This window comes from Molossus molossus, unplaced genomic scaffold, assembly GCF_014108415.1.
Source record: "Molossus molossus isolate mMolMol1 unplaced genomic scaffold, mMolMol1.p scaffold_m16_p_2, whole genome shotgun sequence".
NCBI lineage: Eukaryota > Metazoa > Chordata > Mammalia > Chiroptera > Molossidae > Molossus > Molossus molossus.
Window position 1 is genome coordinate 34,180,044 of NW_023425355.1, and position 72,089 is coordinate 34,252,132.

Genomic DNA, 72,089 nt, shown 5'->3' on the forward strand with positions numbered 1-72,089 from the left:
TTTTTAATAGTTTTTTCTTTTTGTTTTTCTGATTGGTTGATTTTTTCTACCCTGTCTTCTAATTCACTGATCCGGTCCTCAGCTTCCTCTACTCTGGTTTTTAAACCTTCCAATGTGTTTTTCATTTCTGATATGTCATTTTTTATTTCTTCTTGATGGTTTTTAATTTTCAATTGGCTTATTTTCAGTGTCTCTATGTCCTTACTCATGCTGTTCAGCTTCCTCAAGATCATGGCTCTGAATTCTAGCTCTGTTAACATGCCTAATTGCTCCACATTGATCTTATCTTCGGTGGAGGTCTCTTGCTCTTTCATTTGGCTTCTGTTTCTGTGTTTCACCATTTTGGCTATCACTGTGGGGTTTGGAGCCTGTCAAGTTTTCCCTTGGGTGTTGGTGTTCTGCTGTTTGTGGCTCCCTCTCCTATGTTTAGATGAGCGAGGGAGGACCCACGTTAAACACCACTGTCAAGTCTTACTTTCCTGGTTAATGTTGCCAGCCTAGGAAAGGTACTGTTATCCTCTAGCTTTTTGCCTGGAGGCTAGCAGTCGAGGTTACTTGATGAGTTTTGGGTTGTCAGTGATTGAAAAACTCACTCAGGTGCTCAGCACAAGGGGATTTCATGAGGATGGGGCAGATGCTGGTTGTTAATGAGCCTCAATTAGCACTTCAATGGCCCACAGGCTGGGGTTGGATCTCTGAGGGAGGGGCTGCTGCCTCTCCTCAGAGCCCTGGGAAGGAGCAATACAGCCACCATCCTGCGTGGCTGCCACTCAGCAAAAGCTCTGAGCGCCCCCCAAATCCCGAGTGTCCCGATACAGTTCCCGTCCAGTCTGCCCTCCCTCTGCCAGAGCCCAAGGTGAGTGGCTGTGGCTTTTTTTTTTTTTTTATCCTCACCCGAGGATATTTTTCCATTTTTTGTACAGATAGAGTGGGAGGGAGAGAGAGGAAGGGAGAGAGAGAGAGAAGCATTGACGTGAAGGGACACATCGAGTGGCTGCCACCCACACAACCAACCAGGGCCAGGGACAAACTGCAACTGAAGTACGTGCCCTTAGCGGGACCCAAACCCGGGTCTCTCCGGACCGCAGACCGACGCTCTAGCCGCTGAGCCAAACTGGCCAGGGCGGCTGTGGCTTTTTTAGGCTCTTTCCCGGCTCTGCGCTGTGGAGCCCCTTGGGAGTGTAACCCGAGGGCACTGCTCACTGCTAAGGCCGCTGCCGAGTTGCTGACCCTGGGCTCCCAACCCCCATCTCGCGCCTTCGCAATCCTACCGGGATGGAGTCAGTGTCCCTCGTTATATGGTCCTCACAAGCTGCTTTTCTGTTGCTTTTTTCCATCAATTTTTCTGTGTTATAGTTGTAATTCCAGTTTGGTTCTGGGATATGGTCTGTGTAGCTTCCGTTCACTCTGCCACCATTTTTTTCTCCCCGGAATATTCTTAATATATGGTGGTTCTCTTATATTGGGTGCATATATGTGTACCAGGGTTATATCTTCCCATTGGATAGATCCTTTCAATATTATGTAGTGGCCTTCTTTGTCTCTAGTATGGCCTTCATTTTGAAATCTACTTTATCAGATATGAGTATTGCTACCCCAGCTTTTTTTTGCTTTTCATTTCCTTGAAGGATTTTTTTCCATCCCTTGTCTTTCAACTTATGTGTGTTTTTTGTTGTGAGGTGGGTCTCTTGTAAAGAACATATAGATGAGTCATGCTGTCTTATCTAGTCAGCTACTCTGTGTTATTTTATTGGAGCTTTCAAACCATTCACATTTGAGGTGATAATTGATATGTACTTATTTGTTGCCATTTTTGTTCAGTGTGGTTTTGTTTTTCTTCCTATTTCTTCTACAAATTTCAGCAGTTCTTTTAGCATATCTTGCAGTGCTGGTGTAGTGTTGATACATTCCCATAGCCTTTTTTTTTTTTTTTTTTTTTTTTTTTTTTTGTCTGGGAAGCTCTTTATTTGATCTTTTATTTTGAATGCTAGCCTTGCTGGGTAGAGTAGTCTTGGATGCAGATCTTTGTTTTTCATGACCTTGATTACCTCATGCCATTTTCCTCTGGCCTGTAGTGTTTCTATTGAGAAGTCAGCTGAGATCCTTATTGGGGTTCTTTTGTACGTAACCTGTTGCTTATCTCTTGCTGCTTTTAGGATTCTCTCTTTGTCTTTAATTTTTGGCATTTTAAGTACTATGTGTCTTGGCGTGGTCCTATTTGGGTTTTTGTTACTTGGGTCTCTCTGTGCTTCTTGAACTTAAATTCCTTCTTCTTTCATCAAGTTAGGAACATTTTCTTTCACTATTTCTTCAAATATATTGTCTAACCTTCACTCATTTTCTTCTTGGGGACTCCTATGATGCAAATTTATTTCATTTCCAGTTGTCCCACAGTTCTCTTAAGCTTTCTTTCTGTTTTTAAATTGTTTTTTTCTTTTGGTTTTCTGATTGGTTGATTTTTTTTCCCTGTCTTCTAATTCACTGATCCGTTCTTCAGCTCTTTCTACTCTGATGTTTAGTCCTTCCAATGTGTTCTTTATTTCTGCTATGTCATTCTTCATTTGTTTTTGGTGGTTTTAATTTCTAATTGGTTGATTATCAATGTTTTTATGTCTTTACTCATTGTGTTGATGTCCTTACACATGCTGTTGATCATCCTCAAGATCATGGTTCTGAATTCTAGCTCTATTAACTTGCTTAACTGCATTTTATTTATTTCATCTTCGGTAGAGGTCTCTTGTTCTTTCATTTGAGATTGTTTTCTTTGTTTCACCATTTGGACTATCTCAGTAGGTTTTGGAAATTGACAAATTTTTTGTGTGGGTGTTGGGGTTTTGCTGTTTGTGGCTCCCTGTACTGGGTTTGGATGAACAAGGGAGGACCCACATTAAACACCTCTGTCAAATCTTACTTTTTTATGTAGACTTGCAAGCTGAGGAACTTTTCATGTATCGTCTAGATTTTTGCCTGAAGGCTATTATTGGAGGTTACTTAAATAGCCTTGGTTTCTCAGCTGAATGAAGAGCTCCCTCAGGTTTTCAGAATAAGGTGATGTCCAGATGGTTGGTCAGATGCTGGTTGTTAATGAGCCTCAATTTGCATTTCCATGGCTCACTTGGTGGAGTTGACTCTCTGAGGGAGGGGTCTCCATCTCTTCCCAGAGCTCTGGGAAGGAGTAAGATGACCACAGTCCTGTATTGCCTCAACTCAGCAAAAGTTCTGAGTGCCCTCCAAATCCCGAGTGCACCCACACAGTTCCAGTCCAGTCCGCCCTCCCTCTGCCAGAGCCCAAGTGGAGTGGCTGTGGCTGTTTTAGCGTCTGTCCTGGCTCTGTGCTGTGGAGTGGGCTTGGTAGTTTACCCCTGAGAACACTGATCACAGCTAAGACAGCTACTGTCAGTGGGCTCCCAGGCCCCTCTCATGCCTCCACAATCCTACAAGAATTGAGTCAGTGTTTCTGGTTATTTGGTCCCCACAAGCTGCTTTTCTGTTAATTTTTGTCTTTATTTTAGTTGTAATTCCAGTTTTGTCCTTGCCGATTGTCTGTGTAGCTTCCATTCACTCCACCATCATTTTTGAATTCTTTTCTCTTAATATCAGATGGTTAAGCTCAGCCATTCTGCTGCTCAGGTTGCCACTGTTCCTTCTTCCCACTGCATAGCACTCCACTGGGGAAGTATTCCATGGATGACTCTTCCACACTGCAGTCCCTGGGTATCAAGCTCTGTGAGCCAGCCTAGAGCTGCTCTGATAACTCTGCCATGTGTTCCTGCTGCCCAGTGGAGCTGCTGTGCAGGCCTTGCACAGTCCAAAGGCACGGGTATCATGGGAGTGCCTAGAGGCGGTGATGGTTGCATAGTCCTCTGGCCTGGATGAGGGAGAGGTGGGGTGCAGTACAACTGCCTAGATGAGGAGGCAACAACTGCAGTGGAAACAGTGGCGGCAGCAGCTCTGGGTCCTGCGGGAACCTATGTGTATTTTTTAAAAATAATTTTTAGTAGTTTTTGGGCACAGAATTCTATATACAGGCTGGGACAAAAGTAGGTTTACAGTTGTTCATATGGAATATTAAACAATAATTAATAAATAATACAGTAATAAATGGTTTCACATACTCTCAACTGTAAACCTACTTTTGTCCCAAGCTTCATATCAATTCAAGACTTTTTAAAAATTGTGTACAAATATACATTCTTGTTAATTTTTGGTCTGCTTTCTCTATCAACATGGAGAGGTGTATTAAAATTTACCACTGATGATAGATTTATTGGTATCTCCTTTTTTTTTTTTTTTTAAATGAATTTTTATTTATTTTTTTGTTACAGATATTTTACCTTTTACCCCATTGGCACCCCCCACCCCCCCCTCCACCCTGTCCCCGGCTTAGTTGTCCATGTCCATTGGTCATGCATACATGCATATAAGTTCTGTGGTTTATCTCTTCCCACCCCCCACCCCCCATCCCCTCTTCTGAGGGAAGTCAGTCTGTGCCCTACTTCCATGTGTCTGGGTCTACTGTATTCCTCAGACTGTTATGTTCATTATATTCCGTATATAAGTGAGATCATGTGGTATTTGTCTTTTTCTGCTTGGCTTCTTTCACTTAGGATAATACTTTCCAGGTCCCTCCATGTCATCTCAAAGGATAAGAGATCTTTCTTTCTTACCGCTGCATAGTACTCCATTGTGTATATGTACCACAGCTTTTTGATCCATTCGTCTACTGGTGGACACTTGGGCTGTTTCCAGATCTTAGCTATTGTAAATAGTGCTGCTATGAACATGGGGGTACATATATTCTTCCTGATTGGTGTTTCAGGCTTCTTAGGGTATATTCCCAGCAGTGGGATCACTGGGTCAAATGGCAGTTCAATTTTTAATTTTTTGAGGTAGCACCATATTGTTTTCCATAGCGGCTGCACCAGTCTGCATTCCCACCAGCAGTGTATTAGAGTCCCCTTTTCTCCACACCCTCGCCAACACTTGTTTGATGATTTGTTGATGGCGGCCATTCTGACAGGTGTGAGGTGATACCTCATTGTTGTTTTAATTTGCATCTCTCTGATGATTAGTGATGTTGAGCATTTCTTCATATGTCTCTTGGCCATTTTTATGTCCTGTTTGGAGAGGTGTCTATTCAGCTCCTCTGCCCATTTTTTAATTGGGTTCTTTGTCTTCCTTTTGTGGAGTTGTATGAGCACTCTATATATATTGGAAATTAACCCCTTATCTGATACATCATTGGCAATGATGTTCTCCCATACAGTGGGCTGTCTTTCCATTTTGATGATTGTTTCTTTTGCTGTGCAGAAGCTTTTGAGTTTGATGTAGTCCCATGTGTTCATTTTCTCCTTTATTTCTGTTGCCTTAGGTGATGTATCAGTGAAAATTCTGCTCCGTATGATGTCCGAAATTTTGTTGCCTACATTTTCTTCTAGAATTTTTATGGATTCACGGGTCACATTTAAGTCTTTTATCCATTTCGAGTTTATTTTTGTGTATGTTGTAAGTTGATGGTCTAGTTTCATTTTTTTGCATGTAGCTGTCCAATTTTCCCAACACCATTTATTAAAGAGGTTTTCTTTACTCCACTGTATGCTCTTGCCACCTTTGTCAAATATTAATTGAGCGTATTGCCTTGGGTCTATTTCTGAGTTTTCAGTTCTGTTCCACTGGTCTATATGCCTGTTCTCGTGCCAGTACCAGGCTGTTTTGGTTACAGTCGCTTTTTAGTATAACCTGATATCTGGTATTGTGATCCCACCTACTTTGTTCTTCTTTTTCAAGATTGCTGTGGCTATTCGGGGTCTTTTTTGGTTCCATATGAACTTTTGAAGTATTTGTTCTAGTTCTATAAAATATGTCGTTGGTATTTTGATGGGGATTGCATTGAATCTATAGATTGCTTTGGGTAGTATGGACATTTTAATGATGTTAATTCTCCCAATCCATGAACAGGGTATGTGCTTCCACTTTTTTATATCTTCCTCTATTTCTTTTTTCAATGACCTGTAGTTTTCTGCAAATAGGTCCTTTACTTCCTTGGTTAAGTTTATTCCTAGGTATCGTAATTTTTTTGGCGTGATGGTAAATGGGATTGTTTTTTCAGTTTCTCTTTCTGAGAGTTCATCATTGATGTACAAGAATGCCGTCGATTTCTTGACGTTAATTTTGTATCCTGCTACTTTGCCAAATGCATTTATTAAGTCTAGTAGATTTTTGATGGAGTCTTTAGGGTTTTCTATGTACAATATCATGTCATCTGCAAATAATGACAGTTTCACTTCCTCCTTTCCAATTTGGATCCCTTTTATTTTTTCTTCATGTCTGATTGCTGTGGCTAAGACTTCCAGTACAATGTTGAATAAGAGTGGCGAAAGTGGACATCCCTGTCTTGTTCCTGTTCTTAATGGAAATGTTTTTAGTTTCTGTCCATTGAGTATGATGTTGGCTGTAGGTCTTTCATATATGGCCTTTATTATGTTGAGATATGATCCCTCTATTCCTACATTGCTGAGCGTTTTTATCAGAAATGGATGCTGGATTTTGTCGAATGCTTTTTCGGCATCTATTGATATGATCATGTGGTTTTTATTCTTCATTTTGTTTATGTGGTGTATCACGTTTATTGATTTGCGAATATTGTACCAGCCTTGCATCCCTGGAATGAATCCCACTTGGTCATGGTGAATAATTTTTTTGATGTATTTCTGGATCCGATTTGCTAATATTTTGTTCAGGATTTTGGCATCTATGTTCATCAGGGATATTGGCCTGTAGGTTTCTTTCCTTGTAGTGTCTTTTTCTGGTTTTGGAATTAGAATTATGCTGGCTTCATAAAACGAGTTTGGAAGTCTTCCTTCTTCTTGAATTTTTTGAAATAGTTTGAGGAGAATGGGTATTAGTTCTTTTTTGAATGTTCGATAAAACTCCCCTGTGAAACCATCTGGGCCTGGGCTTTTGTTTGCTGGGAGAGTCTTGATTACCTCTTCAATTTCCTTAGTTGTTATTGGTCTGTTCAAGTTTTCTATCTCTTCCGGGAATAGTTTTGGGAGACTGTGTGTTTCTAGAAATTTGTCCATTTCGCTTAGATTGTCGAATTTGTTGCCATATAGTTGTTCGTAGTAATTGTTAATGATCTTTTGTATTTCCGTGGTGTTGGTTGTTACTTCTCCTCTTTCATTTCTGATTTTGTGTATTTGGGTTCTCTCTCTTTGTTTCTTGGTGAGTCTAGCTAAGGGTCCATCAATCTTGTTTATCTTTTCGAAAAACCAGCTCTTTGTTTCATTGATCCTTTGAATTGATTTTTTGGTCTCTATGTCATTTATTTCTGCTCTGATCTTTACTATTTCCTTCCTTCTACTTGCTCTGGGGTTTTCTTTTTGTTTGCTTTCCAATTCTTTAAGTTGTGAGGTTAGACAGTCAATTAGAAATTTTTCTTGTTTTTTGAGGTAGGCCTGTAGTGCTATGAACTTCCCTCTCAGAACTGCTTTCGCTGCATCCCATAGATTTTGTGTTGTTGTGTGTTCATTTTCATTGGTTTCCAGGAAGTTTTTAATTTCTTCCTTGATCTCCTCGATGACCCATTCATTGTTTAACAACATGCTCTTTAGCCTCAATGTGTTGAAATGTCTTTGCATGTTCTTGTTGCAATTGATTTCTAGTTTCATGCCATTGTGATCTGAGAAGATGCTTGATATGATTTCAATCTTCTTGAACTTGTAGAGATTTAGTTTGTGTCCTATCATGTGGTCTATCTTTGAGAATGTCCCATGTGCACTTGAGAAGAATGTGTATTCTGTAGTTTTGGGGTGTAATTCTCTGTAGATATCTATTAAATCCATTTGGTCTAGTGCTTCATTTAGAGTCTCTGTTTCCTTGCTAATTTTTTGCCTAGAGGATCTATCCAGTGCTGTCAACGGGGTGTTGAAGTCCCCTGCTATGATTGTATTGTTGTCGTTTTCTCCTTGGAAGTCCTCCAGAAGATTTTTAATATATTTTGGTGCTCCTATATTGGGTGCATATATGTTTATCAAGGTTATATCTTCCTGTTGGATAGATCCTGTCAATATTATGTAGTGGCTTTCTTTGTCTCTAGTTATGGTCTTCATTTTGAAATCTATTTTATCAGATATGAGAATTGCTACCCCAGCTTTTTTTTGCTTTCCATTTGCTTGGAAAAATTTTTTCCATCCCTTCACTTTCAACCTATGTGAGTCTTTTGTTGAGAGGTGAGTCTCTTGTAAACAACATATAGACGAGTCATGCTTTCTTATCCAATCAGCTACTCTGTGTCTCTTTATGGGAGCATTCAATCCATTTACGTTTAAGGTGATTATTGATATGTACTTATTTATTGCCATTTTTGTTTAGTGTGGTTCTATTTTTCTTCCCATTTCTACTGCTAATTACAGCAGTCCTTTTAACATTTCTTGCAGTGCTGGTTTGGTGCTAATGTATTCCCTTAGTCTTTTTTTTTTGTCTGGGAAGCTCTTTATTTGATCTTCTATTTTGAATGATAGCCTTGCTGGGTAGAGTAGTCTTGGATTCAGATTCTTGTTTTTCATGACTTTGATTACTTCATGCCATTCTCTTCTGGCCTGTAGTGTTTCTTGTGAGAAGTCAGCTGAGAGCCTTATGGGGTTCCCTTTGTAGGTAACCTGTTGCTTATCTCTTGCTGCTTTTAGGACTCTCTCTTTGTCTTTAATTTGTGGCATTTTAATTACTATGTGTCTTGGTGTGGGCCTGTTTGGGTTCTTCTTACTTGGGACTCTCTGTGCTTCCTGAACTTGAATGCCTTCTTCCTTCACCATATTAGGGAAGTTTTCTCTCACTATTGTTTTGAATATATTCTCTATCCCTTGCTGATTTTCTTCTTCTTCGGGGACTCCTATGATGCAAATATTATTATGTTTCCAGTTGTCCCTTTGTTCTCTTAAGCTGTCTTCCTCTTTTTTAATAGTTTTTTCCTTTTGTTTTTCTGATTGGTTGATTTTTTCTACCTTGTCTTCTAATTCACTGATCTGGTCCTCAGCTTCCCCTACTCTGCTTTTTAAACCTTCCAATGTGTTTTTCATTTCTGATATGTCATTTTTTATCTCTTCTTGTTGGTTTTTAATTTCCAATTGGCTTATTGTCAGTGTCTCTATGTCCTTACTCATGCTGTTCAGCTTCCTCAAGATCATGGCTCTGAATTCTAGCTCTGTTAACATGCCTAATTGCTCCACATTGATCTCATCTTCAGTGGAGGTGTCTTGCTCTTTCATTTGGCTTCTGTTTCTGTGTTTCACCATTTTGGCTATCACTGTGGGCTTTGGAGCCTGTCATGCTTTCCCTGTGGGTGTTCTGCTGTTTGTGGCTCCCTCTCCTGTGTTTAGATGAGCGAGGGAGGACCCACGTTGAACACCACTGTTAAGTCTTACTTTCCTGGTTAAAGTTGCCAGCCCAGGAAACGTACTGTTATCCTCTAGCTTTTTGCCTGGAGGCTAGCAGTCTAGGTTACTTGATGAGTTTTGGGTTGTCAGTTGATTGAAAAACTCCCTCTGGTGCTCAGCCAAGGGGCTTTCAGGAGGGTGGGGCAGATGCTGGTTGTTAGTGAGCCTCAATTAGCACTTCAATGGCCCACAGGGTGGGTTTGGATCTCCGAGGGAGGGGCTGCTGCCTCTCCTCAGAGCCCTGGGAAGGAGCAATGTGGCCACCGTCCTGAATGGCTGCACTCAGCCAAAGCTCTGAGCGCCCTCCAAACCCCGAGTGTCCCGACACAGTTCCAGACCAGTCCGCCCTCCCTCAGCCGGAGCCCAAGGTGAGTGGCTGTGGCTGTTTCAGCCTCTGTCCCAGCTGCACTGTGGAGCCGCCTGGGAGTGTGACCCAAGGGCGCCGCTCCCAGCTAAGGCCGCTGCCGAGCTGCGGACCGTGGGCTCCCAGCCCCGTCTCGCGCCTTCGCAAGCCTACCGGGATTGAGTTGGTGTCCCTGGTTGTATGGTCCTCGCAAGCTGCTTTTCTGTTGTTTTTTCCTGTCGATATGTCTGTGTTATAGTTGTAATTCCAGTTTGGTTCTGGGAGACGGTCTATGTAGCTCCGTTCACTCCGCCGCCATTTTTCGGTTCTGGTATCTCCTTTTAAATCTCTCAATTTTTGCTTTATATAATTTGATTCACTATATTTAGGTACAGACAGATTTAGAATTGCTATATCATTCTGGTGGATTATTTCTTTTATCAGTGTGCTGTGACACAATTTATCCCTAAAATATTTGTTGTTTTAAGTATCATTGGCTTAATATTGACATAGTTACATCAACTTCGGCTAGTATTTGCCTACCATATATTTTTTCATCACTTCCCATGCCCTTAAGTTTTAGGTATGACTTTTATAAACAGACATTAGCTAAATTTTGGGTTTTTAAATATACCCAAGATTCTGTCTTTAAACTAACAAATTTTAGTCCAGTCACATTGACTGTGATTGATGATATATTAGGATTTATTTATATCTTTTTATCATGGAATTTTTCTCTTATTCTGCTTTTTCCTACGCTTTTTCCCCTCTTGCCTATTTGTTGTTTAGTCAATTTCTAAATTTTTTTTTCTACCAGTTTGGAAGTCATACATTATGTTTTCTTTTTTTTTTAAATTTAAAGTTTTTTATTATTTCTTTTCATTTTTTATTATTTAATTATTCCCTTTAAACAATTCAAGAATGTGGAAAGTTTTAACCAAACCATGCCTCTCCAACTTTGTTTTCATATCCTTAAATCATTCCTCATGCTTATTATTGTTTTTTTCTTACAACCAATGCTTATTTACATCTACCCACATATTTACTAACATCTTTGCTCTCCATTCTTTTTTCCATATGAGTGTTTCCTTGTTGAAGTATGTCCTTTAGTATTTCTTTCAGCAAGGGTTTGTGACTTCTTCATTCTTTCAGTACATTTCTGGAAATGTCTATATCACCCTCATTCTGTGTGTGTGTGTGTGTGTGTGTGTGTGTGTGTGTGTTAATCAGCCAAGGGTATGAGGATGACAGGACACTGCATAAAATATGAAATGCTTCACAAATTTGCATATCATCCTTGCTCAGGGTCATGCTAATCTTTTTTTGTATCATTCCAATTTTAGTATATGTGCTGCCAAAGCAAGCATTTATTACCTTCACTCTTGAATGATAATTTAGCTAAATTCAGAAAAACAGATTGACAAATATTTTCCCTCAGACATTTGATAATATCATTTACCTGTTTTCTGGCCTATGTTTTTGTAATATTTTAAAGTATGTTTTTATTGAAATTTTAGAGAGAAAAGAAGGGAGAGAGAGATAGAAACATCAATCTAAAAGAAATACATTGATTGGCTGCCTCCTGCATGCCTCCTACTAGGGATCAAGTCCACAACCTGGGCATGTGCCCTGACCAGGAATCAAACTGGGACCTCTGAGTCCATGGGAGGATGCTCAATCCACTGAGCTACACTAGCCAGGCAACAAACCAAATTCTTAAACTATGTGCCATAGTCAATGACACAGTCATAAATAAAATTGTAAAGTACTCAACTTTGGTTACTCTCCCCTTGTTTCCTTTACCCAGTGTCCTTGGTCTACATGGGAGCAGGTTCTGTGAACTCCCCTCTGTTCTGTTCTTCCTGGATGTGATATCCAGGTCTCCAGCATTAACTTAAAAGTCTGCTATCTCATTATTATTTATTCAAAGGTAATCTGTCTTTTCTCTCTGGTACTTTTAAAGATTTTTCTCTTTGTTTTTGGTGTTCTGCTGTTTGATTAATAGGTTTGGATATAGATTTAATTTTATTTTACTTGGCACTTGTGCTTTTTATTTTTATTTATTTATTTATTTTTATTTATTTTTGTTACAGATGTTTCTCCTTCCCTCCCCCAATGATCCCCCTCCCCCACACTCCCTGCCCTGTCCCCACCTTTGTTGTCCATGTCCACTGTTCTTATATACATGCATATAAGTTCTGTGGTTTATCTCTCCCCCACCAACCCCTCTTCTGGGGATTGTCAGTATGTACCCCACTTCCACATCTCGGGGACTATCCCATTCCTCAGACTGTTATGTTCATTATATTCCACAAATAAGTGAGATCATATGATAATTGTCTTTCTCTGTTTGGCTTGTTATGTTTAGGATACTACTTTCCAGGTCCCTTCATGTCTTCTCAAAGGATAAGAGATCTTTCCTTCTTACAGCTGCATAGTACTCCATTGTGTATATGTACCAACACTTTTTTATCCATTCGTCTACTGATGGATACTTAGGCTGTTTCCAGATCTTAGCTATTGTGAATAGTGCTGCTACAAACATGGGGGTACATATATTCTTTCTGATTGGTGTTTCAGGCTTCTTAGGGTATATTCCTAGAAGTGGGATCACTGGGTCAAATGGGAGTTCAATTTTTAATTTTTTGAGGTAACACCACATAGTTTTCCATAGTGGCTGCACCAGTCTGCATTTCCACCAGCAGTGTACTAGAGTCCCCTTTACTCCACACCCTCGTCAGCACTTGTTGTTTGATGACTTGTTGATGGCGGCCATTCTGACAGGTGTGAGGTGATACCTCATTGTTGTTTTAATTTGCATCTCTCTGATGATTAGTGATGTTGAGCATTTCTTCATATGTTTCTTAGCCATTTGTATGTCCTGTTTGGAGAGGTGTCTATTTAGTTCCTCTGCCCATTTTTTAATTGGATTCTTTGTCTTCTTTTTGTGGAGTTGTATGAGCACTTTATATATATTGGAAATTAACCCCTTAACTGATATATCATTGAAAATTATGCTCTAGCATACAATGGGTAGCCTTTCCATTTTGATGATTGTATCTTTCGCTGTGCAGAAGCTTTTGAGTTAGATGTAGTCCCATGTGTTCATTTTCTGCTTTGTTTCTGTTGCCTTAGGGGAGGTATCAGTGAAAATTCTGCTGCATATGATGTCTGAAATTTTGTTGCCTACAGTTTCTTCTAGGATTTTTATGGATTCATGAGTCACATTTAAGTCTTTTATCCATTTTGAGTTTATTCTTGTGTAGGGTGTAAGTTGATGGTCTGGTTTCATTTTTTTGCATGTAGCAGTCCAATTTTCCCTGCACTACTTATTAAAGAGGCTGTCGTTACTCCATTGTATGCTCTTTCCACCAATATGCTCAATATTAATTGAGCATATTGCCTTGGGTCCATTTTTGGGTTCTCTGTTTTATTCCACTGGTCTATGTGTCTGTTCTTGTGCCAGTACCAGGCTGTTTTGATTACAGTGGCTTTGTAGTATAACCTGAAATCTGGTAATGTTGTCCCTCCAACTTTGTTCTTTTTTTTCAAGATTGCTGTGGTTATTGAAGGTCTTTTTTGGTTCAATATGAACTTTTGAAGTATTTGTTCTAGTTCTGTGAAGTATGTCATTGGTATTTTGATGGAAATGGCATTGAATCTATAGATTGCTTTGGGTAGTATGGACATTTTAATGTTAATTCTTCCAATCCATGAACAGTGTAGGTGCTTCCACGTTTTTATATCTTCCTCTATTTCTTTTTTCAATGACTTGTTGTTTTCTGTGAATAGTTCCTTTGTTTCTTTGGTTAAATTTTATTTCTAGGTATCTTAATTTTTTTTTGCGGCAATGGTAAATTGGATTGTTTTCTTAGTTTCTCTTTCTGTGAGTTCATCATTGGTGTATAGGGATGCTGTTGATTTTTTGACGTTAATTTTGTATCCTGCTTCATTGCCAAATTAATTTATTAAGTCTAGCAAACTTTTGATGGAGTCTTTGGGGGTCTTCTACGTATAGTATCTTGTCATCTGCGAATAATGACAGTTTCACTTCCTCTTTTTCAATTTGGAACCCTTTTATTTTTTCTTCCTGTCTGATTGCTGTGGCTAAGACTATGTTAAATAAGAGTGGTGAAAGTGGGCATCATTGTCTTGGTCCTGTTCTTAAGAGAAATGCTTTTAATTTTTGAACATTGAGTATGATGGTGGCTGTAGGTCTTTCATATATGGCTTTTATTATGTCTAGATATGATCCCTCTATTCCCACATTGCTGAGCATTTTTATCAGAAATGGATGCTGGATTTTGTCAAAGGATTTTTGGCATCTATTGATATGACCGTGTGGTTTTTATTCTTTATTTTTTTAATGCGGTGCATCACATTTTTTGATTTGCAAATATTGTACCAGCCTTGCATCCCTGAGATGAATTCCACTTGGTTATGGTGAATAATTTTTTTGATGTATTGCTGGATCTGATTTGCTAGTATTTTGTTCAGGATTTGGTGTTTATGTTCATCAGGGATATTGGCCTGTAGTTTTCTTTCTTTGTAATGTCTTTTTCTGGTTTGGGGATTAAAATTATGATGGCCTCATAAAACGAGTTTGGAAGCGTTCCTTCTTCTTGAATTTTTTGAAATAGTTTGAGGAGAATGGGTGTTAGTGTTTTTTTGTTTGTTTGTTTGTTTGTTTTTGTTTTTTTTTAATATTTGTTAAAAGTACCCCGTGAAGTCCTTCGAGCCTGGATTTTGTTTGCTGGGACAGTCTTGATTACATCTTAAACTTTCTTAGTTGGTATTTGTCTGTTCAAATTTTCTATCTCTTCCTGATCCAGTTTAGGGAGACTATGTGTTTCTGGAAATTTGTCCATTTTGCTTAGATTCTTTAATTTATTGCCATATAATTGTTCATAGTAGTTGTTAACTATCTTTTGTATTTCTATGGTGCCAGTTGTTATTTCTCCTCTTTCATTTCTAATTTTGCGTATTTTGGTTCTCTGTGTTTGTTTCTTGGTGAGTCCAGCTAAGGGTCCATCAATCTTGTTTATTTTTTGGAAGAACCAGCTCTTTGTTTCATTGATTTTTTGAATTTTTTTTTGGACTCTATTATATTTATTTTTGCTCTGATCTTTACTATTTCCTTCCTTCTGCTTGCTCTGGGGTTTCTTTTTGTTTGCTTTCTAGTTCTTTAAGTTGTGAGGTTAGATAATCTATTAGAGATTTTTTCTTGTTTCTTGAGGTAGGCCTGAAGTGCTGTGAACTTCCCTCTCAGAACTGCTTTTGCTGCATCCCATAGATTTTGTGCTGTTTTGTGTTCCTTTTCATTGGTTTCCAGGAAGTTTTAATTTCTTCCTTGATCTTTTCAGTGACCCATTCATTGTGTAATAACATGCTATTTAGCTTCCATGTGTTCAAATGTCTTTGCATGTTCTTGTTGCAATTGATTTCTAGTTTCATGCCATAGTGATCTGAGAAGATGCTTAATATTATTTCAATCTTGTTGAACTTGTAGAGGCTTAGTTTGTGTCCTAAAGTGTGATCTATCTTTGAAAATGTCTCATGTGCACTTGAGAAGAAGGTGTATTCTGTAGTTTTGGGGTTTAATTCTCTGTAGATATCTATTAAATCCATTTGGTCTAGTGCTTCATTTAGAGTCTTTATTTCCTTGCTAATTTTTTTTCTAGAGGATCTATCCAGTGATGTCAGCGGGGTGTTGAAGTTTCCTGCAATGATTATATTGCTATGGATTTCTTCTTTGAAGTCTTCCAGAAGTTCTTTAACATATTTTGGTGTTTCTATATTGGGTGCATATATGTTTATCACGGTTATATCTTCCTGTTAGGTAGATCCTTTGAATATTATGCAGTGGCCTTCTTTGTCTCTAGCTATGGCCTTAATTTTGAAATCTATTTTATCAGATATGAGTATTGCTACTCCGGCTTTTTTTTCCTTTTTGTTTGCTTGGAAGATTTTTTTTCATTGTTTTACTTTCAACTTATGTGAGTCTTTTGTTGTGATGTGGGTCTCTTGTAAACTGTAAATAGATGAGTCATGCTTTCTTATCCAATCAGCTACTCTGTGTCTTTTTATGGGAGCATTCAATGCATTTACATTTAAGGTGATTATTGACATGTATTTATTTATTGCCATTTTTGTTTAGTGTGGTTCTATTTTTCTTCCCATTTCTCCTGCTAATTACAGCAGTCCTTTTAACATTTGTTGCAGTGCTGGTTTGGTGTTAATTTATTCCCTTAGCCTTCTTTTTTTTTTCTGGGAAGCACTTTATTTGACCTTCTATTTTGAATGATAGCCTTGCTGGTTATAGTAGTCTTGGATTCAGATCCTCACTTTTCATGACCTTGATTACCTCATGCCATTCCCTTCTGGCTTGTAGTGTTTTTGTTGTGAAGTCAGTTGATAGCCTTATGGTGGTTCCTATGTATGTAGCTGTTCCCTTCTGGCTTGTAGTGTTTTTGTTGTGAAGTCAGTTGATAGCCTTATGGTGGTTCCTATGTATGTAGCTGTTGCTTATCTCTTGATGTTTTTTGGATTTTCTCTTTGTCTTCAATTTTTGACACTTTGATTACTATGTGTCATGGTGTGGGCATGTTTGCATTCTTCTTACTTGGGGCTATCTGTGCTTCTTGAACTTTAATGCCTTTTTTCTTCACCAAATTAGGGAAGTTTTTTGTCCCTACTTTTTCAAATATCTTCTCTAACCCTTGCTCATTTTTTTATTCTTCCGGGACTCCTATGATGCGAATATTATTATGTTTCCAGTTGTCCCACAGTTCTCTTAAACTGTCGTCCTGTTTTTTAATTTTTTTTTTCCTTTTGGTTTTCTGATTGGTTGATTTTTTCTACTCTGTCTTCTAATTCACCGATCCAGTCCTCTGCTTCCTCTACTCTACTGTTTAGACCTTCCAATGTGTTCTTTATTTCTGATATGTCATTCTTTATTCTTCTTGCTGGTTTTTAATTTCCAACTGGTTGATTTTCAACATTTCTATGTCTTTACTCATGGTGCTTATGTCCTTGCACATGCTGTTGAGCTTCCTCAAGATCATGGCTCTGAATTCTAGTCCTGTTAACTTGCTTAACTGCACCTCATTTATCTCATTTCAGTAGAAGTTTCTTGTTCTTTCATTTGGCTTTTGTTTTTGTGTTTCTCCATTTTGGCTATCACAGTGGGCTTTGGAGTCTGCCAAATTTTCCCTGTGGGTGTTGTTGTTCTGCTGTTTGTGGCTCCCTCTCCTGGGTTTGAATGAGCCAGCGAGGACCCACGTTAAACACCACTGTCAAGTCTCACTTTACTGGTTAGAGTTGCTTGCCCAGGACTGGTACAGTTATCCTCTAGCTTTTTGCCTGGAGGCTATCAGTAGTGATTACTTGAAGAGCCTTGGCTTTTCAGTTAAGTGAAAAACTCCCTCAGGTGTTCAGCATAAGAGGATTTGGGGAGGGTGGGGTTGATGCTGCTTGTTAATGGGCCTCAATTTGCATTTCAATGGACACCAGGTGTGGATGAATCTTTGAGGGAGGGGCTACTGCCTCTCCCCATAGCCCTGGGAAGGAGTAAGATGACCACAGTCCTATGTGGCAGCAACTCAGCAAAAGCTCTGAGCACCCTCTCAATCCTGAGTGTCCCCACACAGTTTCAGTCCAGGCTTCCCTCCTTCTATTGGAGCCCAAGGTGAATGGCTGTGGCTATTTTAGCATCTGTCCAGGCTCTGCTCTGTGAAGCCACTTGGGAGTTTAACCTGAGGTCGCTGCTCGCAGCTAAGGCTGCTGCCAACCCAGGGCTTCCATCACCCTCTCGCACCTCCGCAGTCCTACTGTTATAGGCGGCTTTAGCCCCGTGAGAAATTAACCAGGGTTTGACTTCCACTGGGAATTCGAAAAGTAACATCCTTCAGCTGTAAATAAGGAGAAACTGAAGCTTTCTTTTACCCCCTAAAACTGTAACTGTTAAGAATATATATAGTGCACCTGGCTAACTCTCTGTCACAACCTAGCTAATTAGTGCTTGTTTAACCCTGATTATAAAAGGGCTGAAAGTCTTCTATGGAGTGCTGCCGTTCTCCTCTGCGAAGGTTGGCTGCAGTCCCTGCACAGGTAATAAAGCTCCTAGGATTCAAAATTACTTTGTGTCCAAGTGAGGTTGATTCTCCTGGGTTACAACACCTACCAGTAGTGAGTCCGAATCCCTGGTTATATGGTCCTCCAAGATGCTTTTCTGTTGCTTTTTCCTGAAGATTTGTCCTTATTTTTGTGTTAATTCCAGTTTGGTCCTGGGAGATGGTCTGTGTAGCTTCCATTCACTCTGCGGCCATTTTGGAATCTCTCTATGCAGAAGTTTTTAGTTTGACATAGTCCCATTTATTTATTTTTATTTTTTCTCTTGCCATAGGTGATGTATTAGTGAAAATTCTGCTACCCATGATATCTATTATTCTGCCTACATTTTTTTCTAGGATTTTTATGGTTTCACCGGTTACATTTAAGTCTTTTGTCTATTTTCAGTTTATTCTTGTGCATGGTGTAAGTTGGTGGTGTAGTTTCTTTTTTTTTTTTTTTGCATGTAGCTGTCCAATTTTCCCAACATCATTTATTGAAGAGACTGTCTTTTCTCCATTGCATGCTCTTGCCTCTTTTGTTGAACATTAATTGTGCATACTGTCTTGGGTTGATTTCTGTATTCTCTGTTCTGTTTCACGGATCTATATGCCTCTTCTTGTGCCAGTACCAGGCTGTTTTGATTAAAATGGCTTCGTAGTATAATTTGATATCTAGTATCTAGTATTGTGATCTCTCCCACTTTATTCTTCTTTTGCAAGATCACTGTGGCTATTACGGTTTTTTTAATCTGGCTTTTTTGGTTCCATATAAATTTTTAGAGTATTTTTCTATATTTGTGAAATATGCCATTGGTATTTTAATAGGGATTGCATTCAATCTGTAGATTGCTTTGGGTAGTATGGACATTTTAATAATGTTGATGCTTCCAATCTATGAATAAGTTAATGTCTCCACATTTTCATATCTTCCTCTATTTAATGTTTCAATGTCCTGCATGTCTTTTACCTCTTTGGTTAAGTTTACTCCTAGTTTTTTTGGTCTTGTTTTGTTTTTTATTGTTGCAGTGGTAAATGGCTTTTGTTTTTTTTGTTTGTTTGTTTCTTTAGTTTCCCTTTCTGAATGTTCATTATTGCTGTATAACAATGCCATTATTTTCTGTATAATAATTTTGTATCCTGCTGCTTTGCCAAATTCATTTTATTCATTTATTTATTGTTGAACATATTATAGATGTCCCCACCTCCTTTTTCCCACTGACCTCGTCCTTCCTGCCCCCACCACCCTCTTGCCGTTCCCAACCTAGTGTTCCTGTTAATTGGTTGTGCATACAGGCATATAAGTTCTTTGGTTTATTATTTCCCACCCCTCTCAACCCCCATTCCTCTGAGGTTTGTTAGTCTTTCCCCTACTTCCATGACTCTGGATCTCTTTTTGTTGACAGCTTATTCTGTTCATTATGTTCTGCAAATAAGTGAGATCACATGATACCTGTCTTTCTCTGACTGGCTTATTTCACGTAGCATAATATGCTCTAGGCACCTCCATGTCTTCTCAAAGGGTAAGAGATCTCTCTTACAGCTGCATAGTATTCCATTGTGTATATCTACCACAGCTTTTTTTATCCACTCATCTACTAATGGGCACTTGGGCTTTTTACAGATCTTAGCTATTTTAAATAGCGCTGCTATTAACATTGGGGTGAAAATATTATTTCTGATTTGTGTATCAGGTTTCTTAGTATATATTCCGAGGAGTGGCAGTTCTATTTTTTTTTTTGAGGAAGCAACAAATTGTTTTCTAAAGTGCCTAGAGTACTCATTTCTCCACATCCTCACCGACATTACTTGCTTGAGAATTTTTTGATAGCTACCATTTTGGGAGGTGTGAGGTCATATATCATAGTTGTTTTAATTTGCATCTCTCTGATAATTAGTGATGTTGAGCATTTTTTTGGTTAAGTTTACTCCTAGTTTTTTTGGTCTTGTTTTGTTTTTTATTGTTGCAGTGGTAAATGGCTTTTGTTTTTTGTTTGTTTGTTTGTTTGTTTGTTAACAGATTAAAAAAACCGTAATAGCCACAGTGATCTTGCAAAAGAAGAATAAAGTGGGAGAGATCACAATACTAGATATTGTGAGTGCTCTATATATTTTGGAAATTAACCCCTAATTTGATGTATCATTGTTAAATATGTTCTCCCAAAGAGTGTTTTTCCTTTTTATTTTATTTATTTTTTTCTTTATTAATTAATTTTTGTTACAGATGTTTCTCCTTTTCCCCCCACTGATTCCCCCCTCCACCTCCCTCCCTGACAATTCCCCAGTTTGTTGTCCATGTCCACTGTTTATGCATATATGCATATAAGTTCAGTGGTTTATCTCTTCCCCACCAACCCCCTATTTAGGGGATTGTCAGTCTGTATACCACTTCTGCGTCTCTGGGAGTACCCCCTTTCTCAGACTGTAATGTTCATTATATTCCACAAATAAGTGAGATCATATGAAACTTGTCTTTCTCTGTTTGGCTTGTTTCACTTAGGATGATACTTTCCAGGTCCCTCCATGTAGTCTCAAAGGATAAGAGGTCTTTCTTTCTTACAGCTGCGCAGTACTCCACTGTGTATATGGACCACAGCTTTTTTATCCATTCGTCTGCTGATGGACACTTGGGCTGTTTCCTGATCTTAGCTATTGTAAATAGTGCTGCTACAAACATGGGGGTATATATATTCTTTCTGATTGGTGTTTTAGGCTTCTTAGGGTATATTCCTAGAAGTGGGATCACTGGGTCAAATGGGAGTTCAATTTTTAATTTTTTGAGGTAACACCATATTGTTTTCCATAGTGACTGCACCAGTCTGCATTCCCACCAACAGTGTACTAAAGTCCCCTTTTCTCCAAACCCTTGCCAACATTAGTTGTTTAATGATTTGTTGATGACAGCCATTCTGACAGGTGTGAGGTGATACCTCATTGTTGTTTTAATTTGCATCTCTCTGATGATTAGTGATATTGAGCATTTCTTCATATGTTTCTTAGCCATTTGTGTGTCCTGTTTGGCGAGGTGTCTATTTAGTTCCTCTGCACATTTTTTAATTGGATTATTTGTCTTCCTTTTGTTGAGTTGTATGAGCACTCTCTATATGTATTGGAAATTAACCCCTTATCTGATATATCATTGGCAATTATGCTCTCCCATATAGTGGGTAGTCTTTCCATTTTGATGATTGTTTCTTTTGCTGTGCAGAAGCTTTTGAGTTTGATGTAGTCCTATGTGTTCATTTTCTCCTTTGTTTCTATTGCATTAGGTGATGTGTGAGTAAAAATTCTGCTGCGTATGATGTCTGAAATTTTGTTGCCTACAGTCTCTTCCAGGATTTTTATGGATTCATGAGATACATTTAAGTCTTTTATCCATTTTGAGTTTATTCTCGTGAAGGGTGTAAGTTGATGGTCTAGTTTCATTTTTCTCCAAGTAGCTGTCCAATTTTCCCAGCACCACCTATTAAAGAGGCTGTCCTTACTCCACTGTATGCTCTTGCCACTTTTGTCAAATATTAATTGAGCATATTGCCTAGGGTCCATTTCTGGGTTCTCTATTCTGTTCCACATGTCTATATACCTGTTCTTGTGCCAGTATCAGGCTGTTTTGATTATAGTGGCTTTGTAGTATAACCTGAAATCTGGTATTGTGATCCCTCCAACTTTGTTCTTCTTTTTCAAGATTGCTGTGGCTATTCGAGGCCTTTTTTGGTTCCATATGAACTTTTGAAGTAATTGGTCTAATTCTGTGAAGTATGCCATTGGTATTTGGATGGGGATTGCGTTGAATCTATGTATTGCTTTGGGTAATATGGACATTTTAATGATGTTAATTCTCCCAATCCATGAACAGGGTATGTGCTTCCACTTTTTTATATCTTGCTCTATTTCTTTTTTCAAAGACCTGTAGTTTTCTGCGAATAGGTCCTTTATTTCTTTGGTTAAGTTTATTCCTAGGTATCTTAATTTTTTTGCCACAATGGTAAATGGGATTGTTTGCTTACTTTCTCTTTCTGTGAGTTCATCATTGGTGTATAAGAATGCCGTCGATTTCTTGACGTTAATTTTGTATCCTGCTACTTTGCCAAATTCATTTATTAAGTCTAGTAAACTTTTGGTGGAGTCTTTGGGGTTTTCTACGTATAGTATCATGTCATCTGCAAATAATGACAATTTCACTTCCTCCTTTCCAATTTGGATCCCTTTTATTTTTTCTTCCTGTCTGATTGCTGTGGCTAAGACTTCCAGAACTATGTTAAATAGGAGTGGCGAAAGTGGGCATCCTTGCCTTGTTCCTGTTCTTAAGGGAAATGCTTTTAGTTTTTCCAATTGAGTATGATGTTGGCTGTAGGTCTTTCATATATGGCCTTTATTACGTCTACATATTATCCCTCTATTCCCACACTGCTGAGCATTTTTATCAGAAATGGATGCTGGATTTTGTCCAAGGCTTATTCAGCATCTATTGATATGATCATGTGGTTTTTATTCTTCATTTTATTTATGTGGTGTATCACATTTATGGATTTGCGAATATTGTACCAGCCTTGCATCCCTGGGATGAATCCCACTTGGTCATGGTGGATAATTTTCTGGTGTATTGCTGGATTCGATTTGCTAGTATTTTGTCCAGGATTTTGGCGTCTATGTTCATCAGGGATATTGGCCTGTAGTTTTCTTTCTTTGTTGTGTCTTTTTCTGGTTTTGGAATTAGAATTATGCTGGCTTCATAAAACGAGTTTGGAAGTCTTCCTTCTTCTTGAATTTTTTGAAATAGTTTGAGGAGAATGGGTATTAGTTCTTCTTTGAATGTTCGGTAAAACTCCCCTGTGAAGCCATCCAGGCTTGGGCTTGTGTTTGCTGGAAAAGTCTTGATTACATGTTCAATTTCTTCTGTTGTTATTGTTCTGTTCAAGTTTTCAATCTCTTCCTGATCCAGTTTTGGGAGACTATGTGTTTCTAGAAATTTGTCCATTTCTCTTAGATTTTCAACTTTGTTGCCGTATAATTGTTCATAATAGTTGTTAACCATCTTTTGTATTTCTGTGGTGTCAGTTGTTATCTCTCCTCTTTCATTTCTGATTCTGTGTATTTGGGTTCTCTCTCTTTGTTTCTTGGTGAGTCTAGCTAAGGGTCCATCAATCTTGTTTATCTTTTCGAAAAACCAGCTCTTTGTTTTATTGATCCTCTGAATTGTTTTTTTTTTTTTTTTTGGTCTCTATGTCATTTATTTCTGCTCTGATCCTTACTATTTCCTTCCTTCTACTTGCTCTGGGGTTTTCTTTTTGTTTACTCTCTAGTTCTTTAAATTGTGAGGTTAGGTAGTGTATTAGAGATTTTTCTTCTTTTTTGAGGTAGGCCTGTAGTGCTATGAACTTCCCTCTCAGAACTGCTTTCGCTGCATCCCATAGATTTTGTATTGTTGTGTCCTCATTTTCATTGGTTTCCAGGAAGTTTTTGATTTCTTCCTTGATCTCCTCGGTGACCCATTCATTGTTTAATAACATTCTATTTAGCTTCCATGTGTTAAAATGTCTTTGTATGTTCTTCTTGCAATTGATTTCTAGTTTCATACCATTGTGGTCTGAGAAGATGCTTGTTATAATTTCAATCTTCTTGAACTTGTAGAGAATTAGTTTGTGCCCTAACATGTGGTCTATCTTTGAGAATGTTCCATGTGCACTTAAGAAGAATGTGAATTCTGTAGTTTTAGGGTGTAGTTCTCTGTAGATATCTATTAAATCCATTTGGTCTAGTGCTTCATTTAGAGTCTCTGTTTCCTTGCTAATTTTTTGTCTAGAGGATCTATCCAGTGATGTGTGCGGGGTGTTGAAGTCCCCTGCTATGATTGTATTGCTATCGATTTCTTCTTTGAAGTCCTCCAATAGTTTTTTTAATATATTTTGGTGCTCCTATATTGGGTACATATAGGTTTATCAAGGTTATATCTTCCTGTTGGATAGATCCTTTCAATATTATGTAGTGGCCTTCTTTGTCTCTAGTTATGGCCTTCAATCTGAAGTCTATTTTATCAGATATAAGTATTGCTACCCCAGCTTTTTTTTCTTTTTCATTTGCTTGAAAGATTTTTTTCCATCCCTTCACTTTCAATCTATGTGAGTCTTTTGTTGTGTGGTGGGTCTCTTGTAAACAACATATAGATGAGTCATGCTTTCTTATCCAATCAGCTACTCTGTGTCTTTTTATAGGAGCATTCAGTCCATTTACTTTTAAGGTGGTTATTGATATGTACTTATTGCCAGTTTTGTTTAGTGTGGTTCTATTCTCCTTCCCATTTCTCATGGTAATTACAGCAGTCCTTTTATCATTTCTTGCAGTGCTGGTTTCATGCTAATGTATTCCTTTAGCCTTTTTTTTTTGTCTGAAAAGCTCTTTATTTGACCTTCTATTTTGAATGATAGCCTTGCTGGGTAGAATAGTCTTGGATTCAGATCCTTGTTTTTCATGACCTTGATTACTTCATGCCATTCCCTTCTAGCCTGTAGTGTTTCTTGTGAAAAGTCAGCTGAGAGCCTTATGGGGTTTCCTTTGTAGGTAACCTGTTGCTTATCTCTTGCTGCTTTTAGGATTCTCTCTTTGTCTTTAATTTTTGGCAGTTTGATTACTATGTGTCTTGGTGTGGGTCTGTTTGGTTATTTTTACTTGGGGCTCTCTGAGCTTCTTGAACTTGAATGCCTTCTTCCTTCACCAAATTAGGGAAGTTTTCTGTCACTATTTCTTTGAATATATTCTCTAGCCCTCGCTTACTTTCTTCTTCTTCACGGACTCCTATGATGTGAATATTATTACATTTTCAGTTGTCCCACAGTTCTCTTAAGCTTTCTTCCTGTGTTTTAATCGTTTTTTCCTTTTGGTTTTCTGATTGGTTGATTTCTTCTAGCCTGTCTTCTAAATCACTGATCCGGTCCTCAGCTTCCCCTACTCTGCTTTTTAGACCTTCCAGTTTGTTTTTCATTTCTGATATGTCATTCTTCATTTCTTTCTGTTGATTTTTCATTTCAAGCTGGTTTATTTTCAACATTTCTATGTCTTTACTCATGTTGCTCATGTCCTTACACATGCTGCTGAGCTTCCGCAACAGCATGGCTCTAAATTCTAGTTCTGTTAACTTGCTTAACTGCACCTCATTTATTTAATCTTCTGTAGAGGTCTCTTGTTCTTTCATTTGGCTTTTGTTTCTGTTTCTCACCATTTTGGTTATCACAGTGGGCTTTGGAGTCTGCCAAGTTTTCCCAGTGGGTGTTGGTGTTCTGCTGTTTGTGGCTCTCTCTCCTGGGTTTGGGTGCACCAGGGAGGACCCACTTTAAACACTACCGTCAAGTCTTAGCCTTTCTGGTTAGTGTTGCACGCCCAGGGAATGGTAGTTATCCTCTAGCTTTTTTTTTTTACCTGGAGGCTATTAGTAGAGGTCACCTGCATACCCTTGGTTTCTTAGTTGCCTGGAAAACTCCCTCAGGTTCTCAGTGTATGAGGATTTCCTGAGAGTGAGGCAGGTGTTCGTTGTTAATGGGCCTCAATTAGCTTTTCAATGGCCACCAGGTGGGCTTGAATCTCTGAGGGAGGGGCCACCGCCACTCCCCAGGGCCCTGAGAAAAAGTAAAATGACCACAGTCATGCGTGGCTGCACTCAGTGAAAGCTCTTAGCACCCTCCAAAACCCGAGTGTCCCCACACAGTTCCAGTCAAGTCTGCCTTCCCTCTGCCGGAGCCCAAGGTGAGTGGCTGTGGCTTTTTTTTTTTTTTATCCTCACCCGAGGATATTTTTCCATTTTTTGTACAGATAGAGTGGGAGGGAGAGAGAGGAAGGGAGAGAGAGAGAGAAGCATCGACGTGAAGGGACACATCGAGTGGCTGCCACCCACACAACCAACCAGGGCCGGGGACAAACTGCAACCGAAGTACGTGCCCTTAGCGGGACCCGAACCCGGGTCTCTCCGGACTGCAGACCGACGCTCTAGCCGCTGAGCCAAACTGGCCAGGGCGGCTGTGGCTTTTTTAGGCTCTGTCCCGGCTCTGCGCTGTGGAGCCCCTTGGGAGTGTAACCCGAGGGCACTGCTCACTGCTAAGGCCGCTGCCGAGCTGCTGACCCTGGGCGGTAGCGGGACACTGCCAGGGTGGCAGCAGCTTCCAGCAGAGTCCCCTGGTCCCCGCGAGTCTGTGCGGAACCAGCCGAGGCTTTAGCACGCAGAGTTCACAGGAATCAGCCTGGGTAGCAGCGTCCCGCTGAGTTCCCTGGTCGGAGCCAGTCCGTGCCAGCCCGTGGAGCACCAGCTGAGGGCTTAGCAGGCAGCAGAGTTTGCAGGACTCAGGCTGGGTCGCAGCAGAGGCTTTAGCAGCAACTTCCCTCAGCCGAGTTCCCTGGCCCCAGCGAGTCCTTGCGGCATCATCCGAGGGCTTGGCAGGCAGCACAGTTCGCAGGACTCAGGCGGGGTCTCAGCGGAGGCTTTAGCAGCAACTTCCCGCCATGGAGTCCCCTGGTCCCCGCCCAGGCCGCTGCGGACCGTGGGCTCCCGGCCCCCTCTCGCATCCTCACAAGCCTACCAGGATTGAGTCGGTTTTCCTGGTTATGTGGTCCTCCAAGGTGTCTTTCGGTTGCCCCTTCCTGAAGATTTGCCTTTATTTTCGTTATGAATCCAGTTTGGTCCTGGGAGATGGTCTGTGTAGCTCCATTCACTCCGCTGCCATTTTTTCTTCCCCCTCCTTTTTATTTTGATGCTGGCTTTTTTTTCCCATGCAGAAGCTTTTAAGTTTGATGCAGTTCCATTTATTAATATTTTCCTTTGTTTCTGTTGCCCTAGGAGATATATCTGTAAAAATTCTAGTACATACAGTCTCTGATGTTATTCTGCCTATATTTTCTTCTAGGATTTTTATGGTTTCACAGGTTATATTTAAGTTTTTTATCCATTTTGAGTTTATCCTTGTATATGGTGTAAGTTGGTGTTCTAGCTTCATTTTTTTTTTTTTTTTTTTTTGCATGTAGCTGTCCAGTTTTCCCAACATCATACATGGAAGAGACTGTCTTTTCTCCATTGTATGCTCTCATTTTCCTTGTGGAATATTAATTGTGCATAATGTCGTAAGTCAATATCTGGGTTCTCTGTTCTGTTCCATTGATTATATGTCTATTCTTGTGCTAGTACCAGGCAGTTTGGAGTATGATGGCTTTGTAGTATAATTTGATATCTGGTATAATGATCCCTCCAACTTTGTTTTTGTTTTCCAAAACTGCTGTGACTATTCAGGTTTGTTTATGGTTCCATATAAACATTTGGAGTATGTGTTCTAGATCTGTGAAAAGTGCTGTTAGTATTTTAATAGGGATTGTATTGAATCTGTAGATTGCTTTGGGTCATATGGACATTTTAATAATGTTGGTTTTTTTCAATCCATGAACATGATATGCTTCTACTTTTTATATCTTCCTCTAGTACTTTTTTCAATGTCCTGAAGTTTTATGAGAACAGGTTTTTTACCTCCTTGGTTAAGTATATTCCTAGGTATCTTACTTTTGTTGTTGTTGCAATGGTAAATAGAATTGTTTTTTGTTTGTTTCCCTTTCTGACTATTCATTATTGGTATATAAAAATGTCTTTGATTTCTCAATGTTGATTTTGTATCCTGCTACATTGCCAAATACATTTGTTAGATCTAGTAGATTTTTTATGGAGTCTTTAAGGTTTTCTATGTACAATATCATGTCATAGGCAAATAATGACAGTTTCATTTCCTCCTTTCCAATTTGGATCCCTATTATTTTTTCTTCATGTCTAATTACTGTGGTTAAAACTATCAGTACTGTGTTAAATAAGAGTGGCAAAAGTGGGCATTTTTGTCTTGTTCCTGTTCTGAAGAGAAATGTTTTAGTGTTTGACCATTGAATGTAATATTGGCTGTAGATTTTTTATATATGCCCTCTATTATGTTGAGATATGATCCCTCTATTCCCACATTGCTGAGCATTTTTATCAGAAATGAGTGCTGGATTTTGTAAAATGCTTTTTCAGCATCTATTGATATAATTATACGGTTTTTATCTTTCATTTTGTTTATGTGGTGTATCACATTTTTTTGATTTGTGAATATTGTACCAGCCTTCTATCACTGGGATAAATCCCACTTGTTTATGTTGAATAATTTTTTTAATGTATTGCTGGATCTGACTTTTTAATATATCGTTAAGGATTTTGGCATCTATGTTCATTGGGGATATTGGCCTGTAGTTTTTATTCTTTTTGGTGTCTTTATCTGGTTTTGAAATTAAAATTATGCTGACCTCATAAAAAATATTTATAAGTCTTCTTTATTCTTGAATTTTTTTGAATAGTTTGAGGAGAATGGGTGTTAGTCCTTTAAACTTTTGGGGAAACTCCCTCATGAAGCCATCTAGGCCTAGTCTTTTGTTTTCTGGGAGTTTATTGATTGTATCTTCAATTTCCTTAGTTGTTATTGGTCTGTTCAAGTTTTCTGTCTCTTCCTAGTTCAGTTTTGGGAGACTGTGTGCTTTTGCTATGTCCCATAAATTTATGTTGTTGTGTGTTCATTTTTATTGATTTCCAGAAAGTTTTAAATTTCTTCTTTGATCTCCTTGGTAACCCCTTCATTGTTTAATAACATGCTATTTAGCCTTCATGTGTTTAAATGATTTTTGGTGTTTTTATTGTAACTAAATTCTAGTTTCATGTCACTGTAATCTGAGAAGATGCTTGATATTATTTTAATCTTCTTAAACTTGTAGAAACTTAGTTTGTGTCCCAACATGTGCTCCATCATTGAGAATGTCCCGTGTGCACTTGAGAAGAATGTAAAATCTGCGGTTTTGTGATATAATTCTCTGTAAATATCTTTTATTTTTTCTTCTTATTATTTTTTATGCTCACTCGAGAACAATTTTGCATTTTTCTTTAGATAGAGCAGGAGGAAGAAAAGGGGGAAGAGAGAAAAATATTGATGTGAGAGTGACGGGGACAAGCTGCAACTAAGGCACATGCCCCCAGCAAGAACCAAATCCAGGACTCTCTGGTGTGTAGGTCGATGCTTCAACCACTGAGCCAAACTGGTCAGGGCTGTAAATGTCTTTCACATTTATTTGATCTAGTGCATTATTTAGAGTCCCTGTTTTCTTGTTAATTTTTTGTCTAGAGGATCTATTCAGTGATGTCAGTCGTGTGTTGAAGTCCACTGCTATGATGGTATTTGTGTCAACTTCTTCTTTAAAGTCCTCCAGAAGTTTTTTAGTATATTTTGGTGCTCCTATATTGGGTGCATATATGTTTAGCAAGGTTATAACCTCCTGTTGGATCGATCATTTTATGTAGTGGCCTTCTTTGTCTCTAGTTATAGCTTTCATTTTGAAGTCTATTTTATCAAATATGAATACTGCTACCCCAGGTATTTTTTTTTCCTTTGGTTGAAAGTTCAGGTACTGTCTGTCTTTTAATTAGAGTGTTCAGTCCATTTACATTTAAGGTTATTATTATGTACTTATTTATTGCCGTATTTGCTTATTGTGGATATGTTTCTCTCTCTTTTTCTTCTGCTTATTACAGCAATCCTTTTAACATTTCTTACAGTGCTGGTTTGAATTGTGCATTTCTTACAGTGCTGGTTCTATTTTGAATTGTAGCCTTGCTGGATAGAGTAGTCTTGGATTTAGATCCTTGTTTATCATTACATTGACTACTTCATGCCATTTCATTCTAGCCTGTAGTGTTTCTCTTGAGAAATCAGCTGATAGTCTTATGGGGGCTCCTTTGTAGGTAACCTGTTGCTCATCTTTTACTACCTTTAAGATGTCTCTTTGGCTTTCATTTTAGGCATTTTAATTATGATGTGTCTTCGTGTGGGCCTCTTAGGGTTCATCTTACTTGGGGCTCTCTGTGTTTCCTGAATTTTAATTCAGTTTTCCTTCACCAAGTTAAGAAATTTTTCTGTCATTATTTCTTCAAATATATTCTCTAACCCTTGCTCACTTTCTTCTTGTTCTGATACTCCTATGATGCAGATGCTGTAATTTTTCATGTTGTCCCATAGATCTCTTAAAAGGTCCTCCTGTTTGTTTGTTTGTTCTAGGTTATATCTATTTACTTCACATAAAAACAGCATGTTTCAGTTCTGTAATTTCCATTTAGTATCAATAAAAACAATGTGTACAGAAAACCCTAAGGCAACCATACAGCATAAAATGTAAATGTGCAAATGGACTTTTAAATGTAAATTATTTTGTCTGGCCAGTGTGGCTCAGTTGTTGAGCATTGATCCATGCACCAAGAGGTCACCAATTTAATTCCTGGTCAGGACACATGCCTGGGTGTGGGCCAGATCCCCAGTGGGGAGCATGCAGGAGGCGGCTAATTGATGTTCTCTCTCATCGATTATTCTATCTCTCTCTTCCTCTATCTCTAAAATCAATAAAAGAAAAAAATGTAAACAAATTATTTTATAGTATTTGCAAACTAGAAGTTCATAGTGATAAAAGCATCTACCTGATTTTAGCTAACTGAATAACTCTGCATGTAGAGCCAATGCAAATGTGCAAGGCACAACTTAGTGTTTGTGCTAAAGTGTATAACACACACCCTCAGACTTTTTATATAAAGATATTAAAATAACCTAGTGTCACATTTATATTTTATTATTGAATGAAATATTAGCTCATTTCTAAATCTTCATGAAGCATAACACAGACAACATATATGAGGTCAAGACACACTGTTTCCTGAACTTAAAATGGTTAAAAACCCTTGCTACCCTAAATTTTAAAAAATTATATGCATATATGTACAGCGACACCAATATCACACACAAGTTCTTTCCCATAATCTGAGGTAGGCCATTCCTTTTAGCACTGGTTTTCATTACAGTATTTTATGGTAGAATTATTTTAAAAGAACACATTTATTTACTACCAGTTTAGGTCAATCCTGCTACAAAAAGACACATTTGAAATAGACAATTTTCTCCTTCAAGATAAAGACAATGCCTAATTTAGAAAATCTTTCTCTTGAGATTGCACAGTGACAGGTATTATTGAGTTAAATATAAAAGCTTGCAGCTTTCAAAGAAAAATTTAAATCTACACAAAGAAAAACATTATCCTATCAAAAAAATTAATCAGAGCCTTGGCTAGAACCAAGTTCAAAATCTTTCAAACCCAATCACAATGCTCTTTATTGTTTTATCACACATCCCTGAGAATAAAGATTTTATTATTTTTAATTTTTAATAAAGTAAATAAATTTACATAAAAAGGATGCTTATAAAATTTTACAAATTATGAAATGAGCCCTATTTCATTTTAGTTTAAAGAAAAAAGATTTGTGATGCAATGGATTGTGCATTGGACTTCTAGTGAAGAAAAAAGATAAATGTTCTTTACAAATACCACTCACTATTCATACCAATTTAAAATATTTTACCTCAATCAATCAATTTTAATCCTCTTTTTACTTTTTTTCATTAATGTATCACTCATTTTCTCAGAGCTCATTATTTTATAATTTTGTTAATAAGAGCATTTATTTGGTAATAGAGCAAAAATGCATATAAAATGTAGAAGAATGTTGAAGTAATATCTGCTTCCCTGTGTAGAAATGTTTTACTGGAAATGATCTTAATACCATCCAGGAAAGGCAAAGATATTTGTGATAGAAAGAACATACAAGGTAAATGTCTTTCTCATGTCTTTGGTTTACCCTTCTTGGCCAAAATCTTCTGAAATATTCTTTAATTTCAGCAAGTGGTGTTCACTGACTGCGGGTTTTGTGCTAGCTAGTGACAGCTACATATCAGCCATGGAAACACTTGGATCCAAAAGCTTGTCCCCAGAGACATCCACCTACATCATTTTAATGGCACCAGGGTTCCCAGAAGAATATGGCATTAACAGATCATCTGTTGTTAGGATCATTTCATAAAGGTCCTTGAACTTTTTCAACATGAGTGGCTCACCATACTTTTCTAACAGTCTGAATAAATACATCTCACACAATGACATTTATATCTGCTCCTGAGTAACTCTCCGTTTTCTTCTAAGCTCTCAGAAGCCTGTTTCTGTCAAAGCATTCTGAGTGATTCCAGGTGCAGTTTAAACATTGTGGTTTGGTCATGGGCCTCAGGCAGAAGAATATTAATTTGTTTCTCAAATCTTTGCTTAATGGCAGAATTAAGAACCCAAGGTATATTTATAGCTCCCCAGAACCAATATCCCCTCATTGTCCACACCAACACCTTGAATTTGAACTAGAAACTCTGTCTTAATTCTGCTCAGAGCCTTACTTTTATTTTCACTCCTTGAACCACACAGAAAATTGATCTCATCAATGAAGATAATGGAAGGTTTATTCTCTCTGGCAAGTTGGAATAAGTTCTCCACTATGTTTTTAATTTCACCTAGACACTTAGAAAGAAGGAGGAAGAAATGTATTGGGAAAAAAATATAGAAGTGTTTGCTTCGGTGGCTACAGTTTTGGCTAAATAGAACTTTCCTGTTCCAGGTGGTCCAAATAAGGGGATTCCCCTCCAAGGTGTTCCCTTACCCGTAAAAATATGTGAAAATAGACCTGGAAAGTATTATCCTAAGTGAAACAAGCCAAACAGAGAAAGGCAAGTATCATATGATCTCACTTATTTGTGAAATATAATGAACATAACAGTCTGAGGAATGGGGTAGTCCCAGAGATGTGGAAGTGAGGTACAGACTGACACTCCCCAGAAGAGGGGTTGGTGGGGGAGAGATGAAACACAGAACTTATATACATGTATACATGAACAATGGACATGGACAACAAAGCTGGGGACAGAATGGGGAGGGAGTGGGAGTAAGGAATCAGCAGGGGAAAAGAAAAAAACATCTGTAACAACAAAAAAAATGATGTAAAAATTTGATAGGCATTATCACAACCTAGTTAAGTACTTTTTTGGCTCCTTCAAGACCAGCAACATCACTCCATTTCACATCAGGTCGCTCCATAATAATAGCACCTTGACATTGATTCTGTAGTTTCTTTGTTTCAGGATCATCAGATTCTCCTTTCCCATCACTGCCATTACCCTTCTAATCAGCTGGCTTCTGTGTTTTGTCTCTTTATTTTTCAGGTATTCCTCTAGCTTTTCTGCTCTATCAAGATATTCTATACACTTTTTCCTGATACTTTGCCTGGCTTTATCACCCTGTGTTTCATGTTTAACTGCATGTAGCAAATACTGCTCAGCATGTTGGTAGAGTTGAAGGGTTTCCTAATAGTCCCCAGCTTTGTCTTCCTGGGCTGCTATGCTAGCAAGATCTATCACTTTCTGGAGGTTGAACAAAGTGGATGCCATGGCAGAGATCCAAGGTAGTTTCCTGGGGAGGAATAAGAGCACAGGACAGCAGTGATGTCAAGTTGTGCCTGGTGTAGCCCCAAATGTGTGTGAAGGCTAATGACTCCCTGACCCCTAGCAGTGGCCTCCCTTCCAGCACTTGTTTCAAATCTACACAGAGCTACAACAGCCACCAGACCCGCCTTACAAAACTTCCACAATCCCAAGCCCCTCCAGGTTCTGTCCTCCAGTTTTTCAATTGCTTTTTCTTCTTGGTTCTCTGATTGTGTGATTTTTTTTCTACCCTGTCTTATAATTCACTGATCCAATTCTTGGCTTCCTCCAATCTGCTGGTTATTTCCTCCAATGTGTGCTTTATATGTGCTCTGTCAGTCTTCATTTCTGCTTGGTGATTTTTTATTTTCAGTTGGTTGATTTTCATTATTTCTATATCTTTATGAATGCTGTTGAGCTTCCTCATAATCATTACTGTGAACTCTACTTCTGATAACTTGCTTAACTCCATCCCACATATTCCTTCTTCTGTAGAATTCTCTTGTTCTATCATTTGGGATTTTTTTCTTTGTTTTACCATTTGGCTGTCTCAGCAGGGTTTGGAATCTGTCAAATATTCCCTTTGTGTGTCAGTGTTCCACAGATTGTGGCTCCCTCTTCTGGGTTTGGATAAGTATGGAAGGAACAGTGCTAAACATCAATGTCTAGTCTTATTTTCCTGGGTAGAGTCACAGGCCAAGCAAAGATTCAATTATCCCCAAGCTTTTGCCTGCAGGCTGACTATTAGTTTCATTTACTTAATGTAGCCCTCAGATGCATAAAAAATTCCTCAGGTAATCAGGGTAAGAGGATTTTCAGTGGGTTGGACAAGTGCTTTCCCTTGAGGTAAAGTTGATTTGAGAAGAAAATGGTTTCTGCTGTGTTGGTTATTGGCTCAGTGAAGGGACCCATGCCTCAGGTTCACAGCTCAGTCCCCAGAGCCAGGACTCCCAACACTTAGAGTCAGGACCAAAGCTCAAAGCTTTCAGAGGCTCTTCTCTGCCTACTGGCTAGCAGGTAGTCTCTGGCTGTTATTGAGCCTCAGGTTGCACTGCTCTTGGCTGGGTGGTGTTAAATTCCTGAGGGAGAGGCAGTTGCTTTTTCCTTGGGCTAAAGCTGCTCTGGGAAGGGGCATTTTTTTGAGAAATATGGCTACCGTCTTGTGGGGAAGTGACTCAGGATAGAGCTTATTGGCCTCTTTTCCAGCTCTCTCCCCAGTGCCACAAATCCACAACTCTACTCACACAGTTTCAGTCCAATCTTCCCCCCTCTGCTAGAGCCCAGGTACAGTGGCTGTAGCTGTAATATAGTTCACTGGCCCTTCTGGGAAGTGCCAGTGTTTTCTGCACCTCCTCCTGCCAGATAAAACCTCTGCTCTGGTGATTTTCTCAGTCAGGTGTTATGTGAGTGCCTTTCTCTGTTCCACCACTCTATGCTGGAAAGCTGGATTGGAGTTTTAACCCCCAGCTTCTTAGAGGGAACTGTTCACAGCTAAGACTGCCTTCAGCTGCTGCCTGTGAGCACCCAATCAGTCCCCTCATGCCTCTGAAACTCCTTCCAGTCTCAATTTGAAGCCTTCTTTTCATCCCCAGTTATAAGAGTTTTCTCCAGCTACTCTTTGGTTGGTTTTTCCAAATGACTTGTCTTTATTTTAGTTGTAATTTCAGTTTGGTCCTGGGAGATGGACTGTGTAGCTTCCATTTACTCCACCACATTTCCTCCTTAAATTAGCATTTTACATGCAAAAAAATAAATTAGATAAATGCTGGCTCTAAAATTAAACTGAATGAATGAAAAGAAAGCATATCTTGATTTGAAAATTAGAAGCTTGTAAGGAGAAGCACAGATAAATTATTTTTTCAAATGTTTTTGTTGATTTTTTTTAGAGAGAGAGAAAAAAGAGAGAGATAGAAACATCTATGTGAGAGACAAACATTGATCAGCTATATCTTGTCCACCCTCCACTGGGGATCAAGACCAAAACCTGAGCACGTGTCCTGACCAGGAATCGAACTGGGACCTCTCAGTCGATGGGTTAATGCTTAATCCACTGAGCCACACAAGCCAGGCACAGATAAATTCTTTTTTTAATTAATTAATTAATTAATTAATTAATTAATTAATTTTATCTATGAGTTCTTTATTTTCTCTCTCTTTTATTTTATTTTTTTATATGAATTTTTATTTATTTTTTTGTTACAGATATTTTAAATTGTACCCCATTGGCACCCCCCACCCCACCCCGCCTCCGCCCAGTCCCCGGCTTAGTTGTCCATGTCCATTGGTCATGCATACATGCATATAAGTTCTGTGGATTATCTCTTCCCACCCCCTCACCCCCCATCCCCTCTTCTGAGGGATGTCAGTCTGTGCCCTACTTCCATGTGTCTGGGTCTACTGTATTCCTCAGACTGTTATGTTCATTATATTCCATATATAAGTGAGATCATGTGGTATTTGTCTTTTTCTGCTTGGCTTCTTTCACTTAGGATAATACTTTACAGGTCCCTCCATGTCGTCTCAAAGGATAAGAGATCTTTCTTTCTTACCGCTGCATAGTACTCCATTGTGCATATGTACCACAGCTTTTTGATCCATTCGTCTACTGGTGGACACTTGGGCTGTTTCCAGATCTTAGCTATTGTAAATAGTGCTGCTATGAACATGGGGGTACATATAATCTTCCTGATTGGTGTTTCAGGCTTCTTAGGGTATATTCCCAGCAGGGGGATCACTGGGTCAAATGGAAGTTCAATTTTTAATTTTTTGAGGTAGCACCATATTGTTTTCCATAGCGGCTGCACCAGTCTGCATTCCCACCAGCAGTGTATTAGAGTTCCCTTTTCTCCACACCTTCGCCAACACTTGTTTGATGATTTTTTGATGGCGGCAATACTGACAGGTGTGAGGTGATACCTCATTGTTGTTTTATTTGGCATCTCTCTGATAATTAGTGATGTTGAGCATTTCTTCATATGTCTTTTGGCCATTTCTATGTCCTGTTTGGAGAGGTGTCTATTCAGCTCCTCTGCCCATTTTTTAATTGGGTTCTTTGTCTTCCTTTTATGGAGTTGTGTGAGCACTCTATATATATTGGAGATTAAACCCTTATCTGATACATCATTGGCAATGATGTTCTCCCATACAGTGGGTTGCCTTTCTATTTTGATGATTGTTTCTTTTGCTGTGCAGAAGCTTTTGAGTTTGATGTAGTCCCATGTGTTCATTTTCTCCTTTATTTCTGTTGCGTTAGGTGATGTATCAGTGAAAATTCTGCTCCGTATGATGTCCGAAATTTTGTTGCCTACATTTTCTTCTAGGATTTTTATGGATTCACGGGTCACATTTAAGTCTTTTATCCATTTCGAGTTTATTTTTGTGTATGGCGTAAGTTGATGGTCTAGTTTCATTTTTTTGCATGTAGCTGTCTAATTTCCCCAACACCATTTATTAAAGAGGCTGTCTTTACTCCACTGTATGCTCTTGCCATCTTTGTGAAATATTAATTGAGCATATTGCCTTGGGTCCATTTCTGGGTTTTCAGTTCTGTTCCACTGGTCTATATGCCTGTTCTTGTGCCAGTACCAGGCTGTTTTGGTTACAGTGGCTTTGTAGTATAACCTGATATCTGGTATTGTGATCCCACCTACTTTGTTCTTCTTTTTCAAGATTGCTGTGGCCAGTCAGGGTCTTTTTTGGTTCCATATGAACTTTTGAAATATTTGTTCTAGTTCTATGAAATATGTCATTGGTATTTTGATGGGGATTGCATTGAATCTATAGATTGCTTTGGGTAGTATGGACATTTTAATTATGTTAATTCTTCCAATCCATGAACCAGGTATGTGCTTCCACTTTTTTATATATTTCTCTATTTCTTTTTTCAATGACCAGTAGTTTCTGCAAATAGGTCCTTTACTTCTTTGGTTAAGTTTATTCCTAGGTATCATAATTTTTTTGGCACAATGGTAAATGGGATTGTTTTTTCAGTTTCTCTTTATGTGAGTTCATCATGGGTGTACAAGAATGCCGTCGATTTCTTGACGTTAATTTTGTATCCTGCTACTTTGCCAAATTCATTTATTAAGTCTAATAGATTTTTGATGGAGTCTTTAGGGTTTTCTATGTACAATATCATGTCATCTGCAAATAATGACAGTTTCACTTCCTCCTTTCCAATTTGGATCCCTTTTATTTTTTCTTCATGTCTGATTGCTGTGGATAAGACTTCCAGTACAATGTTAAATAAGAGTGGCGAAAGTGGACATACCTGTCTTGTTCCTGTTCATAATGGAAATGTTTTTAGTTTCTGTCCATTGAGTATGATGTTGGCTGTAGGTCTTTCATATATGGACTTTATTATGTCGAGATATGATCCCTCTATTCCTACATTGTTGAGCGTTTTTATCAGAAATGGATGCTGGATTTTGTCGAATGCCTTTTCAGCATCTATTGATATGATCACGTGGTTTTTATTCTTCATTTTGTTTATGTGGTGTATCACGTATATTGATTTGCGAATATTATACCAGCCTTGCATCCCTGGAATGAATCCCACTTGGTCATGGTGAATAATTTTTTTCATGTATTTCTGGATCCGATTTGCTAATATTTTGTTCAGGATTTTGGCATCTATGTTCATCAGGGATATTGGCCTGTAGTTTTCTTTCTTTGTAGTGTGTTTTTCTGGTTTTGGAATTAGAATTATGCTGGCTTCATAGAACGTGCTTGGAAGACTTCCTTCTTCTTGAATTTTTTGAAAGAGTTTGTGGAGAATGGGTGTTAGTTCTTTTTTGAATGTTCGGTAAAACTCCCCCGTGAAGCCATCTGGGCCTGGGCTTTTGTTTGCTGGGAGACTCTTGATTACTTCTTCAATTTCCTTAGTTGTTATTGGTCTGTTCAAGTTTTCTATTTCTTCCGGGAATAGTTTTGGGAGACTGTGTGTTTCTAGGAATTTGTCCATTTCGCTTAGATTGTCGAATTTGTTGCCATATAGTTGTTCGTAGTAGTTGTTAACGATCTTTTGTATTTCCGTGGTGTTGGTTGTTACTTCTCCTCTTTCATTTCTGATTTTGTGTATTTGGGTTCTCTCTCTGTTTCTTGGTGAGTCTAGCTAAGGGTCCATCAATCTTGTTTATCTTTTCGAAAAACCAGCTCTTTGTTTCATTGATCCTTTGAATTGTTTTTTTGGTCTCTATGTCATTTATTTCTGCTCTGATCTTTACTATTTCCTTCCTTCTACTTGCTCTGGGGTTTTCTTTTTGTTTGCTTTCCAATTCTTTAAGTTGTGAGGTTAGAAGTCAATTAGAAATTTTTCTTGTTTTTTGAGGTAGGCCTGTAGTGCTATGAACTTCCCTCTCAGAACTGCTTTTGCTGCATCCCATAGATTTTGTGTTGTTGTCTGTTCATTTTCATTGGATTCCAGGAAGTTTTTTAATTTCTTCCTTGATCTCCTCGGTGACCCATTTATTGTTTAATAACATGTTATTTAGCCTCCATGTGTTGAAGTGTCTTTCCATGTTTTGTTGCAATTGATTTCTAGTTTCATGCCATTGTGATCTGAGAAGATGCTTGATATGATTTCAATCTTCTTGAGCTTATAGAGATTTAGTTTGTGTCCTATCATGTGGTCTATCTTTGAGAATGTCCCATGTGCACTTGAGAAGAATGTGTATTCTGTAGTTTTGGGGTGTAATTCTCTGTAGATATCTATTAAATCCATTTGGTCTAGTGCTTCATTTAGAGTCTCTGTTTCCTTGCTAATTTTTTGCCTAGAGGATCTATCCAGTGCTGTCAATGGGGTGTTGAAGTCCCCTGCTATGATTGTATTGTTGTTGATTTCTCCTTGGAAGTCCTCCAGAAGATTTTTAAATATATTTTGGTGCTCCTATATTGGGTGCATATATGTTTATCAAGGTTATATCTTCCTGTTGGATAGATCCTTTCACTAATATATAGTGGCCTTCTTTGTCTCTAGTTATGGTATTCATTTTGAAATCTATTTTATCCGATATGAGAATTGCTACCTCAGCTTTTTTTTGCTTTCCATTTGCTTGGAAAAATTTTTTCCATCCCTTCACTTTCAACCTATGTGAGTCTTTTGTTGAGAGGTGGGTCTCTTGTAAACAACATATAGATGAGTCATGCTTTCTTATCCAATCAGCTACTCTGTGTCTTTTTATGGGAGCATTCAATTCATTTACGTTTAAGGTGATTATTGATATGTACTTATTTATTGCCGTTTTTGTTTAGTGTGGTTCTATTTTTCTTCCCATTTCTCCTGGTAATTACAGCAGTCCTTTTAACATTTCTTGCAGTGCTGGTTTGGTGCTAATGTATTTCCTTAGCCTTTTTTTTGTCTGGGAAGCTCTTTATTTGATCTTCTATTTTGAATGATAGCCTTGCTGGGTAAGGTAGTCTTGGATTCAGATTCTTGTTTTTCATGACTTTTATTACTTCATGCCATTCTCTTCTGGCATGTAGTGTTTCTTGTGAGAAGTCAGCTGAGAGCCTTATGGGGTTCCCTTTGTAGATAAGCTGTTGCTTATCTCTTGCTGCTTTTAGGATTCTCTCTTTGTCTTTAATTTGTGGCATTTTAATTACTATGTGTCTTGGTGTGGGCCTGTTTGGGTTCTTCTTACTTGGGACTCTCTGTGCTTCTTGAACTTGAATGCCTTCTTCATTCACCAAATTAGGGAAGTTTTCTCTCACTATTTTTTTGAATATATTCTCTATCCCTTTCTCATTTTCTTCTTCTTCGGGGACTCCTATGATGCGAATATTATTACGTGTCCAGTTGTCCCATAGTTCTCTTAAGCTGTCTTCCTGTTTTTTAATAGTTTTTTCTTTTTGTTTTTCTGATTGGTTGATTTTTTCTACCCTGTCTTCTAATTCACTGATCCGGTCCTCAGCTTCCCCTACTCTGCTTTTTAAACCTTGCAATGTGTTTTTCATTTCTGATATGTATTTTTATCTCTTCTTGTTGGTTTTTAATTTCCAATTGGCTTATTTTCAGTGTCTCTATGTCCTTACTCATGCTGTTCAGCTTCCTCAAGATCATGGCTCTGAATTCTAGCTCTGTGAACATGCCTAATTGTTCCACATTGATCTCATTTTCGGTGGAGGTCTCTTGCTCTTTCATTTGGCTTCTGTTTCTGTGTTTCACCATTTTGGCTATTACTGTGGGCTTTGGAGCTTGTCAAGTTCTCCCTGTGGGTGTTGGTGTTCTGCTGTTTGTGGCTCCCTCTCCTGTGTTTAGATGAGTGAGGGAGGACCCACGTTGAACACCACTGTTAAGTCTTACTTTCCTGGTTAAAGTTGCCAGCCCAGGAAAGGTACTGTTATCCTCTAGCTTTTTGCCTGGAGGCTAGCAGTCTAAGTTACTTGATCAGTTTTGGGTTGTCAGTTGATTGAAAAACTCCCTCTGGTGCTCAGCCAAGGGGCTTTCATGAGGGTGGAGCAGATGCTGGTTGTTAGTGAGCCTCAATTAGCACTTCAATGGCCCACAGGGTGTGGTTGGATCTCTGAGGGAGGGGCTGCTGCCTCTCCTCAGAGCCCTGGGAAGGAGCAATGTGGCCACCGTCCTGGGTGGCAGCAACTCAGCCAGAGCTCTGAGCACCCTCCAAACCCCGAGTGCCCCGACACAGCTCCAGTCCAGTCTGCCCTCCCTCCGCCGGAGCCCAAGGTGAGTGTCTGTGGCTGTTTCAGCCTCTGTCCCGGCTCTGCGCTGTGGAGCCGCCTGGGAGTGTAACCCGCGGTTGCTGCTCCCGGCTAAGGCCGCTGCCGAGCTGCCGACCGTGGGCTCCCAGCCACGTCTTGCGCCTTCGCAAGCCTACCGGGATGGAGTCAGTGTCCCTCGTTGTATGGTCCTCCAAGCTGCTTTTCTGTTGGTTTTTCCCATCGATTTGTCTGTGTTATAGTTTTAATTCCAGTTTGTTTCTGGGAGACGGTCTGTGTAGCTCCGTTCACTCTGCCGCCATTTTTCGGTTCCAAATTCTTAAATAAATTAATTTAAAAACTTATAGACTGTCTCTGAACTATTCTGAAGCTAATAAATGCCTACACTCCATTCCCCCTTTGATGACTCCTCCACTATATCCTTTGCTCTCTGAGCTTCCTTGTCTGGACTTGCCCTTCCCTTTCTGTCTTCTATGTCCCCCACTACCACTCCCTACTGACTTAAGGGAAAATGATAATAGATATTCTAACAGCTTCCTTTGGAGAAAAGCTTGTCTCAGATAGAGAGAAATCAACAACTGTTCTCAATTTTGTCTGGGTCCCTGATCTATACACACACACACACACACACACACACACACACACACACACACAAATGTAACTGTTAGAACATGTAATCCTGGCTATTCTAATCTATTTCAATTAATATACCTTCTGGTTTCTGGGAGAAAAATAAACATAATTACTAAATAAGGTTTACAAGAGAAGTTCTGTACAGAAGTCTGTCCGCTTTAAGGAGTATAGAAAACTAAAATAGGATTAATAAAAAAAGAAACAAGCATAGTGCTGCTCTGAGGAGTACAACAAAGCAGTTTGCCTTCTTCTTATTAATAGTTTAGGAGAAATAAAAATCACCATAAAAGAAGGAGCTTATGATTTCATATATGAGCCCCTTTAATTTTCCTATTCTTCCAAAAAAAATAAAACAGAAAAAGATGGAGATGTGTACAAAGTATCAAAGATATAAATAAGCTAGTTATTCCCAGACATCTTACGGTTAAAATCCACATACCTTATTATAATCCATTCCTGTGACTGCAATATTTTTTAGTAATAAATTTATGTAGTGCCTTTTTCAGCATTCCAATAGAAAAAGACAGTCAATATCTCTTTGCCCCAGAGGTATACGAGGAGTTTTACCTATTGTCTTAGATACTAAAAGCTGATTTATTTTTATTTATTTATTTTTAATCCTCACCCGAGGACCTTTTTGCATTTTTTGTTCAGACAGAGCGGGAGGGAGAGAGAGGAAGAGAGAGAGAGAGAAACATCAACGTGAAGGGACACATCGAGTGGTTGCCACCCGCACGGCCAACCAGGGCCGGGGACAAACTGCAACCGAGGTACATGCCCTTAGCGGGAACCGAACCCGGGTCTCTCTGTACCGCAGGCCGACACTCTAACCGCTGAGCCAAACTAGCCAGGGCCTAAAAGCTGATTTAAATGATCTTAAATTTCCCAGATATTCCACTGTAATCCTACATGTGGGTGATTTATTTTTATGCTCTAGAAAATTACTAGATTACCTAAAGGACACAACATATCTATTACAACAGCTAACTCTAAGGGGTCATGAATATCAAAGAACATGTTCTGTTTACCTCAGGTAAAATACTTTGGTTCTAATATCTAAAAATGGGCTACTAATTAACAATGAAAGACTAAGAGGAATCCTATCTTTTTCTCTTCCTAAACAACAACAACAACAACAACACACACACACACACACACACACACAGTTTAGAGCTTAATGGGTTTGATTGCATATTGTCACAGTCAGATTCCAAAATTTTTATTACTGTCCCAGCATATATTATGTAATATTAAAATTAAATTAACCTGATCCAATCGAGTAAAAACCAGAAGAGAAACAAGTTGTAAAATATCTAAAGAATTATCTAAAGCTTCCACTCTGGGGCACCTAAATTATAGACATTTTAACTCAAAAATACAAATACTCATATACCTGTAGGTTATTACTATCAGCAATTAGAGTCAGTGGCCAAATGGCTCCCTGGCTGCATGACAGCCAATTCTGCTATAGACATATTATGCAAACAAACAAAAGTTAGTTATAGGGTCTACTTTGTTTATGTTCCTCATTCTATTAAATCTCCACTGAGTTCTCATCCAATTAAAAATTTCTGTGTCAGCTGATGGACTCTTGCCATCTGAACCTAATTGCACTTAAACTAGATGTAACATTCTTAACCCAGCAACTTTGCAGCTCTTTGCAGGATAAAGTCATCCACAATTGTGTTTTGCTTACTGACCACCTTCTTATTCCTACAAATAGTTTATAAGAAAGTCATTAATAATGCTGAATTAATTCAGTTTACAAATGGATCTTTGAAGTATAAACAGGAATGTTACTGAAGTGGAGATTCAGTAACTTCAATGGTGGACATAATTGAAAGTCCTATTTACGTGAAGTTCTACCCAACAAGCCTAATTATTCTAATTCAGGCTTGTAAATTGTCCAAAAATCAAGTAGCCAATATTTACACTGATAGTAGCTATGCCTTTGGTGTAGCTAACAACTTTAGAATGTTATGGAAGAAGCAAAGCCTTTTAATTTACTAAGATAGCTCATAAAGTATGACAAACAGATTGCAAAATTTTTAAATGTCATACAAAGAATTTAAACATTTGGCAATTATCAAAATTCCAGAACATTCTAAAGCTACCACCATGAATACAAAAGGAAATTGTTTAGCAAATGCTACAGTTGGACCTCTTTTACCATTTATAAGAGAAATGGAAAGAGATTTCATATAGCCAAGCCTTTATGGCTCCCAGAGGCAACCCTATGCTATATGCTGTCTACAGACTAGAAAAATGTACCCAAATGGGAAGAAAAATTTCAAAAATTGGTAAATGGATTTGTCATTCCATTGTTCAGGTATATATATAAATAAATAAATAAATAAATAAATAAATAAATAAATAAATAAATAAATAAAGTCAATTATGCCCCCAGCTGTTGGAAGTCTTATGAGTGTCAGTTTCCACTTGACTTAATTTTTTATGTAAGTAGAAATCAGTGTTCAATGTAAGGGAAGAGAGAGATTGTTATAGAATTTCATATTAGGGAAAGTAACTTTAGACAGCATCCAGAGCGAATCTAACATTTCACACATAAAGAAAGTAGGGCAAAGAAAGACTGGGTGAAAAAACAAAACAAAACAGAAATTAGAACGTGGTGGCAGACAGGACCAGAGTGAGGGTGAAAATGTGCAAGAAAGAATGTACATGGGTGTCGGTGTGGGCAGGCATCTGTCTGTCCATGTAGAAACTCAGGGAAGATGGTTCAGGTGCCACTGGCAGGGGACCTTCTGGCCACAGCTGTATGCTTCTTGGCAGGGTGCTTCTCTCTGCTAGGAACTGAAGAGTGCATGATTTTGAATGATCCGCACAGTTCTCCTTGTGAGGAGGCTGTGGGGACCACCTGAGACCCAGTGCTCTGAGGCCATAGACAGGAGCATTCAGCCCAACTGCCTCCATGACCTAATGTGCTGAGATGTACAGATCTGGTGCTGTGAGCTGCCACCAACATGGACGGCTGCAGAGCCCATCCCCACTGCAACCACAAGCCCCTGCCACAACTGTCCATGACACTGCCATGAGCCACCATGCCAAGCCCTGCCCTGAACATTCTTGTGAGCCTACGCACTTTGGATCTCCTGTAGCTGCAACTGGCTGTCCCTGGATACATGGGCCTGTCACCACAACTCGACTTACATGACTGAGTGTCCTAAGAATACTGACCCTATTGTCAAGACCTGACAAACCTGAACACATGAATCTGCCATCATGAACTTATGCACTGAACCCACCACTGCAACCTGATGTGATCCAATGCCCCCAGATGCACAGAAATGCCCCAATGATGTGGCATGCTTTTCACAGCACTCTTGATTACCATGCTGCCAAAATGGGAAGACAAACAAACAACTCACAAATGAAAGAAAAGGATGAATCCATATAAAAAGACCTAAATGAAATGGAAGCAAGCAATTGGTCAGATAAAGAGGTCAAAGTAATGGTTACAAGTATATTCAACTTAGTGGGAAATACACGCAAGTTAATGAAAACTATAGGGAACTTAGTGGGGACCAAATCAGCACTAAAAAAGGATGTAGAAACCATAAATAAGAATCCACTGGAAACAAATAAATACATAGCTGATATAAGGAATACCCTGAAAGAAATCAACCACAGATTAGAAGAAGCTGGGGACAGAATCAGTGAGTTAGAAGACAAGGCAGAAAAAAACAAAGCACCCAATTAGAGCAGCAATTGGAAAATGAAAAAAAAAAGAATGGAGTATAGTTTAAAGAAGCTTTGGGACAACATCAAATGTAACAACATCCTCATCTTAGGAGTACCGGAAGTAGAAGGCTCTGAGCAAGAAATAGAGAATCTGTTTGAAGAAATAATGAAAGAATTTTTTTCTAACTTGGTGAAGAAATAAGTCTCACAAATCCAGAAAACACAGACAGTCCCAATCAAGATGAAACTGAAAAGACCCACAGGTAGACACATAATAATTAAAATGGCAAATGTTAAAGACAAAGACATAATCTTAAAGTAAGCAAGAGAGAGACAAAAAGTTACCTACATGAGAGCTCTCATTAGACTGTGAGCTAATTTATCAATAGAAACACTGCAGACTAGAAGGAAGTGGAATGAAGTATACAAAGTAATTAAAAGCAAGGGAATGAATCCCAGACTACTCTATCTAGCAAGACTATCATTCAAAATTGCAGGTGAAATAAAGAGTTTAGTGGACAAAAGTAAACTACAGGAGGTTATTACCACCAAACCAAGATTGCAAGGAATGCTAAAGGGACTGTTGTAAGCAGAAGAAGAAGAACAAAGAAAGAGAGAGAGGAACACAGTCATAAAGAATAAATAAGGCAATAAATAAGAACCTGTCATAATGACCTAAATGCAAATGGCTTAAATGCTCCAATCAAAGACATAGGGTACCTGAATGGACAAGAAAATATGATTCATATATATTCTGTCTATGATAGATCCACCTAAGAACAAAAGATTTACACAGGATGAAAGTGAAGGCATGAAAAAATATTTTCTATGAAAATGTAAATGAAACATAAGCTAAGATAGCAATACTTATATCTGACAAAATAGACTTCAAAATAAAGGCCATAGCAAGAGACAATGAAGACCACTATATAATAGTAAAGCCATTGATACGACAAGAAATATAACCCTGGTAACAATATGTGCACCCAAAATAGGAACACCCAATATAAAACAAACTTCTGGAGGACACTATGGGAGAGAGTGACAACAATATGATCATACTAGTGGAATTTAAATCCCTACTGACATTACTGGACTGATCTTCTAGACAAAAAATTAACAAGGAACCAGTGACCATAAACTAAACACTAGATCAAATAGATTAAATTGATATTAACATAAAAATTCACCTCAAAGCTGCAAAATAATTCTTCTCAAGTGCACATGGATTATTCTCAAATATAGATCACATGTTAGGAAACAAAGTCTACAAATTCAAGAAGATTGCAATTATATCAAGCATCTTCTCAGATCACGATGGCATAAAACTAGAAATAAAGAAAAATAAAAACTCAAAAACTTTAAACACCTAATAGCATGTTTACTAGCATGCTATTAAATAATGAATGGGTTACCAGTGAAATTAAGAAAGAAATAAGAAACTTCTGGAAACAAATGAGAATGATTAGAAAACAACTCAAAATCTATGGGACACAGTGAAAGCAGTCCTGAGAGGAAGGTTTATAGCAACACAGGCCTTCCTCAAGAAACAAGAAATATTTCTAATAAATTATCTAATCCTACAACTTAAAGAATTAGAAATAGAATAACAAGAAAAGCCCAGAGTAAGTAGAAGAAGGTAATAGTAAAGATCGCATTGGAAATAAATGATATAGAGGCTAAAATTACAATACAAAAGATCAATAAAACCAAGAGCTGGTGCTTTGAAAAATAAAAAAAAAAAAGATTCATGAATCTTTAGATAAACTCAACAAAAAACAAAGAGAGAGGACCTAAATAAATAAGATCAGAATTGGAACTGATAAAATAAAAATTGACACCACAAAAATACAGTGGATTATAAGAAAATACTGTGAACAACTATATGCTAGCAAACAGGACAACCTAAATGAAATGGACAAATTCCTAGAAACTTACATTGTCCTAGAAACTTACAATATTCCCAAACTAAACCAATAAGTTTCAGAAAATCTAAATATATAAAAAGCAACTAAGAAAATTAAAACAGTAATTAAACAAACAAACAAACAAAAAACACCCAGCAAACAATAGCTCTGGTCTGGATGGAATCACAGGGGAGTTTCACCAAACATTCAAAGAACTATCACCTATTCTCTTCTAACTATTTACAAAAATACAAAAAGAAGGAACACTTCCAACTCTTTTTACGAGGCCAGTGTTTGTTATCTTTTTTTTTGTTTTATCCTCACCCGAGGACATTTTTCCATTTTTTGTACAGATAGAGTGGGAGGGAGAGAGAGGAAGAGACACAGAGAGAGAAACATCGATGTGAAGGGACACATCGAGTGGCTGCCACTGCACGACCAACCAGGGCCGGGGACAAACTGCAACCGAAGTACGTGCCCTTAGCAGGAACCGAACCCGGGTCTCTCCGGACCGCAGGCCGATGCTCTAACCGCTGAGCCAAACCGGCCAGGGCAGTGTTTGTTATCTTAATTACAAAAGCAAATAAACACATTACAAAGAAAGAATTACAAGCTAATATCCTCGATGAACATAGATGCTAAAATTCTCAATGAAATATTAGCAAATCTGATCCAGCAATATATTCAAAATATTATACAACATGACCAAGTAGGATTTATTCCAGAGATGAAAGGTTGGTATAATATACACAAATCAATAAATGCTATACATCACATAAACAAATTGAAAGATAAAAACCATATGATCATATCAGTAGATGCAGAAAAAGCAGTCAACAAAATTTAACATCCATATCTAATAAAAACTCTCAGCAAAATGGGACTAGAGGGATCATACCTCAATATAATAAATTCCATATATGACAAACCTACAGTCAACATCATGTTCAAAAAGCAAACACTAAAAGCATTTTTCTTAAGAACAGGAACAATACAAAGATGTCTACTTTTACCACTCTTATTCAACATAGTACTGGAAAGAATTAGCCACAGTAAGCAGACAAGAAGAAAAAAATAAAAGGCATCCAAGTTGGAAAGGATGAAGTGAAACTACCATTATTTGCAAATGACATGATATTGTACATAGAAAACCCTAAAGACTCCACAGAAAACTACTGGATTTAACAAATAAATTTGGCAATGTAGTAGGATACAAAAATATCACCCAGAAATTGAAGGCATTTTTTTTCAATTTTAAATAATTAGTTTTTGTTACATATGTTTTCCATCCCCTTCCCCCAGACACACTTCTCCCATTCCTCCCCCCCCCCCAACAGCATTGTTGTCTATAGACATTGGTTATGCACACATGCATATAAGTTCTTTGGTTTATCTCATCCCTCCCCTCTGCTCCCCTCCTATGAAGTTTGTAACTCTGAACCGTATCCTTTCTATGTTTCTGGGTCTATTTTGTTCATTAGTTTATTCTGTTAATTATATTCCACAAATAAGTGAGATGATGTGGTATTTACTCTTTTCTGATTGGCTTATTTTGCTTAGCATAATACTCTCCAGGTCCCTCCATGTCGACTAAAAAAAAAAAAAGATCTCTCTGTATTACAACTGCATAGTGTTCCATTGTGTATATGTACCACAGCTTTTTTATCCATTCATCTACTGATGGACACTGGGGCTGTTTCCAGATCTTAGCAATTGTAAAAATGCTGCTATAAAAACAGGCGTACATATATTTTTTTGATTGGTGTTTCAGGCTTCTTCAGATATATTTCTAGAAGTGGGATCACTGGGTCAAATGAAACTTTGATTTTTAATTTTTTGAGGAAACACCACATTGTTTTCCACAGTGGATGCACCAGCCTGCATTCCCACCAGCAGTGCACTAGAGTCCACTTTTCTCCGCACCCTCATCAACACTTGTTGTTTGATGATTTGTTGAGGGCTGCCATTCTGTCAGGTGTAAGGTAATTCCTCACAGTTGTATTAATTTGCATTTCTCTAATAATTAGTGTTGTTGAACATTTTTTTTTCATATGACTCTTGACCATTTTTATGTACTACTTGAAAATGTGTCTATTTAGGTATTCTGCCATTTTTTATTGTTTTTTTGTCTTCCTTTGTTAAGTTGTATGAGTACTCTATATATTTTGGAAATCAATCTCTTATCTGATGTATCAGATAATTATGCTCTTCCATACTGTGGGTTGCTCTTGGCAATTATGCTCTTCCATACAGTGGGTTCCCTTTCCATTTTAATGCTTGTTTCCTTTTCCTTCCAGAAGTTTTTTTAGTTTGATGTAGTTTCATGTATTCATTTTTTCCTTTGTATTTCTTGTCTTAGAGGTTGTATCAGTGAAAATTTTGCTGTGTGTGGTGTCTGAAATTTTGTTGTCTACATTTTCTTTTAGGGTTTTTATGGATCCACAAGTCACATTTAAGTCTTTTATCCATTTTGAGTTTATTCTTGTGTATGGTGTAAGTTGGTGCTCTAGTTTTATTTTTTTCCATGTAGCTGCCAATTTTCCCAACACCATTTATTGAAGAGGTGGTTCTTACTCCATTGTATGCTCTTGCCACCTTTGTTAAATATTAATTGAGCATAATGTCTTGGGTTAATTTGTGGGTTCTCTGTTCTGTTCCATTGATCTATAGACCTGTTCTTGTGCCAGTACCAGACTGTTTTGATTACAATGGTTTTGTAGTATACACTGATATCAGGTATTGTGATCCCACCAACATTGTTCTTTTTTAAAAAAATTATTGTTGAATGTATTACAGATATTCATTTATCCACCACTGACCCCCTCCTGTCCACTTCCACTTCTCTCCCGCCTTTTCCCACATTGTTTCTGTGTCCATTGGTTATGCATATAAGTTTTTTGGGTTATTTCTTCCCACTCCCCAACCCCTTTTCCTTTGAGGTTTGTCAGTCTAGCAATGAATTTGTACCTCTTAATCCCATCACCTTTTTTATCCATCCCCTCAACCCTCCTCCCATCTGGCAACCAACAAAATGTTCTCTGTATCTATGAGAATGTTTATGTTCTACCTGCTCATTTTGTTTGTAGATTCCATTGCTGATAGATATGTATTCATTACCATTTTGTTTGTTCATATATTTTATCTTTTTCTTCAAAAAGACCCTTCAACATTTCATATAATAATGGTTTGGTGGTGGTGAACTCTTTTAAATTTTTCTTGTCTGGGAAACTCTTTATATGGCCATTGATTCTAAATAATAGCTTTGCAGGATAGAATAATCTTGGTTGTAGGTTCTTGCTTTTCATCACTCTGAATATTTCTGCCACTCCATTCTGGCCTGCAATGTTTCTTTTGAGAAATCAGCTGACAGTCTTATGGGAACACCCTTGTAGGTAACTAACTGCTTTTCTCTTGCTGCTTCTTAGATTCTCTCTTTGTCTTGAACCTTCTGCATTTTGATGATGATGTGCCTTGGTGTGGGCCTCTTGGGGTTCATCTTGTTTGGGACTCTCTGTGCTTCCTGGACTTGTATGTCAGTTTTATTCACCAAGTTAGGGAAATTTTCTGCCATTATTGTTTCAAATAGGTTTTCAATTTCTCGTTCTTTCTCTTCTCCTTCTGGCACCCCCAAGATGCAAATGTTGACATGCTTTAAGTTGTCTCATTTCTGACTGTGCAGCCTTCATTTCTGACTGGTCCTTTTTTATGCTCTTGAGGCCCTCATTAAGTTCACTAAGGTTCTCACTAAGTTCATTGAGCATCCTTATAAGCAGTATTTTGAACTCAGCCTCTGTTAGGTTGCTTATCTCCATTTCACTTAATTCTTTTCCTGGGGTTTTCTTCTTTTCTTTTATTTGAGATCTGTTTCTTTGTCTCCTCATTTTGGCTGTTTCTCTGTGTTTGTTTTTATTTATTACTTAACAAGAGGTATGGGGCTAGCTGAGACCAAATGCTGCTTGTTTGAAAGCATTTAGAAAAATCTGAAGCATGATCCAAGACTGGCCAATCCTATGGTAAAGCAACTAGCAACAGCTTGAGTGGGCCTGAAAGTTAGGTGGGTCAGGGCCTCAGGGAATCACCAGGGTAGGGCAAGCAGTGTGAGCCAGGTTGCTGGAGTTCCAGATATGACGGCTGTCTACCATCCCAGGGACAAGCTCACCAAAGGAGCAAAGGCCTCTGCGTCAGTCTGTCTCAGAGAAAGACCTCTCTCCAACCATCGCTCCAATGCCAAACAGCTCAGTTCTTCCCTGTATGTCTCTGGCGCTCCTCAAGCTGTCTCTACTCTGAATTCAGAGGGAGTGAATTTGATAAGTCCATGCACAGGCCCTTTAAGAGGAGCTGCCTGGGGCTCCAGCCACCTCCGCCTCCCTGAGCCTCAGTTCCCGCTGGTTTTTTTAGCCAGAAGTTATGGGGACTTCTCTTCCTGGCACTGAAACCTTGAGTGAGGTGCCTGGTGTGGGACGGGGACCCCTCAGTCCTCAGGGAGGGCCTTCCCAGCTGAGGTATCCTCCTAATTTTTATCCATCACATGTGGGTATGGGACCAGCCCGTCGCGCCTCCACCCCTCCTACCAGTCTCGATGCAGCTGCTTCTTTAATTTCGTAGTTTTAGGACTTTTGTTCAGCTTGATTTCAGGTGGTTTTAAATGATGGTTGTTCTGTATTTAGTTGTAACGTTGATGTGGTTGTGGGAGGACATGATACCGTGTTTACCTACGCCGCCATCTTGACCAGAAGTCCTTATCTTCTTTTTAAAAATTGCTGTGGCTATTTGGGGTCTTTTTTGGTTACATATAAATTTTCTAATATTTGATCTATCTCTGTGAAATATGTCTTTGGTATTTTGATGGGGATTGCATTGAAGCTATAGATTGCTTTGGGTACTATGGACATTTTTATGATATTAACTGTTCCAATTCATGAACAAGGCATATGCTTCCACTTTTTTATATCTTTCTCTATTTCTTTTTTCAATCTTTGGTAGTTTTCTTCAAATAGGTCCTTTACTTCTTTGGTTAAGTTTATGTCTAGATATCATAATTTTTTTTTGCCACAATGGTAAATGGGATTTTTTTGTTTGTTCATTTGTACGTTTCTCTTTCTGGGAGTTCATTATTAACATCAAGAAATTAATGGCATTCTTATACACCAATAATGTTGGTGTATAAGAATGCCATTAATTTCTTGATGTTAATTTTGTATTCTGCTACTTTGCCAAATTCTTTTATTAGCTCTAGCAAATTTTTGATGGAGTCTTTAGGGTTTTCTATGTACAATATCATATCATCTCTGAATATGACAGTTTCACTTTCTCCTTTCCCATTTGGATCTCTTTCATTTTTTCTTTATGTCTAATCATGATGGCTAAGACTTCCAGTACTATATGAAATAAGAGTGGCGAAAGTGGGCGTCTCTGTTTTGTTTCTGTTCTTAAGGGAAATGATGTTGTTTTTGCTCATTGAGTATGATGTTAACTGTAGTTTTTTTATATATGGCTTTTATTATGTTCAGAGATGATTCCTCTATTTCCATATTGCTGAGCATTTTTATCAGAAATCAATGCTGAATTTTTTCAAATTATTTTTCAGCATCTATTGACATAATAATATGGTTTTTATCTTTCATTTTAAGTGGTGTATCACATTTATTTATTTGCAAATATTGTATCAGCCTTGTTTCCCTAGGATGAATCTCACTTGGTCATGGTGAATACTTTTTTTAATGTATTGCTAAATCTGATTTGCTATTATTTTGTTAAGGATTTTGGCATCTATGTACATCAGGGGTTTTGGCCTGTAGTTTTCTTTCTTTGTAGTGTCTTTATCTGGTTTTGGAATTTGAATTATGCTGGCCTCATAAAATGAGGCCTTCTCAAATTTTTTGGAATAGTTTAAAAAGAACTGGTGTTCTTCTTTGAACATTCAGTAAAATTCCCCCATGAAGCCATCCAGTCCTAGGCTTTTGTTTGCTGGGAGAGTCTTGATAACATCTTCAATTTTCTTAGATGTTATTGGTCTGTTCAAATTGTCTATCTCTTTCTGGTCCAGTTTTTGGAGAACATGTATTTCTAGAAATTTGTCCATTTCGCTTCGGTTGTCGAATTTGTTGCCATATAATTGTTCATAGTATTTGTTAATGATCCTTTGTATTTCTGTGGTGTCAGTTGTTACTTCTTCTCTTTCATTTCTGATTTTGTGTATTTGGGTTCTCACTCTTTGTTTCTTGGTGAGTCTAGCTAAGGGTCGATCAATCTTGTTTATCTTTTCGAAAAACCAGCTCTTTGTTTCATTGATCTTTTAAATTGTTTTTATTTTTTTGGTGTCTATGTAATTTACTTCTGCTCTGATTATTGCTATTTCCTTTCTTCTACTTGCTCTGGGATTTTCTTTTTGTTTGCTTTCTGCTTCTTTAAGTTGTGAGGTTAGATAGTCTATTAGAAATATTTTCTTGTTTCTTGAGGTAGGCCTGTAGTGCTAGGAACTTTGCTCTTGAAATTGCTTTTGCTGTGTCCCATAGATTTTGTGTTGCGTGTTCATTTTTATTGGTTTCAAGGAAGGTTTTTATTTCTTCTTTGATATTCTTGGTAACCCATTAATTAGTTCATAATATGCTATTTAGCCTCTATGTGTTTAAATGCCTTTGCATGTTTTTGTTGCAATTGATTTCTAGTTTCATGCCATTGTGATCTGAGAAGATGCTTGATGTAATTTTAATCTCTTTAAACTTGTACAGACCTAGTTTGTATCCTAACATGTGGTCTATCTTTAAGGATATCCCATGTGCATTTGACTAGACTGTGAATTTTGCAATTTGGGGGTGTAATTCCCTTTAGATATGTATTAAATCCATTTGATTTCATGCATCATTCAGAGTCTCTGTTTTCTTGTTTATTTTTTGTCCAGAGGATCTATCCAGTGATGTCAGCAGGGAGTTGAAGTCCTGTGTTATAATTCCATTGCTGTCGATTTCTCCTTTGAAGTCTTCCAGAAGTTTTTAAATATGTTTTGGTGCTTCTATATTGGGTGCATATATGTTTACCTAGGTTATATACTCCTGTTGGATAGATCCTTTTAATATTATGTAGTTGCCTAATTTGTCTTTCGTTATGGCCTTCATTTTAAAGTGTATTTTATCAGATATAAGTATTGCAACCACAGCTTTTTTTCCCCCTTTCCATTTGCTTGGAAGATTTTTTTTTTTATCTTTTCACTTTCAACTTATGTGAATCTTTTCTTGTGAGGTGCATATCATGTAAACAACACATATATGAGTTATGCTATCTTATCTAATCAGCTACTCTTCGTCATTTGATAGGAGTTTTCAATCCATTTACATTTAAGATTATTGCTATGTACTTATTTATTGCCATTTTTGTTTATTGTGGTTATATTTTTCTTCCTATTTTTTCTACTAATTAAATCAGTCCTTTTAACATTTCTTGCAGTGCTGGCTTGGGGCTAATATATTCCTTTGGCCTTCTTTTCTCAGAGAAGTTCTTTATTTCACCTCCTATTTTTAATGATAGCCTTGGTGGATAGAGTAATCTTGGATGCAGATCATTGTTTTTCATTATCTTAATTACTTTATGCCATTCCCTTCAGGCCTGTAGTGTTTCTGGTGAGAAGTCAGCTGATAACCTTATGGGGGTTCCTTTTTATGTAACCTGTTAATTTTCTCTTGCTGCCTTTAGGTTTCTCTCTTTGCCTTTAATATTTGGCATTTTAATTATTATGTGTCTTGGTGTGGGCTTATTAAGTTCTTCTTACTTGGGGGTCTCTGTGCTTCTTGAAATAGAGTGTCTTTTTTTTCACTAAGTTAGGGAAGTTTTCTGTCACTATTTCTTCAAATATATCCTCTAACATTTGCTCATATTCTTCTTCTAGAACTCCTATGATGCAGATGTTATTACATTTTAGGTTATCCCACAGTTCTCTTAAGCTGTCTTCCTGTTTTTTAATGTTTTTTTTTTCTTTTTGATTCTATGATTCAGGGATTTTTTTTCTTACCTTGTCTTTTAATTCACTAATCCAGTCCTCACATTCCATTAGTCTGCTGCTTATTCCTTCCAATCTGTTCTTTATTTCTGCTATGTAATTCTTCATTTTCAATTGGTTGGTTTTCAATATTTATATATCTGTACTCATGCTGTTGAGCTTCCTCATTATCTATCTGAACTTTACCGCTGATAACTTTCTTAACTGCATTTCATTTATCTCTTCTTTGGTAGAATTCTCTTGCTCTTTTACTTGAGATTTGTTTCTGTTTTTTACCATTTTAGGTGTCTCAATGGGTATTTGTGACTGCCAAATTTTCTCTGTGAGTGTTAATGTTCAGCTGATTTTGGCTCTCTCTGCTGGGTTTGAATGACTATGGGAGGCCCCATGCTGAACACCTCTGTTGTGTCTTACTTTCCTTTGTAGATTTGCAAGCCAAGAAAGGTTCAGTTATCCTCTAGCTTTCTTTCTAGAGGATATTAGTCTCCATTACTTGATGAGCCTTGGGTTGTGGCCCTCAACTGAATGGAAGGCAAAAAAGGAAAAATCATACAATAAAGACAGTTTCTTCAAAATGGTGTTGGGATTATTGATTATTGATATTTTTAGAGATAGTGGAAGGGAGACAGAAACATTGATGTGAGGGAGATACACTGATTGGCTCTCTCCTGCATGCCCCCTACTGGGGATCGAGCCCACAACCTGGGCATGTGTCCTGACCAGAAATCCAACTGGGACCTCTCAGTCCATGGACAATGCTCAATCTACTGAGCAACATTGGTCAGGCATGTTGGCATTTTTATATACCAGTAATGAATTATCATAAAGAGAAATTAAGAAAAGAATACCATTTACCATTGCAGCAGAAAAAAATTAAGATACAGTGATACCTCGGTTCTCGAACCTAATTAGTTCCAGGAGGACGGTAGAGAACCAAATTGTTCGAGAACCGAAGCAATGAAACCCAATAGGAAATAATGGAAACTGGATTAATTCGTTCCAAGCCCCAGAAAATGCCTATTTACTGGCCTAATTTGTATATAATATGTAGAAAAACATAAGTCTCAACAAGAAATAAAAGTGTACAGTATGTCTAAGGGTTAAATTCAGTGTAAAGCGTGACTCTCTCCACAAAGCGTGACTCTCTCTCTGCACTCACACTGATGACGCAAGCAAGGCGCGCTGGGCCGAATGAACGCCATTCGGCTCAACTCGGCTCATCTCGGAAGTTCGAGTTCCAAATATTTGTTCGGATTCCAAGACAAAAGTTTCTCGAATCTCCTGGTCGAATACCGATTTGGTCGAAATCCGAGGCGTTCGAGAACCGAGGTATCACTGTACTTAGAAATAAACTTAACCAATAAAATAAAATAAAATAAAAGACCTGTACTTAGAAAACTACAGGACATAAACAAATCAAAGAATATACTATGTTCATGTATTAGATAAAATAACATCATTAAAATGTCCATACTACATATAACAATCTATAGATTCAATGCAATCCCTATTAAAATACCAACGATATATTTCAAAGATCTAGAACAAATACTCCAAAAATTTATATGGAACCAAAAAATATCCCAAAGAGCTGAAGTAATCTTCGGAAAGAAAAAGAAAGTTGAAGGGATCACAGTACCAGATATCAAGTTTACTACAAAGCCATTGTACTTAAATCAACCTGGCCCCTAGCACAAGAATAGGAATATAGATCAAATGAACAGAACAGATTACCCAGAATTCAACCGAAATTATTATGCTCAATTAATATTTGACAAAAAAGGGAAGAGAATACAATGAAGTAAAGACAATCTCTTCAATAAATGGTGTTAGGAAGATGGCGGTGGGCAGAACTGAAGGGAGGGTGAGTGTGTGAGAGAGTATGAGTGGATGTGAAGGTGGACAACAAAACCCGAGCAGTGCAGAGACACAGAGCAAAAGCTTCCTGTGCTGTGGAAGGGAGCAGCCGACTACTGCGGTAAGTGGCCCTTCACGGTGCTTCTCCCTTCTCCACAAGGAGGTCCCAGCATTTTGCAAGACCCCAGGTCTTACCTAGAAGGAGGCAGTGGAAGCAGCTAGGTTCCAGCAAATTAAGCCCACCAGCATACCTGGCACCATCAAAACAGTGAACACTCTGTGTCAACACAGACCAGTGCACAGTAGTGAAGCTCCCAAGGTGCCAGTCATGGAAGCCACAGACTACCCAGAGCCCAGCATCATCCCCCATAGCAGCAGCCTGATCAGAGTCCAGATATACCCCCAGCAACAGAGGCTGGGGAGCAGACATCCATCCCCAGGCAACAGAAGCACAGACCAGCAGATGAGACCTATCCCCAAAATCTACAACAAAAACTGAGTAGGAGTTGATCCCCGTGCAGCAGCCCTCCCCAGCTGCAAGCAGTGGGACCTGGGGCTTAACAGAGGCCTGTGCAGTCCAGTACTTCACAAGAGCTGTGGGAAGCCCAAGCCCAAGGGGGACTGGTACAATCCAGCGGCCCGCCCATAGGAACTGCAGGATGTGGGGATACCAGAGAGGCCTGTGATACCCAGCAGGGACTGTGCAATCCAGTTATCCGCAAAACCTGTGGGGTGCTGAAGCGCTAGAAAGGTCTGTGAGACCAAGATGGAACTGTGTGATCCAGTTACATGCAAGTCCTACAGGGTGCTGAAGCACCAGAGAGCCCCCTGTGACCTAGCAGGGACTGTGCCATCCAATTACACGTGGGACCTGTGGGGTGCTAAAGCACCAGAGAGGCCTGAACCACACAGCAGGGACTGGATGATCTAGTTATCTATGGGACCTGTGGGATACTGAAGCACCAGAGAGGCCTGTTTGGCCCAAAAGCCCATAACATAGGCATAGAGTCAAGTCCCCACAGGGACTGTGCAATCCAGTTACCTGCAGGACCTGCAGGGTGATGGGGCAACAGGAAGGCCTGTAGGACCCAGCTACGCACAAGATAGACATAGAGGATGTGAAAAAAAAGAGGCAGAGTGAATAGAGGCTAAGCAGACAATCCCCCAGAGCCAAATGGGAATTACAACTATAATAAAGACAAATCCTTGGAAAAAGCAGCAGAAAAGCAGCAGGACAGGACCATATAACCAGGACACAGGTAGAACGTACAGAGGTGTGAGAGGGTGGCAGGCTGGGACACAAAGGACAGCAGCAGTCTTCGCTGTGAGCAGTGCCCTTGGGAAATAACGACCAAGTCTGCTCCACAGCCCAGAGAGCCAGGACAGAGTGCTAAAATAGCCACGGCCACTCATCTGGGGCCTATGGCAGAGGGAGGGCAGACTGGGCTGAAACTCTGGGAAAAAACAAAATTTGGAGGGCACTCAGAGTTTTGGCTGAGTTGCAGCCACAAAGGACAGTGGCCATGGTGTTCCTTCCCAGACCTGTGGGGAAAAGCAGCAGCCCCTGCCCCTCAGAGATTCAGCCTTTCCCAGGTGAAGCAAAGAAATGCAAATTGAGGCTTATTAACAACCAGCATCTATCCTACCCTCTGGAAATCTTCTTATGCAGAACAACAGGGCAACATTCCAAGGAACTGAGCAATTGAGATTACTAGCCACCAGAAAAAAAGCTACAGGATCACTGAACCTTTCCTTGCCTTGCAAATCTATCCAGAAAAGTAAGACTTGACAGTGGTGTTTAATGTGGGCTCACCCAGGCTCATCCAAATTCAGTGGAGACAGCCACAAACAGCAGAACACCAACACCCACGAGGAAAATTTGACAGGCTCCAAAACCCAGTGAGATAGCCAAAATGGTGAAACAAAGAAACAAATCTCAAATGAAAGAACAAGGGAACTTTATCAAAGATGAGATCAATGAAATTCAGCTAAGCAAATTATCAGGGGTAGCGTTCAGAGCCATGATCTTGAGGAAGCTCAACAGCATGAGTAAGGGCATTAGCACCATGAGTAAAGATATGGAAACACTGAAAACCAACTAAGTGGAAATGAAGAAGGACATAGCATAAATTAAGAACACCTTACAAGGACTAAACAGCAGAGTAGAGGAAGCTGAAAACTGGATCAGTGAATTAAAAGACAGGGTAAAGAAAATCAACCATTCAGAAAACCAAAAGAAAAAACACTTAAAAAACAGGAAAACAGCTTAAGAGAACTGTGGGACCACTGAAAATGTAATAACATTTCCATCATAGGATTCCCCAAAAAGCAAGAAAATGGGCAAGAGTTAGAGAATATATTTGAAGAAATAGTGACAGAAAACTTCCCTAACTTGGTCAAGGAAGAAGACATTCAAGTTCAAGAAGTACAGAGAGCCCCAAGTAAGAAGAACCCAAACAGGCACACAGCAAGACACATAGTAATTGAAATGCCAAAAATTAAAGACAAAGAGAGAATCCTAAAGGCAGAAAGAGATAAGCAACAGGTTACCTACAAAGGAAACCCCATAAGGCTCACAGCTGACTTCTCCACAGAAACACTACAGGCTAGAAGGGAGTGGCATAAAGTAATCAAGGTCATAAAAAACATGGACTTGAATCCAAGACTACTCTATCCAGCAAGCCTATCATTCATAATAGAAGGTCAAATAAGAGCTTTCCAGACCAAAAAACAAACAAACAAACAAAAAAAACGCTAAGGGAATATATTAACACAAAACCACCATTGCAAGATATGCTAAAATGACCACTGTAATTAGTAGAAGAAATAGGAAAAAAAATAATAAAACCACACTAAATAAAAATGGCAATAAACAAGTACATATCAATGATCCTCTTATATGTGACACAGAGTAGCTGACTGGATACAAAAGCATGACTCACATATACGGTGTTTACAAGAGACCCACCTCACAACAAAAGATTCACATAGGTTGAAAGTGAAGGAATAAAAAAAAAAAATGTTTCAAGCACACGGAAAGCAAAAAAAACTGGGGTAACAATACTTATATCTGATAAAGTAGATTTCAAGATGAAGACCATAACTACAGACAAAAAGGGCCACTACATAATATTGAAATGATCTATTCAACAGGAGATATAACCTTGGTAAACCCATAGGTACCCAGTATAGAAGCACCAACATATATTTAAAGTATTTTGGAGGACTTAAAGGAGAAATTGACAGCAGTACAATCATAGCAGGGGACTTCAACACCCTGACATCACTGGATAGATTTTCTAGACAAAAAATTAACAAGGAAACACAGACTCTAAATACAGCACTAGATCAAAAGGACTTAATATATATCTACAGAGAATTGCACCGCAAAATTGCAGAATTCACAGTCTTCTCAAGTGCACATGGGACATTCTCAAAGATAGACCACATGATGGGAATCAAAATAAGTCTCTACAGATCAAGAAGATTGAAATCATATCAAGCATCTTCTCAGATCAAAATGACATGAAACTAGAAATTAACTGCAACAAGAACATGCAAAGACATTTAAAAACATAAAGGCTAAAAAGCATGTTACTGAACAATGAATGAGTTACCCTGGAGATCAAGGAAGAAATTAAAAACTTTCTGGAAACCAATGAAAATGAACACACAACAACAAAAAATTTATGGGATGCACCAAAAGCATTTCTGAGAGGGAAGTTCATTGCAATACAGGCCTACCACAAGAAGCAAAAATAATTTTTAACAGACTATCTAACCTTACAACTTAAAGAACAAGAAAGCAAACAAAAATAAAACCCCAGAGCAAATAGAAGGAAGGAAATAGTAAAGATCAGAGCAGAAATAAATAACATGGAGACCAAAATAAAAATTCAAAGAGTCAATGAAAAAAAGAGCTGGTTCTTTGAAAAGATAAACAAGATTGATGGACCCTTAGCTAGACTCACCAAGAAACAAAGAGAGAGAACCCAAATACACACAATGAGAAATGAAAGAGGAGAAATTGTAATTGACACCACAGAAATACAAAGGATTGTTAACATATTATGAATAATTATACGGCAACAAATTAAAAAATATCAGGGAAATAATCAAATATCTAAAAAAACATAGTCTCCCAAACTGAACTGGAAAGAGATATAAAACTTGAACCGACCAAGAACAACAAAAGAAATTGAAGATGAAATCAAGACCCTCCCAGCAAACAGAAGCCCAGGCCCGGACGGCTTCATGGGGAAATAATACACAACATTCAAAGAACTAATACCCATTCTCTTCAAACTATTTCAAAAAATTCAAGAAGGAAGACTTCCAAACTTGTTTTATGAGGCCAGCATAATTCTAATTCCAAAACCAGAAAAAGACACTACAAAGAAAGAAAACTACAGGCCAATATCCCTGATAAACATAGATGCCAAAATCCTGAACAAAATAGTAGCAAATCGGATCCAGTAATACATTAAAAAAATTATTCACCAGAACCAAGTGCAATTCATCTCAGGGATGCAAGGCTGGTACAATATTACTAAATCAATAAATGTGATAAACCACATAAGCAAAATGAAAGATAAAATTCAAATGATCATATCAACAGATGCTTCAAAAGCATTCTACAAAATCCAGCACCCATTTCTGATAAAAATGCTCAGCAATCTGGAAGTAGATGGATCATATCTTGACATAATAAAGGCCATATATGAAAGACCCACAGCCAACATCATACCATGGGCAAAAATTAAAAGCATTTCCCTTAAGAACAGGAACGAGGCAAGAATGCCCACTTTTGCCACTCTTGTTTAACATAGTATTGGAAGTCTTAGCCACAGCAATCATACAGGAATAAAAAATAAAAGAGATCCAATTTGGAAAGGAAGAAGTGAAACTGTCATTATTCACAGATGACATGATATTATACATAGAAAATCCCAAAGACCCCATAAAAAATTTGCTGGACTTAATAAATTTGGCAATGTAGCAGGACACAAAATTAACATCGAGAAATTGATGACATTCTTATACACCAATGATGAACTCACTAAAAGAGAAAGTAAAGAATCAATCCCATTTAACATCACGGCAAAAAAATTAAGATACCTAGGAATAAACTTAACCAATGAATTAAAGAACTTATTTGTAGGAAACTACAGGTCATTGAAAAAAAGTAGAGAAAGATGTGAAAAAGTTGAAGCACATGCCTTGTTCATGGATTGGAAAAATTCACATCATTAAAATGTTCATATTACCCAAAGCAATCTATAGATTCAATGCAATCCCCAGCAAAATACCAACGACATATTTCACAGAACTAGAACATATACTTGAAAAGTTCATGTGGAACCAGAAAAGACCTTAAATAGCTACAGCAATCTTAGAAAAGAAAAACAAAGTTGGAGAGATTACATTGCCAGATTTCAGGTTATACTACTTAGCCACTGTAATCAAAACAGCCTGGTACTGGCACAGAAACAGAACAGAGAACCCAGAAATAGACCCAAGGCAATGTGATCAATTCATATTTTACAAAGGTGGCAAGACCATACAGTGGAGTAAAGACAGCCTCTTTAATAATGGTGTTGGAAAAATTGGATAGCCACATGCAAAAAAAATGAAACTAGATCATCAACTTATACCATACACAAGAATAAACTCAAAATTGACAAGAGTCTTAGATGTGACTCATGAATCCATAAAAATCCTAGAAGAAAATGTAGGCAACAAAATTTTGGACATTATACGCAGCAGAATTTTCACGGATACATCGTCTAAGGCAACAGAAACAAACAAGAAAATGAACACATGGTACTACATCTAACTCAAAAGCTGCAGAGCAAAAGATACAATCATCAAAATGTAAACTCACTGTATGGGCGAGCATAATTGCCAATGATATATCAAATAAGCTGTTAATTTCCAATATTTATAGAGTACTTACACAACTCAACAAAAAGATGACACAGAACCCAATTAAAAAATGGACAGAGGAGCTAAATAGACACCTCTCCAAACAGGACCTATAAATGGCTAAGAGACCTATGAAGAAATGCTCAACATCACTAATCATCAGAGAGATGCAAATTAAAACAACAATGAGATATCACCTCATACCTGTCAGAATGGTTGCCATCTACAAATCATCAAACAACATATGTTGGCGAGGGTGTGAATAAAAGAAGACTCTAGTACACTGCTGGTGGGAATGCAGACTGGTGCAGCCACTATGGAAAACAATATGGTTTTATTTCAAAAAATTAAAACTTGAACTTGCATTTGACCCTGTGATTCTAATTCCAGAAATATACCCTAAGAAGCCTGAAACAGCAATCAGAAATAATATATGTACCCCGATGTTTATAGCATTACTATTTACAATAGCTGAGATCTGGAAACAGCCCAAGTGTCTATGATTTGATGAATGGATCAAAAAGCTGTGGTACATATACACAATGGAGTACTATGCAGCTGTAAGAAGGAAAGATCTCTTATCCTTTGAGACAACATGGAGGGACCTGGAAATTATTATTCTATGCAAAACAAGCCAAACAGTATCATATGATTTCATTTATTTGTGGAGTATAATGAACATAATAGTCTGAGGAATGGGTAGTCCCAGAGATTTGGAAGTGGGGTACAGACTGACAATCCTCAGAACAGGGGGTTGTTGGGGAGAGATAAACCACAGAACTTATAGGCATGTATGCATGAATAATGGACATGGACAACAAACCTGGAGACAGGGTGGGGATACAGGGGAAGGGTAATCAGTGAGAGAAAAAGGAAAAACATTTGTAACAAAATTAAATAAATTAATACAAAAAAAATGGTGATGGGGAAATTGGAAGGCTACATGCAAGAACAATGAATCTAGACTACTAACTTACACCCTATACAAGAATAAACTAAAAGTGAATAAAATATTTAAATATAATCATGAACCCATAAAAATCCTCAAAGAAAACAACATAATTTCAGACATCTCACATAGTAGAATTTTCACCGATATATAGCCTAGGGATTGAGAAACAAAAAAATAAAATAAAATAAGCAAATGGTACCACCTCAAGCTAGAGAACTTCTGAACAGCAAAAGAAACCAGCAACACAATGAAAAGGGAATACACTGTGTGGGAGAACATATTTGCCCATGATACAGTCAGTCCTCATTTATAACCGTTAATCAGTTCCAGACTCTACCATTATAAATAAATTTCTGAAAAATAGGATTCTTTATTTATATACAGTCATCCCCTGCCACTTTGCACTTTGACTTTTGCGGCTTCACTTTTAAAAAAACACGAGAGAGTGAAGCCACAGAAGTTGAAGCGTAAAGTGGCGAGGGGTGACTGTACATCAGATAAGGGGTTAATTCCCCAAATATATAAAGTACTCAACAAAAGGAAGACAAACAATGAAATTAAAAAATGGGCAGTGAACCTTAATAGATACTTCTCTAAAGAGAACATACAAGTGGCCAAGAGATATATAAAAAAATGCTCAGTGTCAGTAATCATCAGAGAGATGCAATTACTATGACTATGAGGTATCACCTCACACCTGCCTGAATGGCTAACATCAATAAATTAACAACAAGCGCTAGTGAGGTTGTGGAGAAAAGTGAACACTAGTACAATGCTAGTGAGAAAGCAGAATGGTGCAGCCATTGTGAAAAACACATAAAATTTTTTTCAAAAATTTAAATATTGAACTGCCATTTGACACAGTGATCTCACTTCTAGGGATATATCCTAAGAATCCCAAAACACCAATCAGAAAGAATATATGCAACCTTATGTTCAGAGCAGTGTTATTTACAATGCCGAATATCTGCTATCAGCTCAAGTGCCCAGCAGTAGGTGAGTGGATAAAATAGTTGGGGTACATTTATACAATGGAGTTCTATGCAACTGTAACAAAACAAGGATATCTTACCCTTTAAGACAGCAAAGAGATACCTGGAAATAATTGTGTTAAGCAAAATCAACCAGTCAGAGAAAACCAAATGGCAATCTAATGAACAAAATAATCTGATGAATAAAATAGAACCACAAGCATGGAAACATGGAACAGACTGACAAATCTCAGAGGCAAGGGGTGAGGGAAGATGGGAAGACACTAACCAAAAACTTATATGTATATATGCATTACCCATAGACACAAACAATAAGGTATTGAAGGCCTTGGGTGGGGTGGAAACTGGGTGGAGGGGCCAATATAGGTAGTAAAAGAGGAGGGCATTTGTAATATTCTCAGCATAAAGATAAAAATAAATAAATAGATAGATGATAGATAGATAGATAGATGATAGATAGATAGATAGATAGATAGATAGATAGATAGATAGATAAAATACTGTTCTTGTTATACAAATTTAGTCTTTATGGAGCCAAAGGTGTGGCTCTAAAAGGTCAAAATTGTGGGAGATTCCAAAATGGCGGTGGAGTGAATGGAAGCTTCACAAACCATCTTCCAGGACCAAACTGGAATTAAAACAAAAATAAAGACAAATCATCAGGAAAAAGCAACAGAAAAGCAGCTTTGAGGACAATATAATCAATGACACCGATCTATCCTGGTAGGATTGAAGAGGTGCAAGGGGGGGGCTGGGAGCCCACAGACAGCAGCAAACTTAGCTGTGAGCAGTGGCCTCAGGTTAAACGCCCAAGTGGCTCCACAGCACAGAGCCAGAACTGATGCTAAAATAGCCACAGCCACTTAACTTGGGCTCCAGCAGAGGGAGGGTGGACTGGACTGCAACTGTGTGGGGACACTCGGGATGTGGAAGGCGCTCAGAGATTTAGCTGAGTTGCGGCCACGCAGGACTGTGCTCATCTTACTCCTTTCCAGGGCTCTGGGGAGAGGCAGCAGCGCCATCCTTGGAAATTCAACCCCACACGATGGCCATTGAAATGCAAATTAAGTCCCATTAACAACCAGCATCTGCCCCACCCTCGAGAAATCCCCTTATGCTGAACACCTGAGGGAGATTTTCATTCAACTGAGTAGCCAAGGCTCTTGAAGTAACCACTACTGATAACCTCCAGGCAAAAAGCTAGAGGATAACTGTACCAGTCCTGGTCTAGCAACTCTAACCAGGAAAGTAAGACTTGACAGTGGTGTTTAATATGGGTTCTCCCTAGCTCATCCAAACCCAGGAGAGGAAGCCACAAACAGCAGAACAACAACACCCACAGGAAAATTTGGCAGGCTCCAAAGCCCACTGTGATAGCCAAAATGAGGAAACACAGAAACAAAAACCAAATGAAAGAACATGAGATCTGTACCAAAGATGAGATAAATGAGGTGCAATTAAGTAAGTTAACAGAATTAGAATTCAGAGCCATAATCTTGAGGAAGCTCAACAGCATGTGTAAGGACATGAGCACCATGACTAAAGACATAGATATGCTGAAAATCAACCAGTTGGAAATTGAAAACCATCAAGAAAAATGAACAATGACATATCAGAAATAAAGAACACATTGAAAGGTCTAAACAGCAGAGTAGGGGAAGGGGAGGACCGGATCAGTGAATTAGAAAATAAGGTAGAAAAAAATCAACCAATCAGAAAACCAAAAGAAAAAACAGGAAGACAGCTTAAGAGAACTGTGAGACAACTGGAAACGTAATAATATTCAAATCATAGGAGTCCCCGAAGAAGAAGAAAATGAGCAAGGGTTAGAGACTATATCTGAAAAAATAGTGACAGAAAACTTCCCTAACTTGGTGAAGAAATGACAAATTTCGAAAAAACGTAGTCTCCAAATACTGGACCAGAAAGAGACAGAAAACTTGAACAGACCAATAACATTTAAGAAAATTGAAGATTGACTTCCGGTCAAGATGGTGGCGTAGGTAAACGAGGTATCACGTCCTCCCACAACCACATCATAGTTACAACTAAACTACAGAACAACCATCATTCAAAACTGCCTGAAATCAAGCTGAATGGAAGTCCTACAACTACAAAATTAAAGCAGCAGCCACATCCAGACTGGTAGGAGGGGTGGAGATGTGAGGGGCGGAAGCGGCAGCGGCAGCTGCGGCGCAACGGCCTGGTCCCACACCCAAGTGTGGCGGATAAAAATCAGGAGGCTCCTACGGCTGGGAAGGTCCTTCCTGAGGACTGAGGGGTCCCCATCCCACACCAAGTGCCCCGCTCAGGGTTCTGGGGCCAGGAAGAGAAGTCCCCATAACTTCTGTCTAAAAAAACCAGTGGGAACTGAGGCTCAGGGAGGCTGAAGCAGCTGCAGCCACAGGCAGCTCCCTAAAGGGCCCGTGCACGGACTTGTCAGACCCTCTCCCTCTAAGCTGGGAGGGGAAGCAGCTCGAGGGGTGCCAGAGAAATACAGGGAAGAGCTGAGCTGTTTGACACTGGAGCAAGGGCTGGAGAGGGGGCTTTCTCGGGGACAAACATTCTGTAAGAGGCCTTTGTTCCTTTGGTGAGCCCTTCCCTGGGGCAGCAGACAGTCGCCATATCTGGGACTCAAGCAACCTGGCTCACACTGGTAGCCCCGCCCTGGTGACTCCCTGAGGCCCTGCCCCACACAACTTTCAGGCCCACCCAAGCTGTTGCCACTTGCTTAACCATAGGATTGGCCGGTCTTGGATCCTGCTTCAGGTTTTTCCTAAATTCTTTCAAATTAGCAGCATCTGGTCTTAGCGCACCCCATACCTCTCATTAAGTAAGACACTGAAACAAACACAGGGAGGCAGCCAAAATGAGGAGACAAAGAAACAGGTCCCAAATGAAAGAACAGAACAAAACCCCAAGAAAGAACTAAGCAAAATGGAGATAAGCAACCTAACAGATACTGAGTTCAAAATACTGCTTATAAGGATGCTCAATGAACTTAGTGAGAACCTCAGCGAACTTAGGGAGGGCCTCAAGAGAATAAAAAAGGACCAGTTAGAAATCATGGATACACAGTTAGAATTGAAGGAGTCATTAACTAAAATAAAGAATAATTTACACAGCTTCAATAATAGAGTATGTAAATCCAAGGAGCAAACCATCGATTTGGAATATAAGGAAGCAAAAAATGCCCAATCAGAACAGCAAAAAGAAAAAAGAATCCAAAAAAATGAGGATAGTGTAAGGAGCCTCTGGGACAACTTCAAGCGTACCAACATTCGCATCTTGGGGGTGCCAGAAGGAGAAGAGCGAGAACAAGAAATTGAAAAACTGTTTGAAACAATAATGGCAGAAAACTTTCCTAACTTGGTGAAGGAAACAGACATACAAGTCCTGGAAGCACAGAGTCCCAAACAAGATGAACCCCAAGAGGCCCACACCAAGACACATCATCATCAAAATGCAAAAGGTTCAAGACAAAGAGAGAACCTTAAAAGCAGCAAGAGAAAGGCAGCTAGTTACCTACAAGGGAGTTCCCATTAGGCTGTCAGCTGATTTCTCAAAAGAAACTTCGCAGGCCAGAAGGGAGTGGCAAGAAATATTCAGAGTGATGAAAACCAAGAACCTACAACCAAAATGACTCTATCCTGCAAAGCTGTCATTTAGAATCGATGGACATATAAAAACTTTCCCAGACAAGAAAAAGTTAAAGGAGTTCATCACTACCAAACCGTTATTATATGAAATGATGAAGGGTCTTTTTGAAGAAAAAGATGAAATGTATGAACAAACAAAATGGCAATGAATACATATCTATCAACAATGGAATCTACAAACAAAATGAACAGGTAGAACAGAAACATTCTCATAGATACAGAGAACATTTTGTTGGTTGCCAGTTGGGAGGGGTGTTGGGGGAATGGGTGAAAAAGGTGAAGGGACGAAGAAGTACAAATTCATTGTTAGACTGACAAACCTCAAAGGGAAAGGGGTTGGGGGGGTGGGAAGAAATAAACCAAAGAACTTATATGCATAACCAATGGACACAGACAATAGTGTGGGAAAAGGTGGGAGGGGTATGGGAGTGGGGAGGAGGGGGTCAATGGGGGAAAAATGTGGAACATCTGTAATACATTTTACATCCAACAATAAAGATTAAAAAAATAAATAAAAAGAAAATTGAAGATTTAATTAAGACTCTCCAAGCAAACTAAAGCCCAGGCCGGGATGGCTTCACAGGGGAGTTTCACCAAACATTCAAAGAAGAACTAACACCCATTCTTCTCAAACTATTTTAAAAATTTCAAGAAGAAGGAAGACTTCCAAACTTGTTCCAAAACCAGAAAAAGACAGTACAAAGATAGAAAACTACAGGCCAATATCCCTGCTGAACATAGACTCCAAAATCACGAACCAAATACTAGCAAATCGGATCCAGCAATACATCAAAAAAATTATTCACCATGACCAAGTGGGATTCATCCCAGGGATGCAAGGCTGGCAAAATATTTGCAAATCAATAAATGTGATACACCACATACATAAAATGAAGAATAAAAACCACATGATCATATCAATAGATGCCAAAAAAGCCTTCGACAAAATCCAGTATCCATTTCTGATAAAAACGCTCAGCAATGTGGAAATAGAGGGATCGTATCTTGACATAATAAAGGCCAGATATGAAAGACCTACTGCCAACATTATACTCAAAGGGCAAAAACTAAAAGCATTTCCCTTAAGAAAAAGAACAAGAAAAGAATGCCCACTTTCACCACTCTTATTTAACATAGTACTAGAAGTCTTACCAACAGCAAGCAGACAGAAAGAAAAAATAAAAGGGATCCAAATTAGAAAGGAGGAAGCGAAACTGTCATTATCTGCAGATGACATGATACTATACATATAAAACACCAAAGACTCCATAAAAAATGTACTAGACTTAATAAATGAATTTGGCAAAGTAGCAGGATACAAAATTAACTTCAAGAAATTGATGGCATTCTTATACACCAATGATGAACTCACACACACAAAAAAAGAAACTAAGACAACAACCCCATTTACCACTGTAGCAAAAAATTTAAGATACCTAGGAATAAACTTAACCAAAGAAATAAAGGACATATTCGCAGAAAACTACTGGTCATTGAAAAAAAAAAATAGAGAAAAATATGTAAAAGTGGAAGCACATACCTTGTTCTTGGATTGGTAGAAGTAACATTATTAAAATATCCATACTACCCAAAACAATTTATAGATTCGATGCAATCTCCATCAAAATACCAACGACATATTTCACAGAACTAGAACAAATACTTCAAAAGTTCATATGGAACCAAAAAACACCTCAAATAGCCACAGAAATCTTGAAAAAGAACAAAGTTGGAGGAATCACATTACTAGATTTCAGGTTATACTACAAAGCCACTGTAATCAAAACAGCCTGGTACTGGCACAAGAACAGGCATATAGACCAGTGGAACAGAACAGAGAACACGGAAATGGACCCAAGACAATATGCTCAATTAATATTTGACAAAGGTGGCAAGAGCATACATTGGAGTAAAAAGAACCTTTTTAATAAATGGTGTTGGGAAAATTGGACAGCTACATGCAAGAAAATGAAACTACACCATCAACTTACACCTTACACAAGAATAAACTCAAAGTAGATAAAAGACTTAAATGTGACCTATGAATCTATAAAAATTCTAGAAGAAAATATAGGCAACAAAATTTCAGACATCATATGCAGCAGAATTTTTACTGATACAATGCCTAAGGCAAAAGAAACAAAGGATAAAATGGAAACATAAGACTATATCAAACTCAAAAGCTTTTGCACAGCAAGATAAACAACTATCAAAATGGAAAGAAAACTCACTACATGGGAGAGCATAATAGCCAATGATGTATCAAATAAGGGGTTAATTTCCAATATATAGAGAGTGCTCATACAACTCAACAAAAGCAAGACAGGAACCCCAATTAAAAAATGGGCAGAGGAACTAAATAGACACCTCTCCAAACAGGACATACAAATGACTAAGAGACATATGAAGAAATGCTCAACATCCCTAATCATCAGAGAGATGCAAATTAAAACAACAATGAGGTATCACCTCACACCTGTCAGAATGGTCACCATCAACAAATAAATCATCAAACAACAAATTTTGGCGAGGGTGTGGAGAAAAGGGGACTCTAGTACACTGCTGGTGGGAATGCTGACTGGTGCAGCCACTCTGGAAAACAATATGGTGTTTCCTCAAAAATTTTCAAATTGATGTGCCATTTGACCCAGTAGTCCCACTTCTAGGAATATATCTTAAGAAGCCTGAAACACCAGTCAGAGATAATATATATATCCCTGTGTTCATAGCAGCCCTATTTACAGTTGCTAAGATGTGGAAACAGCCCAAGTGTCCATCAGTATATGAGTGCATAAAAAAGCTGTGGTACATATACACAATGTAGTATTATGTAGCTACAAGAAAGAAAGATCTCTTATCCTTTGAGACAACTTGGAGGAACCTGGATAGCATTATGCAAAGTGAAATAAGTTAAGCAGAGGAAGACCAATACCACATGATCTCACTTTTTTAAAGAAAATAATGAACAAAATAAGCTGATGAACAAAATAGATCCAGAAACATAGAATGGAGTACAGTTCAGACCAACACACCTAAAAGGAGGGGGGTGGGGGAATGAATGAGATAAACCAAGGAACTCATATGCATGTATGCATAACCAATGGACATAGACAACAATGCTGAGTGGGTGGGTGGGGCAGGATGAGGAGGACGATGTCTAGCGGGAAAATAGAAGAAAGTTTTGTAAGAATAATAAATTATTAAAAAGTGGAAAAAAAAGTTTATGAAAGTGTTGTAGGCAGCAGGAACAATACCAGGTTTTAGACCAGTGGGGTCAGACTGGAGCTGGGTTCAGCAACCTCAGTACTTGCATTCTGGCTAAGAAAGAATTCAGAACCAAGACTCCAACTATTTATTTAGAGAAGCACAGAGGTTGAAGAAGTAATTTGTAGAAAAAACAGGCTTAGGAAACAAGTTATAGAGGTAAAGGAAGGGCGTTTGCAGTTTGGGACTGAGGAAGGTAACTATAAGTTGCCTGAGGGGAGGCAGAGTTGGGAGGGAAAGGTTTAGGCATACTCCCAGGAGGGAGAACA

The 72,089-nt window shown here is 38.4% G+C and overlaps 1 non-coding gene and 1 pseudogene across 1 annotated transcript; both read right to left on the minus strand.

Moving 5' to 3' along the window:
- Positions 1 to 11,037: 11,037 nt before the first annotated feature.
- LOC118636787 lies at positions 11,038 to 11,140 on the minus strand. Its single transcript, XR_004960768.1, has one exon. It is a non-coding gene; the product is annotated as a U6 spliceosomal RNA (small nuclear RNA).
- A 20,458-nt stretch (positions 11,141 to 31,598) lies between these two features.
- LOC118636493 lies at positions 31,599 to 33,229 on the minus strand (annotated as a pseudogene).
- Positions 33,230 to 72,089: the final 38,860 nt, after the last annotated feature.